This window comes from Phocoena sinus, chromosome 2 (assembly GCF_008692025.1).
Source record: "Phocoena sinus isolate mPhoSin1 chromosome 2, mPhoSin1.pri, whole genome shotgun sequence".
Classification (NCBI taxonomy): domain Eukaryota; kingdom Metazoa; phylum Chordata; class Mammalia; order Artiodactyla; family Phocoenidae; genus Phocoena; species Phocoena sinus.
The window spans coordinates 115,274,232-115,346,320 of record NC_045764.1 but is presented as its reverse complement, the minus strand read 5'-3'; the positions used below and the strand labels follow the sequence as shown (position 1 = coordinate 115,346,320).

The 72,089-nt window shown below is 40.2% G+C and overlaps 1 pseudogene; it reads right to left on the bottom strand.

Moving 5' to 3' along the window:
• Positions 1-30,031: 30,031 nt before the first annotated feature.
• On the bottom strand, positions 30,032-35,633 carry LOC116748611 (annotated as a pseudogene).
• Between the last annotated feature and the right edge of the window lie 36,456 nt (positions 35,634-72,089).

Below are 72,089 nucleotides of genomic sequence, written 5' to 3'. Positions count from 1 at the left end.
AACAAAAAACCCCCAAAGCTTAGATGTAGCACAAAATGAACCCTAAAAATTAATGACTTGGAAAATCCACAGAGTTAATCTCTTTTTTACATTCCAGATTTAAACTTTCTGTGGCACACCCACCATTCAAGACCTTTAAATTCTAAAGGGTAGCCACCTTCTGAAGTGGTGAGGGGACCAGGAGGTCACAAATCCTATCATTCGTTAAAGGGTGGGGATAGGAAATTGCCAGTGTGGTCTCACCTACTAGAAATCGTGTTGATTGTTAATAATAATGCCGCAGAGGGCTGCTCTATGGAAGGTCGCTGATGGCCAAGGGGAATCCATGATGCAGGTGCAATGGCTACTATTGCTGTATTCCCCACTTCTTTCTTTAGTGAGCACCCCTCACATTTGTGTAGGGACTGTAGCTTTGGGGCAGAATGGAACCTTGGAGTGATGTCATTGGGGGAGGGATAATCAAAAGATTGGAAGCAGCTTCAGAGTTGGGAGGCCCTGTGACTTTTATTGGCCCGAACAGCTACTAGAGCTTCTCTTCATTGATTTGGGGCCTGCTCAAGATGATATACATGTTAAGGGAACACTGTACTGGCAAATTCTTTTCTATTTTGAATATGGAGCCCTTCATCAATGACTGGGAGGGTATTATTTCAAGAGGAAAATGTGTGTTTATGTACCAAGGACATCCCCCGCTTCAGCTGAGCTGTCCTAGAAGACATTTGCATGTCGGCAGCATTTTCTCAGCAAGATGAGGAAAACTGGTAGGAGTTAAACCATAATAGAACCCCAAATAAGCTGACCCTTAAATCTAAATTCCATTTGTTTCAGACTAAAAATCTTTTAAAGCACTCACTTGGCACGAAGATACTGATATTACTTCCAGTTTATATCCAAACAAGCATTTTCATTTTTAGTGGGTTACAGGTTATCCTTCAACTTGTGTTTCTAATGAGAAATGGAGTCACAAAAGGAACCGTTCTTTACCAACTGTTCTATACCATGTCTGGAATAATGGTGACCCACTCTTGACCCAAGAATTCTCCTCTTGATTCCCAGTTAGATAGGAGTTGGAATTTCGTCACCACCTTCATACCAAAGTCAACTTTCTACGGTGAGAGGGTGATTATAAAATTGTGCTTAGAGCAAATAGTTGATAGAAACCAAAAACAGAGGTTGACACAAATATCCTGTTGTCAGTGTACATCCAGTTTAGACATTATATAGAAGAACTAGGGGATATCACCCTAAGACTTAAAGATTTTGTGATAAGAAAAAAAATATGGTGGTCTATTTATTGATTTTTTTTTTCATTCAGTCAGTAAACATTCACTGAGTACTTACACCAGGCAAAGTACTAGGCATGGAGAAAGAGCGGTGCCTCTGACCTCAAAAACAATGTGTTTGGGGAAACAGTCATGTAATGTGAGCTCTGTGCAAAATGCAGCAGTATCCCATGGGAAGAAGCATGTATATTTGGCAGGAGGAGAAAAGGTAACGCGCTGACTTTTGAAGGAAGAGCAGAGCTTGTCAGGTATTCCAGGTGGAGGAAATAGCATGTGCAAAGGTCTGGAGGCAAGGAGGAGCATACTGTGTTTAGGGGGTCATACTCAGTTTGTATTCTCGAAGCAGAAAGTGTAAAGAGAGGGTTAGGAGTAAAACTGAAGGGGTGGTACTGGCGAAATGTTTTGAAGACCCTTGAAGGCCAGACTAAGAACTGTAGATTTATCTTGTATCACATGGAAAGCCATAGAAAAAATTCAAACATAATCAGATGTGCATTTTAGAAAGACCATGTTGTCAGTAGACTGGGCAATGGATTGGAAGTGGGGACAAATTGGCGACAGTGAGACAATATGGTGGTTGTTTTTACCTGCCTGCTTGGTATAAGAGTGCTAAAGAGAACTACCTTTCACTAAATAGATACAAATCCTCAAACCCTGGCAAGAATAAAGGCATAAAGATAGCTTCCAAAGAGGCATCTTTTAAAGAAAAATGACTATTGACACTGGGTAAAGGTCGTTGGTTAATTTTGTATGCCCTGTGTATACCTTTTAGGGTCAAGGATACGTTGCTCATTGTTTTACTTAGTTGTATGATTGGCATCCACCTGAGCTGCCGTTTCTGTTACTGTGTTGGAAGACTGGGTGGGGTTGTAGAAATTGTGCTACTAATTGTGTCTCTAGTTTAGCTTTACCTCCTAGTCTTTGTAAGACCTTGAGGGTGTCACATTACCTCTTTGGGCTTCAGTTTTCTTAGTTTCTCAGTTTCTGTGCCCTTATGAGGGGCACAGCATAAGCTGTTTGTAATGCCACTGTATTTATATTGTTCTATGACTTGTGACTCTGTTTGCACTTACTAACCTCTCCTAATGTTTATTTCTTACTTCATCTGAATGATTTTTCACAATTTTAAGAGGGACAGAAATGTTTGGAAGATAACTCCAGATGTGTTATTTAGGGCAAAATTCTGTTTTTTGGGGTTTTTTTTGCTGTACGCGGGCCTCTCACTGTTGTGGCCTCTCCTGTTGCGGAGCACAGGCTCAGCGGCCATGGCTCACGGGCCCAGCCGCTCCGCGGCATGTGGGATCCTCCCGGACCGGGGCACGAACCCACGTCCCCTGCATCAGCAGGCGAACTCTCAACCACTGTGCCACCAGGGAAGCCGCAAATTTTAACACAATTAGCCTTCCTCCTGGAAGTAGCAGGATATTGGTAGCCGTTTTGAAACTGTGGCCTTTCTGCTCAAATGAGTCACTTTTTATCCTCATATGAACAAAAAGATGACTGTTTAATCACTTTCAAAGTCTACTAGGTTAAGTTGATAGTTTAGCTCTGATTTTTAGGTTGTGGATTTTCCTTTCCAAAATGATTTGTTTCTCGGGTCAGATAATTGTATATTCATTCTCAGAAAGCTAACTTATGGATAAAATCGTGGCCCTTAAAATTATAGAAAATGTACTGCTTCTAATAATACTTTCCTTATTTTAAATTCCTCATTTCCTTGGAAACTTTCTGTTATTTAATGCTCTTTCTTTTCACTTAAGGGCCTGTTTACATTAGTAATACATCTTCCAGAGCTCTGGGAGTTCATAGGGTTTGTACCTACAAAACAGCACAGCACTGTTTCTGTGCTTCAGAGACGTGCAGGGGTCCCAGGGCAAATCAAAATGTTTTTAAATGTATGACATGTGTGAAGTTGATGAAAATTCATGACTTCTCTCTGTCAGGGCTGCTTGAGCTTAAGTCATCAGAGAAAGGTGAGTGTAAAGAATTTTATTTAATACTTTTAATTCTGGAATCCTTCCCATTCCTTGTGATTCCACGTTTTAGTTCTGTTCTATTTAGTAGACTGATTACGAAAAAAAAAAAAAATTAGCAGCATGCTCTAAATTGGTTTTCAGAATTTCCTGCTTAAACCATCACTCAGATGTATAACTTTTAAAGAGGAATTGAAATGTAGTTTGAGAATGTAATCACGTACTATAGAACATGCAAAATACATGTGAAAGACCACACGAGTACTGTTAATTTAACTGATTATACTTTATGCTTTAGAAATATTTTCAAATTTATCTTTTAAAATTGAAAAGAAAATATTGCAAGAAAATTTTAAGAGATAAAAAATCCAAAATGCTTTTGATATTGAGATCAGCTGTTTTTAAGTAAAAATCCATTCAAAGCAAAATAAAAGGCATTGTGTAGTGTGTGCTGGCTAAAACTGAGAACACAAGAGCATTGCAGTTAATTAGAACCAATCAACAGGATGCTTTGCAACATTTCTCACATCAGTGCACCATCTGATCTTCATAATACAAATTTCCCACAGCCTTGATGCAAAAAGGACTAGAAATAAATATTTGAGTCATTAAAATATGTGATGTATTTCAGTTGCTTTTTTCAATAGTTATTTTTAGGTCATTGTTATGAAAATAAGATTTTGAAAATCCCTACATGTTTTTCTATATGTGTTTTAGGGAGATAATCTTAGTTACATTTTTTTGGTTTTAATTTTATACGTGTTTGAACATGAGAAAAAAATATCAAATTTTGAAAATAAAACTTAAAGCATGAATTTGAGTTTTTATATGATTTATGTATGATTACTGTACTTTTGAAAGATAACCGGGCTTTTCCTGGACTGTTGAGCCATTATATTTTGAGTGATTAATTACAAATAATGAAGTACTACATCATTAACAGGATACTGAACTAAGTTAATTGCATTAACATTTATATCATATATGTCTTAAAAGAATACACAATACCTAACACTATTATATTTCTACAGTTTATTCAATGCTTGGTTCTACTCAGAAGTTTTACTTTAGTTTCATTTATTATACATCAGGAATTGTTCTACGAGGACAAAAATATGGCTTTTGCCATATTTTCATGAAGTTCATAGTTTGTTCATTATAAACAGCATTTGTTTTCCTTTTCTTTGCCCCCTGCATCGTATATTTTATTTTATTTTATAATTTTATTTGTGTGTGTGTGTGTGTGTGTGTGTGTGTGTGTGTGTGTGTGTGTGAGTGAGACAGATGCTTTGTTGTCTTCTCACATTAAAGGTAGAGCTCCCTCTGGGCCACTGAGGTGCTTTAAAACAGATTCATAAGATGGCTTGTTAAGAATGTTTAACTTGAATCAGAAATATATACATCTCGACAATAACTTATAAGTTTTTCTCCCTTATAAAAGTTAATTTGTGAATGTCTAGCAGGTACCTTTTTTAGAGGCAAAAATAGCTCTGAAACTGGTGCTATTAATAAGAGAATTGTCTTCCAAACGAGTAGATGATCCGGTCTCCTATATTTATAAAGTACAACTCGCTGACGGCAGTAATTTACTCTTCAGACTGCAGTCATCTCTTGCAGAAGGGAGACGTGCTTTAGAAGAAAACAAATACAGCCCGCTTTTGACCATTTTTGGGTTTTGTTTGTTTGTTTTGTTTTAATCTCTCTGTTTTCTCCTATCGTGTCACACAAGATGTTTTTTTCTCTCTCCGCTCCCAAAAGAAGCTTTCTGCTGAATATTTTCTTTGTTGAGCACTCATTGTATATTTCTGTAGAAAGAAAAAAATAATAGTTTCAAAGAACTATCTTCTCTTCAGAACCAAACTTTTTTCTTTGTACTCTTCGTGTCACAGATTTGATCTACTTCATTGCAGGAGGGTGTCTCTTAGCTGGGTTCTCTCTAGGAAATTTACTCTTTCTATTGCTTTACGGAGACAAATAGCTTTGATGGCAAATACTTTAGAATGCTCATCTTCCAAGTACAGAAAAGACTATGTTAGGATGTAAACTTTTTTTCTGACTATAGAGCCTATTAAATGCATAGTAATATTTGTAACATTTAAAAAATCTGATCCATTTGCCTGTCAGGATTGGAGCAGTTGCTACAAATGTTCACTGCTCCATGAAAAGCAGTTTCAATAAATAACAGCCTGAAATGGGCTGTGTTGCAGTTAGTTTGGTTTATAGGAATTAGAGTAATAATGCTCTAAAATTCATATTAAAATAACTCTGTGTATCTCTAACATCACTATTTTTTAAAGCAAACAATTTAAATAGAAAAGTCATTTGATAAAAATAATTGGTTCGCGTAAAATGGGACTCACATTCTTCTGCCAGATAATGATTCAGCAGCTACTCTAACTTCACTGGTACTTCATTAGGTGCAATTCTCATTCATCTTGAAGTCTTAAGAAAAAAGCCACGTTCTTTATTTTTAAAAATTATTTTTAAAGAAGTAAACAAATGCAGGAGAATGGAATAAAATCTCTTTACTTGCTGTTATTCAATTCTTTAAACATTTTCCTAGGGGACAGGAATGTCATATGTTTAGTTTCAGGACAAAGACACCTTTTTAAACGAAGAGCTTAAAGAAAATCTGTAAAGAAGTTCATTTAATAGAAAGTAGGCTAACTAAGCTTTTGGTTATAAAAATTATCTACGTTACAGATTAGAAAATAACTAACATCTAATGAACTTTAGAACTAATATAAAGTTAATCTTTAATAAAGAACATTCTTAAAAAAAATAAAAGCAATTACAAGCAACTTCTGGAGTTCATTTTGGGTAACATGTCCAGGGGGCACATTTACTGTTTTTCTATGGTTTTCTATGGTAGAGCTGATTTAATTTGGGAGTTAAGGAAACCTATGTAACTTCAGAATGTTTTCAGGTAGTCGTTTTATGCTGGACTGGTTTTATGAAGGACTAGTTTTATGCAATTAACAAAAACAAAAACCTTAGAGTCATATAACATTAATTAACTCATTTATCAATTATAGATTATTATTACTGCTATTATTATTTTGCTTGAAAAATGACCAAGCTATACAAGCCAGGAATTTCACGTTCCTAGCAATGGTTTAAAGTTCTTTTGATAGGTTAGCAGTTAATGAAAAGCCCCTTACATATGCTTCATTAATATTCCTATTTATATTTTGAGACTCAAATGAATATAAAAATTTAAGATCATTAAATGATTTTAGCTGCATGTTGTGTTAAGGCAAAAAAAATCTATTGTAAACTGATTGAGTTCATTTAACACTTATGTTGCTTTTTAATGGAAAGTTGCTAAATGTAAAAACATTTGTTAAAATGTTTTATTCGTTAATGAAAACAATTCCATAGATATTAATAAATCTTCCCTTTCTTGACTTTCTATCAATTTTTAATTTATTTCAAAATGAAAATATTTATCTTCAAAGGAATGAGTAAATATATTTAGAGTTCAAATTCACTTTAATGAAAGAGAGTTTAAAATCTCCAACAGGATAGTGAACTGTTTACTTGGCTTCAGTTTGTCTGTCGTGTACATGATTTGACAGAACTAACTAGTGAAAACTAACCAAAACCAGAGATCAACTGAGAGGATAGTCAAGAAGGAAAAAGGAAGACTTGCAGGAAATGATATTTTCCCATCAGTGGATAGGCATGCATACATTAAAGGCATAAAAGGCAGCAGGGGGAGAAACAAAAGCTGTAAACCGAGGATTCTGCAAGTCTGAATTAACCAAATGGAAAAAAAAATGAAATCATTCTGCTTAAACTTGTTCACTAATAAAAGGAGAATCGCTTTTGTTAAATATGCTTAGTGTGATTATCAAGCAAAATTTTTTTCTCCCAGACATCTATGAATAAAACATGTGTTTGAGCATTAGGTAAACAAACAATAAATGGATGAGTTCAGTTGCAACATAATAACATTTTATTTAGAAAACATATATAATCATATTTGTATTGGCAATCCAAATTTAATGACTTCTTTCAGTTAAATTAAAGTGCCTCACAAATAGCATCTTATGCATAAGGATTGCTTATTCTTTGCCCATTTTTCTCTATTTTTCCAAAGAAACAGATTTTTAAGGTCTCTGCTGAACCATACATAAACTAGATGAAGCACGATTTCTCAGAAAAAAAATTTCCTTTGGATCATCTTAATTTTAGGTTACAGATGTTGTAAAAATAAATTTTAAAATACATTTCTAGGGCTGAGAGAGAAAATGTTCTCAAGTCTAGTGTGGTTTGGGCTGATTTGAACAAGGCTCTGTGTATAGCTGAACCACAGTCTTTGGCTTATTAGCCATTTCATTAACACAACATCTTCTGTAAACTATGAATGAGAAGAAACCATTTACAATAAGGAAAGCAAACAACAGAATGAATTTCCTGTGTTGGTGTTTTATAAGACTGTTAAACAGAAAATGGAGGGAAGAACTCTCTTTAGACGATATCACTTAATTAAGTAAAGCATCCTAATCAGAGTCCCCTCCAATTGTAATGACTGTAGGGTGTCAAGTACATTTCTCTCTATATTAGAGTATCTAACTGCAATGATTTATTGATATTTATTTTAGAAGTACAACACAAAAGCAATAAAACAGGAAAAGCAGGGAGAAGGGCACATGCTATTGCTTACTGCAGGTACAATCAGAGCACTTCAACAAAATTCCTGATTTTCTCGTGGAAGGTTTTCCTTTCGAAAATAAGAGCACATTTTTAGATGAGAATATTCCTTTCCCGCATTTGGCTCTTTCAAATATTCGCTGTGACGTTTCTTTGTCCATTGGGTGAATCATTGATTAACTTTCTTCACTGCAAGAATCACCACAAATGAGTGGATGAGCACCTGCTGTTTTCTACAGTAACATTACTGGATTGCATTTTACATTGATTTTAGTCTTAAAATACAGCTTCTCTGTATGGGAGAGAGATTTGAGACAGGAGAGTCAATACACTGTATAGTCAGACAGACATTGGCTGCCCTCCAAGCTGCACACATCATAAACCTGTTTATCTGCCACATTTCACAAATCTCAAAAACATATGAATAATCAGGCAAGCAACTGGATAAGTGATTCACACTAGGGAATCTAACCAATATTCTGATGAGAGGGTTCTATGATGCTAAGACTTTGGGGCAAATAGACTTGTATTATAGAAACTGCACATAATAAACGTGATTAGTGGTTCAAAGGAGAAAACACTGTATACCAAAACGAATTTGGAGAGGTAGTCCCAACTCTGTGGACTTTGGTTAGATATTTATGTGGAAGTTATCTGGCTAACTGAGCTCAAAAATATACTTTTACCCGTATCATTTCAAAAATTGGGGCAATGTGCATTTGGACTTAATATTAGTTGACAAGATAATTCATTTCTAGGTTCCTGGATCTAAGTATTGGAGGCCAGTGCCTTAAAACCACAAAATACAACAACATATATTTAAAATTACCAAACATGCTTAGAACCTATTTACTTTGTGGAAGCAAACATTTCTTAAACAGTTACACTCATTTTTGTAATTGAGGATTAATTGCTCGGTAATAAGTGAATTAGGCAAATAAAGGTACGATTATTCATACATTTACTGCTTTCTTTATTTTTCTCTTAATTTCTGTTATTTCTTCCTCAATTGCTGATCTTTTGACCTCTCTTTTCCTTATCTCAACGGTTATTGTGCTTTAGCATTCAGTCGTAAAATGGAAGTTCTCGAAAGTTTTGGGGCTAACCTCAAAAGTATGCTTTGGTTCTGAAGATCTCTTAAGATTGTTTATGAATTTCAGGCTTGGATTACTTCCATAAACAAGACCCGGTTATAATTACAGCAAGATGAATTATCTATTTGCTTGGTATGTTTGTCTATTAGCTTCTAGTATAGACCTACAGTCTTAGTACGAAGAGAATGTAGGTTTCTCTACATTTGCAAACACAAAATAGTATTCCAGAGAGAAGAGGAATCATAGAAGGCATTAAAATTAATGTTGTACACCCCACAACTTTTTTTTTTTCTGTGTTGCAGAGAGAAAGGCATTGCTAAAACTTTTGACACTGGAAAACTTGGTTAGATTAGTAACCAAAGATATCATCATTTTAGCAACAGGAAATCTTGGAAAAGGTAGGTGACTCTGAAATTAATGTTCCAAATGAAATTTTGCTACTTTCAAACTTCTTGATTAAAGCCTTGCCTCAAGGGAACCTATACTTGGGTCTACTGCCAATTGTATTGCCGATTTTTTTTTCTTGCTTTGACATTTTCTCTTTTTCTTGCTTCTTGTCTCAAGTTTTCTTTCTTCAGGATCAGACACAGTAACTGACTGAGTGGCTCTGCTGATCAGGATTCGAAAACCTAAAATCAGAATCTACCACTTAGTTTAAGTCTGCCCTGAGCAATCTATTCTTTAGCCACAGGACACTTGGGTAATATGGGAGCATCCTTTCTTCTTCACTTCTCCCTGATCTTGTAAAATGTGATAAAATTTTTTTCATAATTTTTAAAGTCTACTTCACGGGAAATCTTGCTGCAAATACAATATAAAAACTAAAATGCATTCCTTGAAAGATGTGTGCAGGTAAGTGTCAAGTGTAAGTTTGGGGGTGGTCAAGAGTGATATTAAAATTATCGATAACCTCATCAACAGTCTGAAGGCTCAACACACGGATTTTTGTAATCACAGGAAATTTTATTAACCTCTCTGCATGAGGTGGGTTTTGAGTGTACGTCCATAAAGTTGCAGTAGGGTTTGTGATCCACACGATCAACCATAGCTCTTCCCTCAGCCATAACGAACTCTTTTGGAGGATCTTTAAAGTTGTGGTTATTCACTATAACCAAGTCAAAAATAATCACTAAACCCCATATAATCTATATACCATAGAAACCTAAGAAATAATAGATTGGCTGTGACTGAACTTTTTAATTATAAAAGCAATACAAACAGGATATAAAGTTAAAAAAACTTCTTTTCTTTTCCGCTAGCCCCCTCAACCCCATATATATATATATATATATATATATAAATTTTTTTTGGCCAAGCTGGCATCTTGTGGGATCTTAGTTCCGCGACCAGGGATTGAACCCGGCCCCAGGAGTGAAAGCACTGATTCCTAACCACTGGACCACTAGGGAACTCCCACTCATATATTTTATTTTATTTTAAAAATTATTATTATTATTTTTTTGCGGTACGTGGGCCTCTCACTGCTGTGGCCCCTCCCTTTGCGGAGCACAGGCTCCGGACGCGCAGGCTCAGCGGCCACGGCTCACGGGCCCAGCCGCTCCACGGCATGTGGGATCTTCCCGGACCGGGGCACGAACCCGTGTTCCCTGCACCGGCAGGTGGAATCGCAACCACTGCACCACCAGGGAAGCCCTATCTGCTCAGATTCTTATCCAGGTGTGTGGTTAACCTTTTTTTCCCAACTTGGGCCAGGCTTCTAAGGAAGTGCTGTTCTCAGTCACTCGTGGCTGATCTTCATCAGGTAGGAGTCCTCCAGGCTTCCTCTCCATTTTACTATTCAGCTTCTCTGTGTTCAGAAAACCCAGAACATTTACATGACATGTCCCAGTCACCGGATTTGAAGAGACATCCTCATCCTTGAAACTTCTGCTCCTTATTCAATATTTTCATTTGGCCTGGTATCTTATGAGTCCCATTTTTAACCTTAAATAGAAACTTGGAAGTGCCTCTTAATTTCCACCCTAGATTTCAGCCTTTTAAGTTGAGGGTTACTTTAATCTTCTCAAGGTTGTAGTCACACAAGGAAGTTTAGTTTGTATTCAGCATTAACATGCTAGGTGCTATGTAGGGGCTGTGGATGCAAAGATGAATGAAACAGAGTTCATGCCTTCCAGAAGCTCATAAAATAGTGAAGAGACAGCACAAACTAAAGTACAGGCTACTCTTTGATAAGTGTTAAGACTGAGGTATTTAATAAAAGTTCTATGAAGTCCCACTTCTGGAAATGTATCCTACAGATATATCTGTATATGTACAAAAGGACACGTAGACCAATTGTTCACTGCAGTGTTGTTTGTGATGTTAAGGAACATTTTGAGTGTCTGTCGACAAGGACACTTTACGTGGTTTTAATAAATGCTCTCTATGTATTGATAGGAAGTGATCTCCAGGATATATTTCTCTATGAAAGAAGCAAGCTGCAGAACATGTATAGCATATGTTGCCTTTTGTATATGAAATATAGGAAAATGAGATAGGAAACATAGGAAAATTAATGTTTGCTTGTATATGCATAAAAACATTGTAAGACCCCAAAAGAAACAAATGCAAGTGCTCACCTCTAGGAAGCATCAGGGATTAGTGGGGTGGATGGGAAAAGGGGGTGAAGCACAGCTTCTCAATGCATGCCTTTTTATGTCATTTTAGTTTTTAAACAATGTGAATGTATTGTCTATTCAAAAATTCTATTAAGTAAATTTACACTGTAAGATGAAACTCCCCCCTCTCAAAGCTCTGTATTCTCTGAGGTATTTAGGAGTGCTTAGCTGCATTGATTTGGGATAAAGATCATTACATGGGACTGAACAAGGAGACTGAACAAGAGAAAGAAGCCTTTTTAGAGACCACTGAGTTTTTCATACCATATTCTTAGCCCCACTATCTTACTGAAATTATTTTCAGCAGAGCTAGGAGGAAGGTTCTCGGCAAAGTTCTCAGAGGTGAAATTTCTTATAAACAGGACCTATGTAAGACATGGAGTAGATTTCATTCTTTAAACGTCCTATAGGCCAGGCGGTTCAGAGTGGCCACCTCAGGTTTCCCGTGATGGCTTTGTAGGAAAGGCATGATTTGCCCATATCTTGAGTTGACCTGCTTAAGTCATGAAATTGAGCAATGTGGAAATGTTCTTCTTTAACTTTTAAATAAAGGCCTTATGCAGAAATGCTACTTTTCTTTGACAAGGATGTGTTCCCTAAATTTCCCAGAACACCACGTTAAGGTGATTTGGGGAAAAAATAATCGGGTAGAATTAGATCTTGAGAATTCTTTGGTCACTTCCATGAACTGAGATTATGAGGTTATGAAAAAAGGAGGTAGAGAATAAATAGCTTGTGAGAAAAAAAATGTTGATGATAATTTCATAATAATAAAAGACAGTGTTAGGAGATTGTTGAAGAGTGATATAAGCATCACACAAACCACACAGGGACAGAAAAGACTGCTGGTGGGTGAGGGGGATTTTACTTCCTTGTACGTTTCTGCACTGAATCTCCTCACTATTACTACTACTACAGCTGCTACTACAGCTGCTACTACAGCTGCTACAGCTGCTGTGCTCCTACCTTTTCAGCTCATGTTAGCCATTTTTGTCCATAAGACTAGACCCAGGTGATAAGCCCTGGTTACCCAGGGAGCTAGTGGCAAGGCTGGAAACATGGAGGCGGGTGAGCATGAAGGTAGGTGACTCAGCACCTTCCATTCACCAGTTTATTTAATCGCTCCCCCGCCCCCTGCCCCGACCCATATCATTTAGTCTCTCAGCTGGTCTCAAATCAGTCCTGTGGTAAAGGATCTGAATAATCCTGGTGACTTGGGAACAAGGCTTCCAGATATGATAAGGTGACCATAATAACGTATTCAGCCTAAACCTAGCATCAGGTTCTTTTTCAAAGTACTAGTGACTCACCATTTTTATGCGATTCCCACACAAATGTGAACATGTGAAGCAGCTATTGCCAGCAATCAGGGCTACTTGTTACATAGCATCAGTAAGAGGGACTCAGGTGAGAAACAACTTTGATTATAGGTATTTAGCCCAAATGTACATCAGTTGTAACTCTGTACATGTATTTCTTTTAACAGCTAATTGAAATACTTTATTTATCAGTGAAAGTCTTGACACGACAGTTATACAAACACACGTGTAAGAACATGGGGAAATTAAATAAGACTTACAATATACACTTTAACAAAACGATGCTTAATTTGTACTCCCTTTGTAATTTTCACTAAATATTGTGGTGAGTGTTTCTTACTTGAAACCCTAAGTATATGGGCATCTATTACACACAATACGAAAATACTTCAGGAGGTTTGTGATTAACGCCATGGTATTCAGGCACAGTTTGCAGAGACTTCCAATCAAAGACAAAGGGCCCAAGAGGACGATGAAACACACAAAATAGTTGTATATATACAACCACGGACTTAATTCAGATGTCTCATATCAGCTCAGCTCTAGCTCTTGGCTTATCAGGAATGTCTCCAAACAAGCATTCTCGGCACCTGGCCCAAGGCTGCCCTAGGGATCAGCGCCTGGGTAGCGTGGCTAGATAAATACAAGATGCCCAGTTACATTTAATTTCAGGTGAACAATGAATAATTTTTAGTATAAATATGTCCCAAACATTGCATGCAACATACTTAGGCAGACATATGCTGTAGTTCTGATGTGCTTACTCTCTGAGGCAAGATGCCTCACAGGGTTGAAACCCCCAAATGCAGAACTTCAATCTAGCACCATAGTCTTGGTTCTCTTATTGTGTACTGCCCTCACCCTCTATTGCCTAACCTTGCATCTTCCTTATAGAACACTTTGTTCATACTGCATATTTTCAAATAATTTTTTAAACATTAGTGATTGGAGAGAGACATCGTTGCCTTCCCACCAACTGTAATACAGAGAAAACACTAAAACCTACTTTCTTTTCTCTCTCTCTCTGCCAATTTTGATTTTTCAAAGGCAAGTCCTTAAGGTTTAGTGCTAGATTTAAAAGGGTGGGCAGATATGGAGTAAGATAGGAGGGTTCCTTTCAGACTAAGTTTGTACACCTGGGTTGGTTTCTAGGGGTTGTGGTAAAGGTAGCTACTCAAAGGCTTAATTTTAAAATTCCTAGGTCAAGCCAAATTCCACCACTATTAAAATCCAGCAACTAAGGAGATGAACAGCAGTGTGGTAGAATAAAGAACAACAGATGTAGAGCTGTCAGATTTGAGATTGAGGCCTGGCTCTGTACCTGAACCAGCTGTGAGATCCTAAGCAAGTCCTTCAGCCTCCATGAACCTCACTTTCCTTCTCAATAAAAATGGGGATAGTGGAGAGATGAAATGACCATAATCATTGTTCCCAAGTCACCAGGATTTTACAGATCCTTTACCACAGGACTGATCTGAGACCAACTGAGAGATTAAATGATATGGGTCGGGGCAGGGGGCAGGGGAGCAATTAAATAAACCGATGAATGGAAGGAGAGATGGTGAACTATGGAGAGAGATACTGTGTATAGCAATGATTTGTAAACTTCAAGTCCAGTCTAGATGTTTGTAGTGATGATGATGATGAAGATGACAGCCAAGACATAAAGAGACATTACAGGAAGTCATTTATTAAAGAGACCCTAAAAATGTTAATACCTACTTGGTTCACAGGATTTATATGCACAAGCGTATTGTTCTTATATGGTTTGGGAAAGAAAAAAAAAAACAAACCCAACTCCATGTGCTTTTAGAAGAAAGCTTACTAAAATCTTTTGTGTCTAAAAATGGGATTTTAAAAAATTGAAGTATAGTTGATTTAAAATATATGTTAGTTTCAGATGTATAGCACAGATGTATAGCACAGTGATTCAGTATTTTAAAATTATACTCCATTAAAAGTTATTACAAGATAATAGGTGTAATCCCCTGTGCTATACAATATATCCTTGTTGCTTATCTATTTTATACATACTAGTGTGTATATCTTAATCCCATACCTCTAATTTGTCCCTCCCCCTTCCCTCTCCTCTTTGGTAAACATTAGCTTGTTTCCTATATCTGTGTGTCTGTTTCTGTTTTGCATATACATTCATTTGTATTATTTTTTAGATTCCACATATATGTGATATCAAACAGTATTTGTGTTTCTCTATCTAACTTATTTCACAAAGCATAATATTCTCTAGGTCCATCCATGTTGTTGCAAATGGCAGAATTTCATTTTTTTTTTAACAGCAGAGTAATAGTCTATTGCAAGTACATATACCACGTCTTCTTTATCCATTCATCTGTTGATGAGAATTTGGGTTGCTTCTATATCTTGGCTATTGTAAATAGTGCTACTATGAATATTGGGGTGCATGTATCTTTTCAAATTAGAGTTTTCATTTTTTCCAGATATATACCCAGGAGTAGAATTGCTGGATCATATGGTAGCTCTTTTTTGTTTTTTGAGGAGCCTCCATACTGTTTTCCGTAGTAGCTGCACCAATTTATATCCCCACCAACAGTGTAGGAGGGTTCCCTTTTCTTCACATCCTCTCTAACATTTGTTATCTGTAGATTTTTTGATGATAGCCATTCTTACAGGTGTTAGGTGATATTTTTGTTCTGATCTGCATTTCTCTAATAATTAGCAATGTTGAGCATCTTTTCATGTGCCTATTGGCCATCTGTGTGTCTTCTTGAAAAATGAAAAATGTTTCAAGAAAAATGAAAAATGTTTCAAAAAATGAAAAAACCTGAAAAATGTTTATTCATGTCTTCTGCCCATTTTTAAATTTTTTTTTTTAACACTGAGTTCTATGAGCCGTATATGTATTTTTTATATTAACCCCTTGTTAGTCGTATCATTTACAAATGTTTTCTCCCATTCTGTAGGCGGTCTTTTTGTTCTGTCAATGATTCCCTTTGCTGTGCAAAAGCTTTTAGGTTTAATTAGGTCCCATTTGTTTATTTTTGCTTTTCTGTCCCTTGACTGAGGAGACACAGCCAAAAAAATATTGCTACAATTTATGTCAAAGAGTGTTCCACTTATGTTCTCTTCTAGGAGCTTTATGGTTTCAGGTCTTACATTTAGGTATTTAATCCATTTTTAGTTTATTTTTGTATATGGTGACAAGTGGGATTTTTAGAGTATAATTTATTTATGTGGCATCACATTGAAAAATGAATAATAGAGCGACAGTCTAAGAAACATTTTGTTTAAAGCCTTCTATTTTGTGTCAATACTCATTCAACAACCAACCTATTTATTTTGTACAAGCCTCAGACGCATTATTATTGTTGTTGTTGTTATTTTTATTACTATTTAACGTTACAGGTTGGAGTCTTTGATGCACAGAGGAATCTTTCATGAGGTGTTGAGTGTATTCATCTGCTGAGAGATAAAGCAGGGAGAGCAAAAGAACAGATGGGACCAGAGGTCCCCTGGTTCCCTTTTAGCACTTCCATCCTATGCTCAAGAAGGGTGAACATTTCAGGAGGACTGAGCCATCAGGGCACTGGGTACCAACTCTGATTGAAGAATATTTATCCTTGCTTAATTTTACTTCATTTTAAACGACATGACCAATATATATGTGTTACAGAAAACTAGAGACTATGGATAAGCAAAAAGGAGACAATCATCCCTAATTCTATGCTCCAGTGTACAGTAGATGTGACTGTACCTGCAAGATGCAGTGGTACTCAACAGAGCAAAAAGCATAAAAGTGGCATCTTCCACAAGAATTATTTAACCAAGCACATGTGAGACACAACCCAAGACCCGTGCATGTATGTGTGTGTGTGTGTGAGTGTATATGTGTGTATGAGGGAAAACTCTAGAGAAGGCTCCATCTCAGCCATCTTACCTAACTTCTTCTTCCCTAAAACCAGTCCTAAAACTTGTTACTAAAGTGATAAAATGATGGTCCTTTGCTAGCATTTGACTAAACTACTCCTGTACTCAAAAGCTTCCTCTAGTTTTCTGTGATTCTTGGATTGGGCTTAGGCCTCTCTGTCTCCCACTGCAGAATTTCTGGGCTAATGGTACTATTTATCTTGTAGGGTTGTTGGAGAATTAGACAATGTAATACTTGGAAAGGGTTTAGAACAACACTGGGCACATGGTAAGCCCTCCTCAGTATCAACTCTAGCATGATTGCTGTCTAAATTCACCTCCCAAACAGGCCCCATTTTCTGCTTGGTGCTCTGTGAGAGACTTAGGCTTAAATTGTGACTCACCATGTACCAGCTATACGTTCTTGGACAAATTAATTAACTTCTTGGTAATGTGAATTAGCCCCACACATCTGGAGTACGTATTGTGCCAGACATTGTGTCAGGTGCTGCAGACCCATGGAGAACAGCTCAAACGTGGATACTGCCTGCCAAGCACTCAGTGCCTGGGGAGTGGGGACAGGCAGCTAAATAAATAATAATACAGAACTGTAAGGAAAGCACATTTGTCCACCTTGAGTTGGATCAATAGTTAATAGATGAATCCAACAAATCAGTAAAGTAGAGAATTATAAAAAATATTATCTACGTGCATTAAATGTTCTATTTCAACTTAAGCAGATTAGAGGTTGCCAGGGGACAGGAGAGGGGGATCAGGGAGTGATTACTGAAAGGGTACAGGGTTTTTCTGGGGTGATGAGAAAGTTTTGAAACGAGAGAGAGGTGGTGGTTGTACAACATTGTGAATGCACTAAGTGTCACTGAATTGTACACTTTAAAATGGTTAATTGTACGTTTTGTGAATCTCACCTCAATTTTTAAAAAGCACATAAATGTACCTTATTTTTGCCAACCTTTTGAAATAGGGCTAAGGACTCTTCTTTAGGTATATGTCCAATAACTGAAGTCCCAGGTCATCTTCCTGGCATAAACTACTCCCATAACGTATATATTTTGATTTCCAGTTTTAGTTTCTTTAAATTGGGACAAGAACTTAAATACCTGACAACAATTGTTAATCAACTATACTCCAATATAAAATAAAAAAAGAACTTAAATACCTGAAAATCTATCTGAGAGTCTGTTTAGATTTATGATTTTTCTCATTTACAGCTTTTACATGCACATATAAAGTGACAGCAGTTTTTAGCATCTCACATTTGTGTCTTTCTACATTATTTTTCATAGAAAAACAACTTTTCTTCTGTACTCATATTTTATGAATTTACATAATATTTTGTTGAATAATATAACAACAAATAAAACAGGTATAAGTTTGGAACAAACACATCTGGCTCTTGTTAGGCATGTAATTCAATTCAACTAGTGGCACCGGAGTTAGATGGGTGTACTAGAGAGCAGTTTACCATGTTTGATCAGTGGTGAGGCCAGGGCTATAGTCACTATGTTTTACAGGGGAAATGATGTGTATCAAGTGAGTTGGTTACGTGGAGGTCAGTTCTGAGAGCATTTACAATACATGGATGCCCGTAAGAAGGATGTTAACCTGAACTTGGGGAAGTGTTTATAAGCTGAGATCTAAAGGTTTGGAATGATCTAACCAGAAAGCTAGGAGATGGTGTTTCAAGCACTGCAAACACCCAGAGAGAAAAGAGAGCACCTACAGTAGAGGAAGAGCAGGAAGTATGGCTGGGCTGTGGTGTGCAGAAGGGGACGTGTTGAAAATGAAGCTTGAAGAGGATCTTGCAAGCCACATTAAGGAGTTTAGACCTTATTTTAGGGACAGTAGAAATCCATGGAAAAGTCTTAAGGAGGACTGACATAACTAGACTTGCATATTAGAAAGATTCCTTGGACTGCATTCCAAAGGATAGATTAGAGATGGTGGTGGGGCAGCAGAGGGATAGGGATACAGGTGAGCGATGGTAGCATCTCAACTGAATGTAGTGCTATAGGGGGGAAGGGAGAGTGCTTTGGGGGTGAGGGAGAGAGGAAAGACCTGGTTCAGATGTTTCTGGCTTTGGTGGTGGTGCCGTTTACCAACATAGAGCACATGAAACTAGAGTAGTTTGGGGGGAAGATGAGTACATCTTTGAACATATTGAATTTAAGGTTCAAAGAAGCTGTGGGATGTCCATTGAGTGGCAAGACATGTGACTCTAAAGCTGGATCAGCACAGAGTAGGTGTTAAAAAATTTAGTTTCCCTTTACCTAGTATCTGTTTCCTCACTGCTTGCCTTCAAGCCATTCCTCTGCTGTCACCTCCTCTCCTCTCAGTCTCCTACTTTTTTTTTTTTGGCTGTGCCAGGTGGCTTGTGGGATCTTAGTTCCCCAACCAGAGATTGAAGCCAGGTCCCGGCAGTGATAGTGCCATGTCCTAACTACTGGACTGCCAGGGAATTCTCTACTTTTTCTTTTCTTTTCTTTTCTTTTTTTAGCATTTTGGTGTATTTCTCTCCAATATTTCTATGCTTTAGAAAAACACAGTTGAAAACATACTGTATGTACTCTTTTCACTTGCTATTTTAATGTGAGCATTTTTCTATTATTACTAACTATGATTTTTGATGACTGCTAGATATTCCCATCTTACAGATGTACCAAGCTTCACTTGGCCATTTTTCTATAGTTAGCATCTAGGTGCTCATGTGTTTACAAACAAATCTTTGTTCATATTGCTGACTATTTCTCTACACTAGGCTTCTAGAAGTGGGATTACAACAGCGAACATTTTAAGGGGAATAGAAAGCTAGTTTCATATTAAGGATTGGAAGTGATACTGCTGTTTTCTCACGGGACTATCTTTTTAGTACTTGAAAAGGACTATCTTTTCAAGTCCTGTTGATATTATCACCAGAAAAAGGGGGCTTTATGAATCTCATTCATCTTTTATATTTTGTTAGTAGCATCATCTTCTTTCATCTTAAAAATATTAATCATCTATTTGTCTATAGTGTTACACACTGTTCAGAGGGGATTGTATAGATTTGATCCCTACATTCTAAAAGTTTACAGTCTAAGCGAGAAATACCCATGCAGGCAGGCGTTCTTAAGATTCACCAGAATCAGACAGAAACTGTTAAAACTACATCGTGGAGGGACCTCCAAGTGTGCCTAGGGCCATCACATTTAAAGGATCAGGACCAAAAGACGTTGATTACATAGACTTAGGGGGAAGAGATCAGTGGGGACTGGCTGGGACACCCAGCGCTCACCTGGACCACATGTGTAGCCTGCCATTCCCTCTAAAAGTCTCTGTTGTAACCTACTTCTCTCTTCCAGTGCATGACACCAAGTGGCTGCTGTCAGAAATGTACTGTAACCACCACCTGCTTGACCTTTAACTTCCTCTCCCCTTTCTCTCTTGACCTACCTTTCCCATGTCACCTTTCTGTCTCCCAGCCTCAGGTCCCAGACTACTCCTGCCCTTTATTAGCAGGGGTGACGGGTGGCACTGGTTTGAAGAGCTTACCGGTTCTCCTGTCAGCCTGGCGTTGTGTTTGGAAAGCACAGGCCCCGACCGTGGCTGTCAGCCCTCCCAGACACCATCTGCTGCCTGTCTGTCATCATCAGCTTCAGGTACTGTGCTCATGGGTCTGGGCCTCCTCTTACCCCCCTCTGCTGCAGGTGTCCTCTGAGTGCCGCCCTCCCTGACACGAGAGAGCCCATACTAGATTCTAGGAACAAATCCTCCCTTGTCTGCCTCATTCCCACCGAAGATAAAAATAACACTAATAGCAACAAAAAACATTTAGTGAGTGCTTATTATTATTCCTTTAATTGTGTTGGTCCGTCCATTCCTGGCCATGACAAGAGACATGCTATAAGTTACTCCTGAAGAGATCTGGTGACACATGTGGACAAAATCCCTACCTGTCCGCTGCTTCTGTACCAAGTCCAGGAATGGTGCCTGCCTGCTAGTCACAACGAAGGAGGTCGTCAGAAGCCAAGGTGTTGTTAGGAAGAAGATTCACTAAAAGAAAGGCACTGACTTCATTCTTGGGTACATGCTCTTCCTGTGAAGCAACTGATCCCTTTACCTAGTTTTCTTGTTCTTCCTGAGTCTAATCTGTTTTTATTGTGTTTCAGCTACGAGCATAGTAGAAGTAAATTAGAAAGAACTTTAAAAAGCTTTCCTGGGCTTCCCTGGTGGCGCAGTGGTTGAGAGTCCGCCTGCAGATGCAGGGTATACGGGTTCGTGCCCCGGTCTGGGAAGATCCCACATGCCGCGGAGCGGCTGGGCCCGTGAGCCATGGCCGCTGAGCCTGCGCATCCGGAGCCTGTGCTCCGCAACGGGAGAGGCCACAACAGTGAGAGGCCCGTGTACCGCAAAAAAAAAAAAAAAAAAAAAAAAGCTTTCCTCCCCCCACCCCATGTTGGCTTCATGCTAATATGAACTTATGGTCTGAAAATAAGTTTTTTGATTATCTGGGTATGCAGTTATCCTTACCACTGACTAACTAAGAGGTAATTATCACCAAATATTCATCCGCTGAGGGGGAGTTACAAGTTATGGCAGGTGTTTGGTGAATAATAGTAATGCAATTTATTTTACTGTTTGCTCTAAGAATGATCAGCTAGTAAAACACAAATTATAGCAACAAGGATATATTGTACAGCACAGGGAATTATAGCTATTATCTTGTAATAACTTTTAATAGAGTATAATCTATAAAAATACTGAATCACTATGCAGTACATCTGAAACTAATATTGTAAATGAAGTATATTTCAGTAAAAAGAAAAAAGAAATTAGACATCAAAAAAACCCACAAATTATGGATTGGTACTTAAAATTATTTTGTTTGTAAGTCCTCTGTCCATCCATATTAGATCCAAACTTTTTTCAACTTTATTTTACTAATTATGTTTCCTGTGCATGAATCACATAATCATGAACATACTGTGCTACGCTAACTACCATGCATGTACTCTCTCAGTGCTTGAAGTAACCCCATGAGGCTGATATTAATATTATTCCCATTTTATTGATGAGGAAACTGAGGCTCAGAAATTGAACTCCAGAACATTCTGCTCTCAGCCACTGTACTGTGATGGCATGTTTCATTTTAATATATTTTATTATTTCATGGATTCAAGTTTATCATGACCTAAAACTTATCTCCTGGACATACCAACTATTTTTAGGAAAAGTCTTACTAGGCACACCTGGTATATAAAGTAGATATTTAAAAAAATTCAACATTACAAGGAACTTTCCTAAAACTCTTTTGTGCTGTGTAATTACCATATATCTCATAGATATAATATTAGATTCATGAATACAAAAGTTTCTCTTTTGTGTTAAAGTAATGATGAATTGTAAACTATTTAGAAGGGTGAACAATTATGGCTGGTATGAGCCCCAAATCCTTGGGAATTTGTCTGCAATTAGAATGCTCAAGTAAACATTAGTTAGACCGTTCTAAATCTTGGATTCTGTCTTTAACTTTGCTGCAAAATTAAAACATATCATCTTGTGTCCTAATTTCTGATCAGGCATAGGGAAATATTAGGAAGTGGAGAGATGTTGAAATGCCACACCTAAAGTCCTGTTTGGTTCAGTGTTCGGAGGAGCTGAGATGGGATTATGAACCTACTACTGTGTCTTCTAATGAGAGCTCTTTCTATTCCGCATTTATCAGATGTTAATTATTCATACTGCATGACTGAGGATTTTGGAATCAGAGATTCACCTGCAATATTTGGAATACCAGTGGAGGTCTACATCAGTACAGAATTTATACAGCAGCTGGTGCTAGTCGAAGCTAACGATGGAATTTCAGTTTAATAAAAAGACCCCCAACTGAGCACACCATCTTGAAAAAAGTATACTTATCAAACAGCTTTCAATCAGTTCAAGAGAGACACCTTAATTGGGAAGGGGAATATTTGAGAGTAGTTTGTCATTGTGCCAATTCCAGATCAATAACTTCACGTCTGTGCTTTGGTAGACATTGCTTTTGCTTTATGTTAAGGAACCATATCTACATCCTCTCCATTTGGATAAGGGGATCTTTGTTTCATTTGACAATGTTAATTCTTTTAATTCTCCTCTGTATCTTCATAATAAACATGAGACAAATTTAGACTTGTGATTATAATGGTCAATATTATTTTTTATTTTAAAACAAATTTTATATTTTTGTAACAGGAAAGCAGTGCGTATGAGGTTTTTGTATTTTCAAAAATTGTTTCATTGAACTAAAAATTATATGAGTTAAATTATGGTGGTTTAAGTAAAGGAAGAATATGCTGAGCAATGATGATCTGGAGTCATATAAAATTATCCTGGAGAAAACCATACAGAGGAATCTACTAACAAACAAAAAAATGAGTTTACTTTTAGAAGGAAGGATCTGGAACACTAAAGAGGAATGTGACTTGGTCATCAAGTCTTAGTTTCCTTATTTGTTAAAAGGAGATGTTCGTTCAAACTGGTGACTTTCAAACTATTTGTAATGTCTGGTCTTAATGGTATCTAAGGGTCATTATGGACCAGCAGGGCAGGTGGAGAGGGCAGAGAGGGTCGTCGAACAGCAGCCCAAACGTGAAGGTGGAGGCAAAGCTGCAGGGGAGGGCTCTGCAGTTCCCTCTCTCACTTCAGCCTGGACAGAGCATTTTTTTCCCTTCCTTCCTTCCTTTCTCTCTCTCTCTTTCTTTCTCTCTCTCTCTCTCTTCCTTCATTCCAAAATTTATATCTATTTACATAGATATAAATTAACACATAGCAATACTGAGTTTCTGTAGACAATTTCTTTTTGAAAGATAGGGTCTCACTGCTAAAATGTAGTTTGAAAATCACCAAACTAGACAATTCTAAGTCCTCTTCCTTCTATGAATTCCTTCCTTCTAGTATTTCTTTGATTACTGTTAGGATTTTAAGATCCAGAAACAAAATAGCAAGGGAGGCTGAAGATTTTTTAGGACACACAACAAATATCTATCTTGTATGAATTGTAGTTCTGCTAAGATGCAAAGCTGTGGATGAAATGGCATCTTGCAGACCCCGACAGAGATTGGGTCTATGGTGAATAGGTCTAATATTTTCTTTTTTTTTTCAGAGCAACTATGCAGGACACAGCCAAGCTCACTTAGGCACTTAATCTACTAGGTGATGTTTGGACAGAATGACAGAGTTATGGCCTAATTTTAAAAATCAAAGTCTCTTGCATTTAGAGGATCATACACTATAAAAGTCGGGGGGATACCTTGAGATCACTTTCCTCATTTTATGTGTTCACTCAACAATTAACTCAGTAAATTTTTATGAAATGTGTCAGCTACTATGCTGGGTGTTGGGGTAATATATATTGTCCTATCTGTATAGAGATTGTTTTAGTGGAGGACACAGTCAATTAAACAAATAATCAAACATGTAAGAATATAACTACAAATTTTTAGAAGTGCTATTAAGTACAAGAATATGCTTTTCCGAGATCATATATTAGAAAATACATGGGAACACCAGGCTGTAGGGAGAGAAAGTGGCCTCAGGTCACTAAGCTGTGCTTGAGGAGCTGACACTAGTCTCAGTCATGTGTTCCCTCCATCTCACCACTTGGGCTGTGGAAGTTTAGGCCAATAATAAGGGCTAAGTGATGGAAATCAGAAATCTATGAGTTCCTTTTCTGGCATCTCCACTACTTTGAAATGTTAGGCAACCTTGAGAGACACCTAAAAATCTGCACTTAAGAATGGAAGCTTCAAATTTTTGAAAATAGTTTTTTAACAATTAAAAAAAATAACTGTTTTAAGGTATCTCTGTTTCCAATATGGTTGACAAGAGGCTGAAAATGGTCTGCAGAGGTAACAAAGTCTGCAATTAAAGAAAAGCAGTCACTTAGTAGCTACAGCAAGACTCCTGTATTATTACTAAAATTTCTAGGCTGCAACCAGGTTCAGCAGCTTCCTTGAGTCTCCTTTTGCAAACTTCCTCCCTCCTCAACTCTTTTCCTTCTACCCCTACCTGTAGCACAATCCTTGTTACCAAACTAGCTTCTATCTTTGCATATTTTTAATCTATGTTCATATAATCCTGTGTAAGCATATATAGGTACACAATAATATATATAAATTCCCATGAATGGGTTTTGGGGGCCATGTTTTTTGAAAAATAGATCATATTATATACCCCTTTCACTGGGAAATGCCTCAGGAAGATGTGTCCAAGTTAACTGGTATAGTTCTACTTCTTCTACTACTTCTATAGTATCGATGGGTATTTATAGTGAATGAAAATTTGATTATTTCTTGAGCAGTAGGGCAGAGTGAACTCTGGGTACAAAGAAGATATAACACTACAATGAAAGGAAAAGTGAGGTACAGATGCCTAAACCGTTTGGTATCTTTTTGATAGAACTGATTAGTGGAGGAAGAGACATTTCTCTTCCTGAAGAAAAAAATAAAAATAGACCTTCAATACCTCAGCAGCAATCTTCATCATCAAATCAGTTCCAGACCACATGGGATGATTAATTCTTTCAGCCCCCTCAGAGGGTGAGAATTTCAGAAATACCATTAGTCAGAAATTAACTTAGGAAAAACATTTGTAAAATCTCTTGTCATCTCAGAAGAATCTTAATACAACAAACTACTGAATTGTCAGTAAAACATACAAACTGAACCTCCCAGTCTTGTTCACTTAGGAAGGGGGGTCTAACACAGAAGATGGGTTGGATAGAAAGGTCTAGAATCTAGATTGTTCAGTGTATAATTGCTATGCAATTGCTTGAGCATTATCATATCCCTTAAAACTCCTCTTATGTTAATCACATTCATCATTTTGGTTCCATTTTCATTAAAAGAGAAAACATCTTCATACTAGTACTACCTTAGAATCTGCTGACTGACCCAGCTTTCAAAGGCAGTATCTTCTAGTAAAAATATGTCTCTTGTTACATGTACAACCAATAAAGCAAAACTAGCTTGTACAATTTAATGTCACCTTACTGCAGACTTCTACAACACCTATCACTATTTATTAATGTCTTAATTTAATTCAAAGCATTAGAAACCAAGGTGAGTACCAGATATTGCCCTAGTATCCAATACTGTGTCTTCTGAATTATCTGGGACTGACAGTGGGTTTGGGAGGGGGAGGTATCCTTGGATTTCTAATGAGACACCTCTTTTCTGTTTGCTGATTTTTTAAAGGTCATGAAGAGCTGGTTGAGAAAGAAGAGAACATGGAATATCTAGTTTTAGATCATCCCAAACTTATCTCATCAATAAAATGTCACTTCAGGTCTGCTTATTTGTTGGACGGGAAAGAGGTGGAACTTTAAAAAGGCCTGGAGTAACTTCGTGGATTGAAGAGAGACCTTCTCAAATCAGAGATGAGGACTTTTTCACTTGTATTTTTCAAACACAAACTTAAAAAAATAATAAATTAACTTTTCATTTCAACACCTTGAAACCTTAGAAAATTGCATTATCACTGATAAATTATTAAAATAACTTTTTTCTTTTTCAGACATAATAAAGACCATTTCCATAGACCTGTTGTATAGCTTCAAATGGAATAAATAGATAAGTGAGCTGCTTTCTATTTTCATTCTTGTTACAGGGGAGGAATTTTTTTGGATTCCGGATGTTAGCAGTTTCCTTTAAAAATTACTCTGGAAACCCTCTATAAATGAAAGAAATATGTATAGGATGCAAATTCAGTGTGCTGTCCTCATTTACCCAGTGGAATTCAGAATAAGCCCCAGCTTGTGAACATATTAAAGCAGATTGAAATGGATATTAGTGGGATTTGTAAGGAGAAGCACTCCAGTCAGTCAAACATGCTATGCACGAGAACTTTGATAATGTTGTTTTACTGATAATTACCTGCCGGCTGTCACCTCAAAGTGGGATTTCATGCAGGTTCCTGTATTTAAACATTACATTTGGAGCCAAGCCTGCCAAGACACTTATACCAATCTGGCCATGTCCGTTTTATTTCACAATTATTTCACAATTATCTGTGACTTTCTTTGTGCAAAGCAATGCGGTTAACTCCCTTTTAATTGTATTTGATCTGTGTGGGCAAGAGACCATTAATACCGTGTTTCCACTTCCCTGGCCCAGAGCGGGTTTTGCCTCTCTCCCTCGCAGGCATCGGCAGACACCAGAATTACTGGAAAGCAGCACTTCCTGATGACCAGCATGAATATTCATCGGACCTCAGAAACTGGTCGCTGGGGCAAAGCAAAGACCTTCTACTTACAAACGAAAGGTGTTTTAAATAGGAAAGACCATCTTCCGTGGTCCTCCTGTGTGTCTAGCATGTTCGGGTCCTCCAGCTCTGCATCAAACTTCCTTTTCTCTGTACCATGCCCCCACTTTTTTCCCCCCATACTGAACTCCTAATTAAATTTAACAGTTTCAAGAGTTTAAACTGTATACCTTTTTAATTGTGTCCTACTTTGTATTGGCTGATGCACAAGTCTGAAAATGGATATTACAGCTTTTTATGATATAATATCACCCTAATTGGTGCTTCATAGGCCGTGGCTGAATTCTTTTCAATTAAGTGTTAACATACAGTAACTGTTTCTCTCTGCAAATGCTGGAAAGCCATTCACAAGAGAGGACTGGTACTGCACAATTCCAAAGTACCTTAATGTGTCAAAAATGTTTTGTGAAGAAAGCTACACTGTAAATGCAATCACCTACATTGGTGTTCCCATTGTTAACCGGGAGTGAAAGTATTGCTAATTGTCCTGCGTTTTAGCTGGGTTTTTAAAGCATTATGTAGTAAGTACACCGGAGGGTCAATTTGTGAAGTGAAATACTTAGCATGCAAAGCGTAATACAAGATGCTGTGTAATACTTGACCTCTCAGCATAATAAATGTAGCAGTGAAACGCTGTGCATTCAGTATTCACTGAATAGAGCCTTCGCAGTGGAACAAAACCAGAAAATGTTCTCTTCATTCCTTTTTTTTTTTTCACTAAGCGAAAATTATTCTTTATAATGGCCATTGCAGCAATTAGCTGGCATTTGGTAGAATAAATGTGCAGAAATAGCAATTTCTTATTTTAAGTGAGATTTTGTATGGAGCCTGCAAATTACTTGAGGTATATGAATAATTGTGCCTTAGCTTTATGCTACAGAATAGGGTGTGGGTGGGTATAAAGATTTCCTATTTGCAGTTAAATGTTTAGACATTTTATTATTTTAATTTCACTCACAGTCTGCCTGGACTGACCCTGCTTTCCCATTGATCATTTCATGTGCGCCTGGAAGCAGTGTGCAGATGGCGGGAGACTCCCAATTAGTGCATCATGTTTTTTATGAATGTGACATATAAGTGCAATCAGGTCTCCTCTGGAGGCAGTGGCGTTGTTGCGACTTTGAGTTTCTAAATCAATACAATTTAATAATCTGCATGGAATGAATGTTTATCAATGTTCTCTGTGGTCAAATGCAATTGGAAACTTCATTAAATTTTTATCCAAAGTTTTTCACCTTATTGAAATGCATTCTTCCAGGCATTCATGATTCATCCAATTAGCCTTAACTAGGGTATTTTTTTTCTTCTCTCAAAGTGATTCAGTTAATTATGTCCATATATTCATAATTATAAGGTGGATGAGTTGGGTAAAACTGAAATTATGAAGTCTGCAGAGAGATTCTATGAGGTTTAGAATGTAGAATATAAGAAAGGAATGAGTAAATGTCAGAGCAATGAAGTGCTTTGTTTTAACCTCCCTCAGCCCTCCCCATCCCAACTGCTTTCGCATGGAGTTTTATGTATTTATTTTTTCGCTTATTTGTAATCCAACAACGTGAAAACATTGATTTGCGGTAAGCTCAGAGTGAATAATAATAAAGCAGACACTACAGATGCTAAGAATGCTTGATTAACATGTCGAAAGTTATTTTTTTAAAAAAATGTAAGGTAATATATAGTCGTTTAAAGGCTAACTATTCAAACAGTCAAAGAAGAAATTTCCTTTCACCCACTGACCACCATACAAAGTTCTCTGACCAGAGGTAACTACTTTAGCAGGTCTCTTACATGTTCTCTTCCCACACTTTTAAGTCCTTTCTTCTCATTACCATCCTTCACACATTTTACTGGCATACTCTAATTATACATATTCTACATAATATCTTGTTGCAAGCATTTTATTTTTTCCTAGGCAACTTTTCTAGCTCAAGAACTTTTTTTAGTCTTTAAAATTATGTTTTAGGATTATTTTTTAGCGAAATGAAAGAACAGTCTATCCTAATTATTTTTTTTTACCTAAGACCTAAGCGCATGCAACTTTTTATTCAGACCATCGAGTGACACCCAAAATTCCTCTGCCAAACGCGCTAATGAAGGCAGCTCATTAGCAAATGACACAGCTCATCTGTTAGATCCAGCCTGTGACACTGCAGAGTTGGAAACAGCCCCAATTCGTTACTGTTAGTCTAATCTGGGTAAATGATGTTCTCGCATAGCAAGCAGATAGCAGTCCTCTGTCACTCTGCAAACAAGGCTTGTTTGCTACACTCCCCCACAACAAGCCCCAGGGAGGGTGTTGGGTATTACTGCCTTTGCCCAATGCTCATGCCTAAGAACTTTAACAAACTGCATAGCCACTGCCCAGAAAGAATTGTACATGATTTCTGTCCTATTTTAGCTCCTCACGATTTTTTTTTAACCGATGGAACAAATAGGAAGTCACCATTAGAGTTTTACCATTTGAAATGATTCATAGTAAACCCAAGAATGTGAGTTATAACATTTTTCTAATTATTCCTTCCTGAAATGCTCCTCCTGAGACTTTCCAAAGAAGGAGAATGCGGTAGACTAAGGGTAAGATTTCATTCCTATCTTTGTGTGGTACAGGCAAGTGTTGTATAAATAACTGTATAAGTAAAGATACTGGTATGTTAGAACAGAGAGAGAGAAATGTCAACTGCGTTTTCATATTAACTTATTAAAAATGCTCTGGTCATGGGGATCACCTGGATAATTTTTCTTTTTTTTTCTGCAAAAAGCTTAATTGTTTTCATTTGCTCCAAGACTTGGGAGAGGGCCCCAGGGTGGTTAAAAAGCTGCCTGGTGGCTGCAGAGCGGGGCTTCAGGCAGAAGCCCTGACACCAGAGGGGCTCCTCAAAGGCGGCTAGGCTTCACAGGCTCCTAGTCGTGCTTGAGGGTGAGCCTTTCGGAGAGATACTCGCCCAGCCCCGCCTGGGCACCAGCCAGCCTGCAGAGGTTTATCACGTGGTCGCTCATCTTCTTGATGAGTTTCACCTGCTCTTCTAGGAAGCGGCTCTCCAGGAAGTCATAGAGTTGGGGCTCTGCGTGGACAGAACCCAGGGCAGGCAGATCCAAAAGGGGCGGGTTCAGGTTCTTCTCCCTGAGAATGCCGGCTTCCACAGCGTCCTGGGTTTTGCCCCACTCTTCTTGAGGTGGCTTCTGCACCTCCGCAGCCCTGGTTTTGCATTTTCAAGAGACGCTTGGCGCCCTTGCGCTTCTCCTTGGCCGATTCGTGGAAGCAATGGCCCACGCCCTCCAGGGCCACATCGTGGAGGTGGAAATAGATGCCCAGAGAGAGGTAGGTATGGGAGGCCCCACAGGTGCATCTTAACCGGGTGGTTGACTTTCGCCTCCACATCGGTGGAATAATTCTGATGATCTGGGAGCTTATGGTTGATCAGTAATAAGGAGCTAAACTCAAAAAACAGTGTTGTCTGGTCCTGGTGGCCTAGGATAGCTGATGGCTGATTCCGAAGGTTGCAACTGGAAAAAACGTTGGAGGGTGGTCAGAGTCTGGAGCAAGGGGCGCACCTAGGTCTGTTTTGTCCAAACACTGTTAAAGCAAGAGCCAGATCTGGGGGACCGTTGAGCGCACTGCTGGATAATTCTTTTCATAAGCTATTTCCTGTCATTGTGATCAACTAACAAATCTTCACCACATCCTGAGAGGTAAACAGGGGTCTTTATAGTTAATTTAAAAAAGAAAGAAAAAAAAAGGATGGCACAAATAGTGAAAATCTGTTGTATGTTGAACTGTTAGTCTCTGCATCATTGGAGGTTTTATATCATTGCCATAAAAATCTAATGACAATATTTTCACCTGGAATATTTACCAAGAAATAACCTTTTTCTTTCAAAAACTGAGTAGAATACCTATGTAGGGGATGCTTCCTGTTTTAATTGTCTACATTAAGAAAGAAACTTTCTTTTCCTGTTTCCCAAGGAAACTCCCAAGTAAACTCCTAGTTTCCTTGGGAAACTTCAACAAAGAGGGCCTCATTGTAGTTCACTCAAACTAGATGACTCCCCGTTTTCCATATCTGTTCTCCTACATCCCGCTTTTACTGGGGGTGGGCCTTCTCTTTGGGGATCTCCTCACTCCCGAATCTGGTTGTCCAATTGCTTTTCCTCGTTCAAGGCCTAGGTCGAATGCTCTCTCCTCCATGAAGCTTTCTCTGCTGTCCTACTGAGAAGGAATCTCTCCCTCTTCTGAACTATGAAAGCAATTTGTCTTTCTACCTCTCGGTTGTTTATATACATTTCATCACCCCTGCTTAACTGTAGGCATCTTGGGAGTAGGATCCAGTCTGAACCAATTCTAGTGCCTTACGCATTGTGAGTATTCAATAAATATCTCGAGTGAATAACTTTTACCAAGAGGATTCTGGTCATTGATCCATCATTATGATGGCAAAGAGTTCCAAACATAGAGTCCAAAACCTTTCAGGTACACACACAGAACGTCCATTGTGCTTCTGTAGTGCCTCATTCCTTGAGAAATGACCAGATTCCAACAGTCCCCCTCCTCCTATGGCAAAAAAGTTGTGTGCAGTATGGGTGACATCATGGGATTTCTCACTTTGTCCCCTTGTCTGGTTAAAGATAAACTCTAATCAACCCTGGCCTCTTTCCTGGATGCCTATTTGCTGTTCAGGTTATCAAGCAGAAATAGTTTATTTTAAAAAATTATAAAAGCTGACATTTTTTGAGGGTTGTATGCCAGGAGATGTACTGAGGATTTTATAAATGTTGTCTCATTTGAGCCTCACAACCAGACATGAGGGAGAAGCTATTATTACCCACACATCACTGGGAGGGAACTGCGCTGAGCGGTTGGATGTCTTTCCCAGTTATACTACGATTCTGGGAAAGAGCAGAAGCAGGACTCAGGTCTGTTTACATCCATAATCTGAGGTCTTAATCCTTCTCCTTCCTTTTTCCCAGCTTCACAGTTTTCTTCACCCCCTCTCCTCAGTGAACTTCCCACGGAACAGTTGAACTCAGGGGATATTTGTACACTTTTGTGGGAACTGCTTACCCAGAGCAAACCTTACTCTGGGGACTCTAGACAATGATGCTCTGTGTGTCCAGCAAAAACACCCATCTTCAACCGAAAATAATTTACTGAAAATCCCATTTCTACCTAATTCTATATGGTATGGGCAGTTTGGGGCACAGTTAGGAAATGAAAGGACGCTGAGTAAAGACACAAACGTTTCTCTTCACTTGTAGGGAAGGTGCTGTCACACAGCTGAGCATGGAAATGGGTTTACACCAGGGAGGTGGACTTAGGTGTAAAAGAGATGATCCCCTAGCCCACCTGGGAGCTGTGGCTGTCAGCCTGGGATACACCAAAGTCCAGATACCCCAAGCCCCAGTGTTTGCAAGGCAAATCCATGCTGATACATGGAGCCATAACAGAGCTCCTGGAGAAACCTTCTGCTTGGTGTTAGGGTAGAAAGAACAGTGATGTCCTTCATCCAATACAAATTTTCCAACACAAAGGTGAGAGAAAAACCAAACATTTACTCAAAGAAAAAGGTAAAAACCCATCTGATAAACCCTGCCACAATATTTTCTTCAAGTTTTATTTATTCAGCATTTATACTAGTGGTTCATAAATTTTAGGTTGTAAAATTACCTGGGTGGGTGGGAGGGGTTGTTAAAATGAATAGGCCCAGATCCTTTCCCCTAAAATTCTGATTCTGTGGGTTTAGGGTGAGTTCCTGGGCTCTGAATTTTAGACCACATCCAAAGAGATTCTCGTGTTCCTCATCAGAGAAGTAAATTCTAAGAAAACAAGTCTGAAACGTAGGCAAGTGCTCTGAGAGCTGACGTTCTGCGGGCTTATTAAGGATGAAGCTCATTAATAACATTCTCCAGGAATGCTGTCTTTGGAGAGCTGGTGACGGCTGACAGTGCCTTCAGCTACTGCCAGAAAGTTTCCTGTTCTCCTCCAACAAGGAAAACTTGTTCTAGGAAAACTTTGAGACAGGACCGAGGGTGGGGTAGGGGCAGAGGAGCTGTCCCTGTGTGGGTGAGAGGACGCACCTGTGCCGCTGCTGGTCTTAGCTGGGCAGGCCTCCCAGGCACTCTGCAGGAGGCAGGTCAAGGGACCCCTAAGCTTCAAGGAGGATCGTTTTCTGAGGGAGGGCTCAGCGAATCTGAAGTCCCGAACAACAGATCTTTCATTCATTCGACAGTTGTAGGGGCCTCTTATGTATCCACGCGGTAGGCCTGGGCCTTGTACATGCTTTTCTCTTTTCCGGGAAGGCTGATATCCCCCAGCTTCGCCTAGTTAATTTTCTCCTTCCAGACCTGGCCTCCCTAATGAGGCCAGTTCCCCAGGATATGCCCTCATGTTATCATTAACCTGGGAAATGGGATTCCTTGATTCATGCCTGTCTCTCTCATTTGTAAGCTCCATGAGGGCAGGGGCCATGTTATTTTGTGTTTTAATATTTTTATCTCTGAGTCACTGGATTTCAGCAAAAATAATTTGCCGAAACTCAGTTTTCAGAGTGACTGCTGCATTTAGCAATGTACCAGTTTAACAGAGTGGATTATTTTTCTGTTATAAATTATACAGCAAATTGTATTAGAATGTTTTAACAGCTTTTGATGATTTCTATGAAGTTCATTGGTTTTAATTTTGTCTTCATAAAGCATTTTAAGGAAAGTTTGATTGTTAACAGCTAAGGATCATAGAATGGTTTAGCCTTTTAGAGTATATATTAAGTATTCAGGAAAGGGTATTTGTAACCAGTAACCAAAACTTAAAGATTAGTACCCCAATTCTTTTTTTTTTTAATATATAAATTTATTTATTTATAGCTGTGTTGGGTCTTCGTTTCTGTGCTAGGGCTTTCTCTAGTTGCGGCGAGCGGGGGCCACTCTTCATTGCAGTGCGCGGGCCTCTCACTATCGCGGCCTCTCTTGCTGCGGAGCACAGGCTCCAGACGCGCAGGCTCAGTAGCTGTGGCTCATGGGCCTTAGTTGCTCCGCGGCATGCAGGATCCTCCCAGACCAGGGCTCGAACCCGTGTCCCCCTGCATTGGCAGGCAGATTCTCAACCACTGCGCCACCAGGGAAGCCCAATACCCTAATTCTGACATTCATTCCCTTAAGTATGAAATTGCTAAAGAGGGATTCAGAGTAACTAAATTAACATGAAACACAGGGATTTTAGACACTAACTGCTAGTCATATAAAAATCAAGGCTGATATGCCATTTGAGGCATTGGTGAAAGAATGTAAAAATGCTTAAAGAGAAATCCTAAGTGGCATTCAGAAAGATGGGGAAACTAAGTCAGTTGAAACAATCTCATTCCATGTATAATGCTGTAATTTAAAAATTTAATTGCCAGAAACAAAAGTTAAGTCCACCATGCCACCAAGCAATTGTAAAAAGAATATTAATTAATCGTGGTTATAATTTGAAAATATTAGACAATTACAGAAATTAGAAGTAGCCGAAGATTCCATTTTTATTTTCTAGCAAGGAGAAATTGAGGTACTTTTACATGACTGTAGTGCACCAAAAATTTTGAAATAAAAGGGCAAATGTGTTTAATGATACATAAAGGAAGTAAGGAGGCTCATGAGGGGTTGGCATGATTAAACGAATGACAAAAGTTTAAATTTGACTTACATATTACCATAAAACTAAAATTTACAAAAAAGAATTTAAAAGATTAGTTAAAAATTCTAAAAATGCTAAAAAGATAGGTAAAATAAAAAATGAAGGAAATGTAATAATGATTATAGGGATATATAATAATAGGAAATAATGAAGCAACAACATCATATACTGAGGCCATTATTCCTCTTAGAAAAATGGCAAAAATAATCCTTTAAGTGCTAAAGAGTTGACAAAACTGTAAATGACTTAAAAAAAGAAATCTGTTTCACACTGTATATTTCTAAGAAAAATAAGTAAAATTTGGGGTAACATGAAATATTTCATGAACATAAAATTTATCCATAAGAGTAAACTATCCATAGCTTTTGACAAATTATAATTCTTCAAAATGCTGCTATAAAAAGCAAATAAAAACTGACTAACTAAGGCCATCCTATAAAGATTGTAAATTGTATAGTTAAACTTGTTTTTGATAGATAGTTACATTTGGTAAATCTGACAAATTAGTGATTCAGTAATCGACCATTTGATGCATTCATTTTGCAGGGTTGATTTTTGGCCAATTAGCCAGTTTCTTTCTTCAGAGTTTCTTTTATTTACCATCTCCAAAACTTGTTGCAGTGCCTGGTATGCAGAAGATGCTTGATAAACAGTGGATGAATAAATGAATGGATGAACTGTGCTGGGGCAGGGGAATATAAAGGCAAATGAGACCGTCAGGGTTCTTGGCTTCGTGAAGCTTACATTCTCCACTGAGTGGCAGTTCAACTCTTTTCGGTTATAATCTTTATATAACCGTAGAGCGACTTCATCTTCGTGTTGTACTGGTTCTTGATTCATAGGAGCAGGTTTACTGTACCGTTACACTACATTTGGTATTTAAATGGAAATAGAACTTCATTCCATAGAAAGGTGGAAAACTTTTTCAAATAGGCCAGAGTGAGGCAATATTACACAGGCTTGTTTGGCAGTAAAATTTCTGATAAAATGATTGAAACTCTAAAGGTAAATTCCGTCTACGTGACATTCGCACAACACTTCATTCTGAAGTGATTGTCAAACAGATGCGAGAGAGAGAGAGAGAGAGAGAGAGAGAGAGAGAGAGAGAAAAGCAAGCAGAGAGGAAGGAAGAGCCAGCCAGTCCTCTCCGCCCCCCCCCCCGCACCCCCCATTCATCATGGAGGAAGTGCTCACACAAATCCCATCCTAGGAAGTCACAGCTGGGCTGAAGTCTTTTTTTCTTTTCTTTTTTTCTTCTACCCCTTCAACTCGTCTCCTTGTCCATGATCAGAAACGAAAGGAAATGAGGTAAATGTAAACCCATCCCAAGCTTCACAAAGTCGACAGATGACAGGTAGGACGTGCAAACGGAGAGCCCGGCCCCTTGCGCACTGCCCGCCGTATCCTGAGCTCTTGGGGAACTGGTACAGTAAGAGCCAGAGGCTTTTCCTGTGCAGTGAGTTGGAATTAAACATGCTAATTTGAGGTCTCTTTCAAGTATTTTGTTTAACTCCATTGGCCTTTAGTTCCTTTATATTGCATCATTTAATGTAATGTTATTTATATATGAAACATGTTATGCTTATTAACCAACGTGCAAAAATCCAAAGTACAGATTTTCTGTAATGGGCTAATTACAGGACTTTAAAGCCACCTACTGAGTTTTGCTGAGCTTCACAACAGGTTCACTGAACTGGATAAATTTATTCAAACGTGTGGAAATGAACCCCATTCTATGTGCAACGGTACTGGGAAAACACACAAATTATACCTCAATACCAGTTTAATGGGTCAAACAGTGAACCTGAATACTGAACTTATCTACATCTTAAACTAGTGGGGAGGCTTGTGGGAAGAAAGGGAGTTTCTCCCTGTTTGTAAACAGCGGTAGTAAAACAATAAGCCTGGCAATTAGGAGCCAGTTCTCCACACTCAGAAGACAGAAGGGGCTTGCCTTCCAGTGACCTTTGAAAATACACAACTTTCATAACCCAACCTGAGTGGAATGGAGTGACGAAAGCTCAGCAAACACACATCTCAAGCACAGCCCTTTAATCTTTGCTGTGGAGAACAAGAGGTGCCTTTTCTTGTGTCATGGTTTAGGAAGACTTCAGCACAGAGTGTTCAGAGTTAGACACACAAGTAAGGTATAAATATGTGGTGGAATTAAACACTGTCTTCAAACCAGCTTTTTACCCCTGAGCTGGATCAAAACAACAGAGATATGTTGATCGTGTTAGTATTAATTCTTCATTAATCCATTCTTAAACGGATTCTTTTGCATTTGAGAGTTCCAGAGGATTTTACACTCCAACTCCATAGCACCATGTTTAGAACTATTATCCCATTATAAGAATACAAAGACTGGGCGGGGGCGGGGATGGGAGAAGAAAATGGAGGCTATAGACAGAGGTTTGAGAACCCTGTCAGGGACAAAGTTGAAAGAAAAGACCCTATTTGCTATGTTGCATCATTGCCAATGGAAGTACTGTTTTCCGGTAGAGAAACACACACACATGCACATATACATGTGCGCACACACATATATGCTCATTTCTATCCCTTACATGAAGATGGACATTACTTTGATTCTTTGATAGGTTTCTGTAGTAGATCTATCAATTTTGTCATGAAAGAGAAAAGAAGGTCATTTCCAAGCCTGAAAGAGCTCCAGTCTTGTCCTCGGGGCACCTTCTTTACAATGTACAATCCACCCCGTGACTGACAGTTGGGTGTTGATAACCTAATTCATGCCTGTCTCTTCAGTGAACGCTGGTGTGCCCAGCTCTCAAAGCAATGAGCCTGGATTTTCAGAGCGCTCTCCGAAAGTGCCACGTATACCAATAAAAAGAGAGATCTGCAGGAAATGAGGTGTGACGCAGGCCAGCTTCACCAAGACTCTCGGACCAAGAAATAAGAATTTAAATATGAAATACTAAAATTTAACACATGACTGAAACAAAATAAATGGTGTACCAGTGAAAGCATTTGAGGTAATTAATCAATGCTGTGTTTGTACATATCATTAAATATATTATACTCAGTTTAGATTTGATTTCTATGCTCCTTTTATAAAGAGTTAAAAGAAAAATACATTTGAATTCACGCTGATACCGAAAACATGCTCCTAGCTTCTAGTTTTTTGGATTTCAAATCATTTCCATTAACAAACAGCTATTTGCCCTCTAATAAAATATGTCATTATGCTTTATTCACATCGCACAAAAGAATCACTGAAAAATCGCCCCAATGATGGCCAATAATTACACATTTTGCTCCTGTGCTAGCGATGAAGAAATCTGTTCATTGGAGAAAGCAGGTGCTGGGGCATCAAGCTAATAGTCAATGTGAGCCGCGGTAATTAGCCACAGCGATTGCTAAAATTAACAATTAGCTAACATGCAATTCTCTTTTTTGCAGGCTGCAGTTTACTTTGTATAATCCTTGCATGTTCTTAGTAATTATTCTGACAGCTTATTATTTTTATTTTTTCTGGTTTGAACACAGCTTTAACATTTGCATTGGGCGACCCAAATGTTCAACAGGCAGGGGCGAAACAACTGCTTGACTAGGCATTTTTCTGAGGCCACATTTGGTGGTTTATCTTAACTTTTCATGGTTGGGGAGGGGATGGTTATAGGGATAAGATCTCTGAGTCTTTCACAGCTATTGTCTTCTCCCCTCGGGCCTTCACTTGGTCATCCCGAAGCTTTTACAGGGAAAACTGCCCAGTCAGCGGCAATTTAGACTCGAGGGAACGACTCCAGGGCTGAAGTGCCATAGTCAAGCCGGTCAAAACATCTTCTTTTCATTCTTCTTCCCTGGAGTGTGTCTTTGGTTAATGCATTCACTGTCCTCACACAATACCCTCCACACCCCCCCTCCCCTTACTGAGGGAGAAAATGCAGCGTACTGTGTGGATTGTTCTGGTCAGGGACTCTACGCTGGGATAATATCGCTAGAGCCTTCCAGTGGAATAAGCCTGGTGAAGCCTCAGCCTATGTGTGAAAGAAAAAAGAAAGAGAAAAATTAAATGGCAAGGGAATAATTTGTTTCCAGAAAACCTCTGGGAGGGAGAGATGTGATGAAAGCTCTTAAAGCATTTAAGTAAGATAAACTGTGGCAACAACTTTAGCAAACTGCTATTCCAGATTGTATTCGTTTCCTATGCTGGCCAACAAATCACCACAGACATAGGGATATAAACGATACAGTTTTATTTTCATACAGTTCTGGAGGTCAGAAGTCTGAAATGGGTCTCACTGGGCTAAAATCAAGGTGTCACCAGGGCTGCGTTCCTTTCCTTACCTTTTCCAGCTTCTAGAGTCTGCCCACACTCCTTGGCTTGTGGCCCTTCAGAGCCAGCAATATTTCCTCCTCTCACTGTCCAGCCTTAGTCATGTCTCCCTTTGACCACAGCTGGGAGAGATTCTCCAATTTTAAGGACCTATGCGATGACATTGGGCCCACCTGGATAATCCAGGATACTCTCCCCATCGCAAATCCTTGACTTAATCACAACATCTCTTTTGCCGTGTAAGGTAACATATCCACAGGTTCCAGGGGTGAGGACACGGACGTCTTTGGAGGGCTGTTATTCCGCCTATCACACACACCAATGACATATGTACATATGGTAAATTTGTGTTTCTCTACAGTTGTGAGTCATCACACATTTCGTGTCAGGGAGTTGGACTATTGAGGACTGGCAGAGATTGGGGGCCGGGGGCAGTGGATGTCCGTGGCTTCCATAGACAGTAACTCTGTATTGGCCCTTCCATGCTAGGTGTCTTAACTAATGCACAGAGCCAGTGTAGGCCAGGCTTTGTCCTGTCCCTCCCTCCCAGGCTCCTGAGTTTGGAGGGCCTTTTCAGCCTCTTAGTAAGAGGGCTGCCTCTTAGAGTACAGGCTTGGCCTGGCTAAGAGCTATCATCGTGTGTACTGTGCTTTATTATGGCGTTGGGCTGTAGCATGCTGGTTTACTGTGTGAATGAGTGAAACAGATTGCTGTCCACAGAAACTCTGATTTACATCAAGAAACACCACCCACTGCAGCCCTGAATTATAAAATGCAGTGATGGGAGAGGCAAAGTGCTGGTGTATGGTCAGGCCACCCAAGATGGCTGTTCCCTTGCTCTCTGTACATCCTCCCCCCGCCCCCCAGCTTAACCAGCGCCTGCTTCACCTACACCCTACTCACCTGACTGATCTTCCTACCTACTTGCCCCTGCCCCAGCCGGTGATTGTTCTAGCTTTAGATCAGAGCTCTCCATTATGTTTATCAAGGGGTGGTGAGGGGCGTGCCACTCTGCTGGTTTCCCTGGTAACCGATGAGCCAACCTGATATCAATCGCCTAACTGGTAACCTCCCCCTGCCCTGGGAGCAAGCACAGCCGCCATGTCCTGCCTGCCGCCTGACGCACATAGTGGGGTGTCGCTCCAGGACCTGCTTCTGACATGTAAGCCCCTGCTGCCCGTTAAACCCCAGATGTCCCTGTCGCTGACTCTGTGCTCTTTCTTTGATCTTGGAGCTGGGCAAGTACAGGCCTTGTAGGCCTGAGGGGTGCAGCCCAGCAGCTAGATTCCTGAGAGGTGCTGAGACCTTGTCTGTGTAGGGTGCGAGGTGATTGTCGGGGCTCAGAAAGGCTTCTGCAGACATGAGGATAAGCCTGGGGAATTGGGCCTTCGGACAGGCTGTGGGCTGCAGAGGCTGAGGAGGGCCTGGCTTAGAAGGAGAGGTCAGGGAGGTGAGCCATGGCAGAGGCCGGGGCCAGACTTGGCGGTGGTAAAACGTAGCAACGTATTGTTTGTTTAAGTGGGAGGAAACTGGAATGAGCAGAGTCTGCCCAGAAGAGTTGAGCAGGCAGGAGTCAAACATCCAGAGAACAAATTGCTACCAAGTTGAACTAAGGTGAGACCTCACACAGTCGCAGGTGTTCCTGGTCAGGTGGCAGAAGAGATGGGTGTAGTGAGGTGTGCCTTGTCTTAAACTCTACTCTTCAAATAGAAATGCGTTGGATATTTTGCTTTACAGAATAATTCATCCAGTTGGTTTGTTGATATAGTGAGCTCCTCGCATGTATCTAAAACAGGATCCTAGCCACAAAAAAATGTACTGTCCACCCCCAACGGTATATCTGTTGTATAAAGTGAGCCAAGCACACAAGCTAAGGCTCTTGCAAAACAGTGGACCAAGGGAAATTTGGAGCCAAAGCATAAAAATGCTTTGCTAAAAAATTCAAGGTGTTTGCCTCAACTCAAGAGGCCGGTCAAGATATAGGGATGACGTTTTCAGTGGTGCGGCAAGGTCATCAGAATGATGGCAATATGTTTAAGGGGAAATGTGTTCTAAGAAGGAGGCATCTCACCAGAGGATTGTCTTTATCTCACGTAAGAACAGCTGTAGCTTCCATGGAGGAAGTATGCTGGCTTAGAGTATGAGTACCGCCTTCTTTGTCTATGGCCTGCACTTTTTCTTCACTTCTGGCTTCTCAAAACAGTATTTATTTGGGTCATTATCTTTTTGATTTACAGATGCCAAGACACACGGTGTTAGAAAATAGTTTAAGTTCCTAGAGGCAGGGCTGGTAGAGTTGGGAATAGAACCTAGAATCCCTGAATCGTGCTCTTGATGCTGTTGTTTTGGGGCTGTGTGTGCACAGTGTGGGCGAGAGAGTGGAGTGTGGAAGGTAGGGGTGTGTGGACATGGAAGGTGCGGGGGTGGGCAGGCAGGAACGGCGAGGGAGAGGGCGAGGCTGATATTGAGAAAACTATGAGTCATATATGCTTCTTCAGGGGCAAGGGCCCATGCAACCTCAGGTGTTGAGCATCACGGAAGATTCTCAAAGACAGGCTTCGGTGAATAAAAATGACTGACCAGATGCTACGTTGTGGTCAGGGATGGCTGAGGAAAGGGAAACTGTAAAAAGCCACTACAAAGAAAATGGAGGAGCAGGGGGCTAAGTAGCCAGGAATGAGACCACTCTCCTCAATCTAGATAGTTTTTGTAAGTGGAGCAAAGAGTCCAGCGTGTTTTTGCGAAACTTACTTAACGTGCCTACTTGTCAAGTGCAGCACGGGACAGGAAGCATAATTCCTAAAGTTCTCCAGCATAAGAGACTTCAGACCCAGCCTAGAGCATTTAACTGGGTAATGCCATGCCTCACAGATATGCAACGAGAACCAACCCCACCTTTGCCCCCCACCTCCAAACTGCTCTGCTATCGCCCTTCAGCCTCATTCTCTCACCCTCTGCGCCAGGAGATAGTTCACTATTACAACACCCAGAGAGGCATTGGAAGCTGGGTAGGTCACCTTGGGGAAAGATGGCAGTATGAATGTATAATGGGTCTATTCAGATCAACGGTATTCAGTCCAGGGCAGAATATCAAGTGGAAAGAGTAGTAACACAGAAGAGGCTGTAGTGGGGTGTGTCTGTGTTTTCTGGGGACCCTCAGAAATGCTTGCTCTTGGTTCTTTTTCATTTGGTGTCGTTCCCAGTTTTTACTGGCGCTTAGTTTCCTCCGCTTCCGTTTAGAACAGAGTTTGGTAAGATTGCACTTGCTCCTTTGTTGAAGCCGGGATGACAAAACAATGTCTTGTGTATGGATTCCACTTTTCCAACACACTTTGGCACTTTCTTCTCTTCCTCCTAATTACTGCTCTCAGATCAAGATATCCAGCACTGTGCCGTATCCTTAGGAAGGCTCTCCACACCTTGAGGTTACCAGGGCGTGGAGGTCATTGGTTTCTTATCTGACCCGTGACTTGTCAGTCTGTGACTAGTGGGTTGTTTCTAGTGTATAGACTGTCCAAATAGTGTTCAGGATCCCGGGTTCAAATGAAGATACATTCACTTCACAATAAAGCCATATCAGAAGGGACATCCCTGCAAAACTTTACCACTGTGGAAACAGGAAATGGTACTTATGTTAGATCAGGAAAAGAAGAACTTGGCATCAAAAATTGACACTTGGGTGCACTAAGTCCATATGTCCTAATTTAAGTACTATATGGGCAGTGTTGACTGCAGGCTATCTAACCTAATCACTGCAATAGCTCGGTGAGAAGCAGAGTCCTGTCATACAATAAAATGCTATTAATTTTATGTTTCTCATTAAAAACTTTAGGCAGTCTGGGTATTTTATTGAGACCTCTAAATGTAGAACTCTAAAGTTTTACCCATTAAATGTCTCCACACTGGTGTTTTGGATGATCTAATGAGTGGCACCATTTATAGGCCACAAGGTTATAATCTGAATTTATGAACTGTAAAGAAAATACCAGTACGCTGACTAACTAATGAGCTTTTTAATGATGAGAAATAGATAAAGCTTAAAATGCAGAATGTTTATCAAGGACCTCAGACAATAGCAAAGTGGAGTAATTTAGAAGTACTTAGCAGTGCTACTGCTGTGACAGAGAGAAGTGAACTATTTTCTTTCATTTGAAAGCACTGCTTTTCATACATGGGAGTAATTTCTATATTTTCTTCACTAAAATTAAATGTCCTGGTATAATCCTCTTTTTAGCAGAGTTCAAAATATAAATAATCTATTGATACCACTTTGATAAAGCACGAGAAAACGCCTTTACGAAAGTGGGGGGTATCTGAATATCGACATGGGATAGTGGGATCCTGGGTTTCAAGGGGTTGATGGTTGAGACTTCACTCAGGGAAGCGGAGCAGCTTTAAACAGTCATGCTGCCTGGAGAGAGTGGCAGGGCCCTGGCTGGGCTGACATGGCATCCCCATCTCAGGTGATTTATAGCAAGTCTGGACTTCCAAAGAGAGTGTCTGAAGTTTGCCTGTGGCTGCCTTTGCCCTTGCGCTCTGCAGCATAAAAAGAATTAATAACGTTACACCTTGTTGTGTAAAGGCTCTTTATCTCGGGCCTCTAGAATGTGGCACCCCAGACATTTCCGGGATGTAGGACCAGCCTGGGAGAGATGAGTCATTTCAGAGCACTTGGGTCCCCAGGCAGCCATTGGGGTCTGAATGTGCCCTCCTCAATTTAAAAACTCCAAGTCTAAATTCCCATGACCAGGGAGGAAAGGAAAGCCTGGGATATGCTGTCACGCTGGGGCTCTGCTTGTTGTTGCTGCCATTGCTGTTGTTAATAAGGAACTAGACTGAGCTTGTCTTTTCCTTCTCAGGGACGGCGCTTTCTAGTTGGTTCATTTAACTGTTCTCGCTTGGACAATGGAAAGGCCCCCAGAGACTGGGGCTTTCATGGTTTTTGACATACATACAACACAAACCTACTGGCCCTGACAGTTTCAGTCCTCTGTAGGAAACAGGAGAGGTGGCGATGGAAGGAGCGGGGAGAAGCAAATCCTGGGGTATTAATGGCTAGAGGTGGTGGGCTCTGGCGGCAAGCACGAGGTCTTTGGTGTGTCAGCCCTGGATTTGAGCCACAGCTATCAGCAAGCTGCTTAACCTCGCTGAGCTTTGGTTCATTTATGCCTTATGAGGATGAGGCCCAAGCCCAAGCAGTGTTGGCTTCGTCCATTTCAAAGGAGTCAGAACAGAGAGGGGAAGAAGTCCCTGAGTAAGGTCCTGCCAGAAGCCCACTGGCCCTGGATTCTCAGCCAGGATAACTCTGTACTGCCTCCTGCCTTCTACTCATCTCACTCCTTCCTGTCACCTCTTAACTTCTTCTCTTCTCTTTTATTTTTTTTAAAAATTATTTTTGGCTGCGCCACTCAGCTCGAGAGATCTTAGTTCCCGCACCCAGGCCCTGGCAGTGAAAGGGTTAAGTCCTAACCACTGGACCGCCACGGAATTCCTTCCTTCTCTTCTCTTTACTCCCCTTTCAATCCTGAAACTCCTCTTTGATTTGAAAACAAATCACCCCAAACTTGCCACATCTGAGTTTAGTTCAAATTACTTGACCAGTAAAAGCAGAAGTTCTTTCCCCTGACTTAATTATAATCTACATTTGGATTTATTTGCCTTAGACAAGACCTTGAGTCAGGATTTCCAGCTAAAATACAGAACCGGCTAAATCTGAATTTCAGATAAACAAGAAATAAGTTTTTAGTCTAAGTACGTTCTATGTAATATTTGTATTTTCGTTTGCTAAATCTGGCAACCCGAGTGAACTAAATGTGAGCTACGTTCTCCTTGATAATATCTTGACTTTGTAACTTTCACAGTTCAGCAATCCCCAGATTTTATTTCTTGAATAGTACGTCTTATAAACGTATCTGTCTATAATCAGACTCGTATAACGCAAAGAGCATTTGCATGCTTGTTCTGCTTTGCTTTTGCCAGGCTCTCCGCTTTCCATGTGTCCCAGGTGTATGGCCTTGACCGATACAGACATGAGTTTTGTAGATGGGCCATGGGGAGGAGCCAGAATTGAGGAAGGCATGGAGGACATCTGTGCTCCACGAAATTCAGTGTGGTCCTATGTGTGGCGGGGTCAGATCCGGCCACCACCAACTGGGCCCATTCCTCCTCTCTTTCCCCTGCTTAGGGCTGCAGTGCCAGACTACTGGGCACCTGATGGGGCACTGGGGAGGCCACTACTGCAGGAAGCAGGGGTCCTATAGGGGTCCATGAATTTGGGTGGGAAAAAATACATCTTTATGTTTATAACCCCTTTCAGGGCTGCAGGCAATCAAAACAATGACTATCAGTACCTGGGATTGTGCCGCCAAGGAAGATCACAGGGTTTTTTGTCTTTAATAACACATTAAGGTTATTACGGATATTCAAAATTTAATTATTCCGTAAGACTTCAAAACTGCAGGAGCTGCCAGATTTGTCCATAGAGCTTATTATTTAAAGTATTAAATTCACTAACAATAAATCATCATAGAGTTGCGTATATATAAATTTGCTTTTTAAATGTTTTGATAACTTTATTTCAGTATAGTTGGTTTTCTTTGTCATCCTCGGTAGGTATTTTCTTTTATGCATTTAAAGACATTCTGAGGGCTTCCCTGGTGGCGCAGTGGTTGAGAGTCCGCCTGCCGATGCAGGGGACACGGGTTCGTGCCCCGGTCTGGGAGGATCCCACATGCTGCGGAGCGGCTGGGCCCGTGAGCCATGGCCGCTGAGCCTGCGCGTCCGGAGCCTGTGTTTCGCAACAGGAGAGGCCACAACAGTGAGAGGCCCGCATACCGCAAAAAACAAAACCAAAACCGAAAAAAACACAACAACAAAAAAATAAAGACATTCTGAGAAGAGGTCCACAGACTTCATCAGACTGCCAGAGGGCACACACAAAAGAAAAAGTTATGAATTTGGACTAAAGGAAGATCTGAGCTCATGTAGATATAATTTACTTTCCCAAATCCATTGTCTCCAAAGCAAAATGGGCCAAACTCTCCTCATTTTCTCTTCCAAGTGCATACTACCAACCTAAGACTGCCCTGTTATGAATTCCAAGTTGCTTTTAATATTCCTCTTAACCTGAATTTTACCTGCTTAGAATGTTTTCAAGGGAGTGTGATTTCTGGAGGAGAAGTACAAAGTCTTCCAGGGGATTATAAATGGTAAAAGAAAAAGAATTAAGATCAGAGCCTAAGTTTGCCTTCACCTCTTGGCTCCGTTTTCAAACACTTTGTAATTAGGATCACTATAAAAGCCAATATGGATGGCACAAAAACTATAGTACATAAAAATATTAAATATAGAAATATGTTGGGTAGGAGAGCAAAATTGTATTTATTTGGTACATTTAGATGCAATCCCTGGGCATTTGCTCCCTTGATTGCAACTCCTCTCTACCTCCTTGTTGGTGAGCTTGCGAGCTCAGGAAAAGAAGGGCTCCGGCTTAGGAAAGAGGGAACCAATGCAGAGAAAAGGGAGCCTTTGCTGCCCACACCTCTTTGTTATTTGTGAGCTTCCGTCCGAGGGCTCTGGGAAGGTTGAGAGGAGGCGAGGGGCCTAGAGATGGGGGACTGCGTGCTGGAAAATGGGTGGCTTGCTGGGTGGGAAGCGGGGGTGCCTGATCGTGGCTTGGAGGGGCAGCGGGGCGGGGTGGGGGGACACGAATGAATGCCTGAGGGTTGAACTGGGAGAATAAAGCCACGAAGGAACCAGTCTCATTAAAGAATCCATTTCCCATTTTCAGCAGTTTGCTACATTAACAAGCTGAGCTGTGAAAGGATTAGATCCGCTAAGTGAGAGCCTGTTCTGTGCACCACTGCTAAACACGTTTCAGAAAGCAGTGGATTCGCCTTAAATGAGTATCTGCTGGAGGAGGAAAGCCCTAGGAAAACAAAGGGGCACGCCAGGGTAAGCTAATAATTCCCGCTGTGCTTTGAGGGCAATGAAATGACTGCAGCCCTGAGAACTTTTTCTCCCTCCCCTGCAGTTGGTATAAACATAAGAGCCATTTTGATGATCATATCGACACTTCGGCAACAGGTTGCTTCCCAGGTGCCAACTAAATGTGACTCTCCAGAGGGTTAAATGGACTCAAAGGACTCAACCTCAAATATTCTTCTTCTGCGTCCCTTTAGTGTACATACCTATTAAAGAAAACGATGGGCATAGATTCATCTCCTGTCTACAGATCATCGAATGATACAAGAACAAATCTACCACCAGCTGCTTCGTCCCATGCTATGCTTTGACTGGAAGGGGAAAGCCAAGTTTCGAGCCGGGTCTAGCCTGACTCAGGCCCTAACTTGTGAGTCCTGCTATTCTAACCCTTTCTCTTGATCTGCTTTTCAGCCTGTCTCGGAGCACACAGCTCAGCGCAGCAGGGAAGTTGCTTAGCAAAGGGCCACCCACTTGCCTATTATTCCTTCCTAGCCTGTGACATGACACAAGAACAAAGTAGACATTAACCGCTACATTAAACCCAGAAAGAAAGTAATCAGCAACCTGTTATTCCCTTAATAAAGGGAAACACATGCAGTGTGAAATCCAGAAGACTAATCAATAGCCGCAGACAATGCAATGTGCCAAACAAATTGCAAATCAATTAGAATCCTTGTTTTCTTTGAAATGGTTCACTATATCTAAAGCAATTACTCCTTCATTAGACCTAATTTAACAGCATGACTGCCCTGGCTACAACTGGCAGCGTCTGGCTATCAAATGGAAGAAGGGCAGTTTATTTCTGTCTGTCTGTGAGTCTAGCACCAATCAAAAAAAAATTGAATTCCTTTATATGACAGAAACTTTTAATGAATGGGTGGTGTCTTAATCAAAATATCAATACCAAATGACAATACCTCCCCCCAAGGGAAATTGAAAGAGAAAAGAACTACAAGAATTACTGAATAAGAATTTGTGGTTACAAAATGTATTTCTTCTTTTTATGCTAGCCTAAAGTAGATAACAATGACATTTAAATATGTAAAGTCTTTGTAGCTTTTCAACTTAAAACTTGATACTAGTTCTAGGACTTTTGAAAAGAGAAACCTCCTGAAACCTTCCAAGAATTTGGAATATTCTTGTAAATGATCACATAAAAAAGTACTAGTTCACTTTATTTGTAAAGCTATTTTAAAAATAGCTTTATTGAGGTATGTCTTACATACAATAAAATTCACCCATTTAAAATGTACATTTGATGAATTTTGACAAAAGTATACAGTCATGTAACCACCACCTCAATCAAGATATAGAACATTTCGGGACTTCCCTGGTGGTGCAATGGTTAAGAATCCTCCTGCCAATGCAGGGGACACGAGTTCGACCCCACATGCTGCGGAGCAACTAAGCCCGTGCGCCACAACTACTAAGCCTGTGCTCTAGAGCCCGCGAGCCACAACTACTGAAGCCCGTGCGCCTAGAGCCCATGCTTCGCAACAAGAGAAGCCACCACAGTGAGAAGCCCGCGCACCGCAACGAAGGTCCCCCTCCAAATAGAGATATAGAGCTTTTCTATCACCCCAATAAGTTCCCAGGTTCCCTTTTGCAGGAGGTCCCTGCCCTTCATCCCTGGCCCCAGGCAACATGGATCTGCTTTCTGTCAGCCCATTTCACTTTTAAAAAGTTTCGCATCCTGTAGAAGTACGGGACTGGAAAAATAATTGAAATAAGGTTTTTCTACCAGTACAGGAAAAAATGGTTTTATATGACTGGAACTGCAAGTAACAATCTCTGAGAACTGAAAAATAAGATGACAACTTTTTGGAAAGTAGATATGCTTAAGGAGATCAAACCATTTCTGGAAGCTGAGGTAAATATTCTTAAATGAATGGAAAAAAACTTAATAGTCATAACTTGTTATTAAATCACTAAACCTCATAGGCTGATATTTTCTTCTCTTTGAAAATAGTCACAGCTCCAAGAATTGTTTTTTCATTTTATGTTTCTGAATTTTTTTTTCTGACTATAAAATCAATCCATTTTGATTATATGAAATTCCAACATTACAGAATTTAAAAAAGTAGGAAGGAAGGTCCTTGTATTTCCATTTCCCCCAATAATTTTCCAAAGGATGTTCTTTGTAGCATTGTGGTAGTAGCGAAAACTTGGAAGCTCTGGGAGTTTGAGCCTTAAATTAAGTCACACATGTTCCTGCTTCCCTTCATCCTTCCTTTGCTTCCCTTATAACAGCTTTTACCCCCCTCCCCTCCTCCTATCCTCCCTCTTCACCTCATATCGAACGGCTTTTCATTCTCTGCATCCTTTGGCTTTCTTCTTTTTTTTTTCTTCAGAGTTCAGGCAGGAAAATTCTTGCCCTGAGAGCACCCATATCTTTTGCAAGCCAACCAACCCATTTCCCATCTCCTACTCCTCAAAAGAAAATAGTCTGTCAAAGCTTTCACATTCTGAAGGTAAATTTGTGCTACCCCACAGGACACCCCATCTTCCCCCTTTAACCTTGCACTATTAACACTGTCATTCAGTCAAATTATTTTTTGTTTCTGTTGGGTAGACTAACACTCATAATTTACTCTAGTCAGTCAATCAATTAATCAACGAGCATTCATTGAAGGCCTGCTTCCCAGCAAAACCTGATTGGCTGGTTCTGGGAGTTGATTTGTAACTCTAATGAAAAGCATTTATGATGGTGGGGGATGGGATGAGGAAGTTATGAGTTTGGATCATCTTCCAAAGGTGATTTCGTTTGGTGCTTAGGCTAAGCAAAAGCTGACGTGAAAGTAAACAAGAAAGTACATTCCTCCTCTTCAGTTCTCTCCGCTGACCTTAGAGTGGAAAAGGCTTTGTGATGGACACTGCAGCTGCTTCAGTTCCAGGGCTTGGCTAAAACTGGAGTGGCCTCGGAAAGGAAGATGCTATAACTATCTGAAGAGTATTTTTAATTATTTAGATTAAATCTTCCTTAACCCATGGCTATTTATGCTCTCGGAATTTGCAACTCTTCATGTGCACCGCCCCCCGCTTGCTTTGCCATAACTTCAAGACCATTGTCAGCTGGCGGGTAGGTGAATACTTAGGCCGGGCCCACGGGGCTTCAGCTGGCAGTGTTAGCTAAGGAAGAGACAAGGGTTGGTCTCTGACCAACAAGATGGTGGCCACCACATAATTAGATACTGAATAAATCAATGTGAGCTCTTCTAAAAATAGAAATGGCAACTTTTATCCTTTGTTAGGCAAAGAGACAAGGATTTTGGGGGTTTTCAGTTTCCTAAGAAAGATAAAAATCAATTAGATATTGAAGTCCCCACTAGAGAGTCTTGACAGAAAATCCTTCACTCATAATTTTACATCCTGCCATATCCACTGGTTAGGTCACTGCTGGGAATTTTTGAATTGTTAACAGTTATTTAAATGTTTTTTCAAAGCAATGTCCAACCAAAATGAACTCTCTGATGGCTCTGGTTCATAGGCTTTACATCATTCCTGCACATGGCATGGAGACCTGATTCTTGCTAGTGCACAGATAAAAGCCATAACGGAATGGTGACAGAACAAATGAAGCCTGTCCTTCAAAGCAAGTACGGCCCTTTGTTTGTTCTGCTATAGAAAAAGTGAATAGACTGGTCTTTTGCAAACTTTCAGGGTACCAAATTTTTATCTCCTTCCCCCACTCCTTGGAATAATCATTTTGGTTATTGAATCTTTTTCCTTGAATGTCTTATTGACCATTAATATGAGAATTTTATCCACCATGGATGAATGTTTACTAATACAGTTTTTCATACAAATGCAAACATCCTTTTTACCCGCCTCTGGTGACTCGGCGTCTTGCACCAGCATGGTATCATTCAGCTTCAGTTGCTATAGCATTTTCAAGAACCTCTCTGTTCTTGTCATAAATTACCTTTAAGTGAAAAAAGCTCAAAGGAGGTCTGCAGCAAACTGTATCAAATAATGAATTTCTAAGCGGTGGAAGAAAACACTTATCTTACTTATGCTCTTCTCCCATCGATTGTTCAGTGACCCTTCTTTGGGATACAGATGAGCATAACCCTGAAAAATGTTTGTGTTGTCTTTCTTTAACTGGCAGCCTGCGGGCTGCCTGATCTAATAAATATTGGCAGGGCCAAATGAAATAATATAGAAGAGCTTCTCTTCTTTAAAGTCCACAGACCAAGAGACTCTTGTCACTTGTTAATATCTCCATCAAACACTGAAGTGTTAACATATGTGATACGACCACGCAATCAAGTAAGGACCGATTTGTTGACTAATTAAACCAACACAACAAGCTCTTTAGCACCTACAAGTGACAAGTTTAGAGCAGGCAAGTGGAAACTCTCAATTGAGCCCCCTTTTATGAGACTATCATGCCAAATTCAATTCTGACTGAGTAGTATTTGAATGTACTTGACTTCCACCATGTGCTGACATGCTTACAATAATTCATCATGGGTGACAATAGTCCAATATTAGAGATTTATGATATATACAAAACAGTTACAAATGAAATATAGCCCTAACGTGGGTCTGCTTTCCTTACCCACTGCCTATTGATATTATAATTAATGGTCAATTACTTAGGGAAAAGAAAACAGAAAATAGTCATTACTGGTTTCAGTCATCATTGGATTTTTTTTTTTTTTTTCGGGCACATTCTGGAGGTAAATGAAATCATTTTCACAGTGGTTGCTTCAAAATAATAAATGGACATAGATGCCTGATGTTCGTGACTCATTTTAGCAGTGAGAATGAGCTAATAATAATATTTTAAAGGAGACTGAATTAAATTAAGCCCGAGAAGTACAAAAGAATTCCAAGGTGTATCTTTGTGTGTGTAGATAACACATGCATGTTATGTCTGTGTGAGTATATGCACCTCCCTCCACCTACCACCCAGAGGCTTTATATTCAGTTTTCTTGTCTGTAAATTGAAGCAGTTCCACAAACTTATTTCTAATGTCATTCTGAGCCCTAAAATTTCATGGCCTCTGATGGACCTCTCCATATCCAGGTTAGTGAAAAGAGAGGCAGAACACTTCCTATTGTTTTTGGCACTCTTCCTCTCTTCTTTCTCTGTATACTCACTTTTTGTCCTTTGTGTGCACATATTCAAATCTTCTGTACCCAGCCCCAGCCTTCTGCCTGAGCCCGTCCTTGCCAGCTGGACAGTTCCACTTGTGGATAATCAAGAATTGAGTGTATCCATAACCCATATACCTACAGATATATGAGTCATATTTTCCAATCCCGTTATGCCTATAAATGCATTAGTACATAAGACACAGTAGTAGTAGTAGGTCCCCCAGGGGCTGTTGAATTAGCAGGGAAAGCCACAGGTCATGGCCACTTAATATAGAACTGTTCTCTGGGCCCAGCTACAGATGCTCTGCTTTAGCCAGGCCCCAGGTTCTATGCATCCCAGAGCTGCAGATCAGTAGACTGTATCCCAGGTGCTAAATGTCTTCTCTAGTTTCAAATGCCTGGCTGGGAACAAGGGTCAGCATCTGGTAAGATACCAAATAGGGTCTCATCAAATTTTGAGGTTGACCTCCAGACCCTAAGTGGCCACATCCTGTCCATCAAATTAGCTGTCTGATAATTCCCTCGCCTTGTGATGAAATGACTGATACTGTGCCACCTGCAAGTCCTCCTGCCTCCTGTCCCCCATCCCCCTGAAAGAGACAATCTTCTTATTTTTCCCTTAATCTCTGGCTGGATTTTATTCATTTTGAGTAGACAGTATAGTCATATAGTTCAAAAATCAAAATTATATAAAAATATATTCCTTGAGAGGACTTGCTCATAGCTTCATCTCTGTCCACCCTGGAGAAGCAGGAAAGCTGGTGGTATAGCTCAGTCCGAGGCCAAAAACCTGAGAAGCGGGGGCTGCTAGTATAAGTCCTAGTCTGAAAGCCTAGCACTGAGAGCTCTGATGTCTAACGTCTGAGAGCAGGAGAAGACAGTTGTCCCAGCTCAAGAAAAGAAAGAGAATTAACCTTTCCTCCATTTTTTTGTTCTATTTGGGTCCCCAGTGGATTGGATGACGCCTACCTGCCTTGGTAAGCGAGATCTTCTTTACTTTGCCTAAACACTCTCACAGATATACTCAGAAATAGTGTTTTACTAGTAATCTGGGCATCCCTTAGCCCAGTCAAGTTGATATATACAATCAACTATCAAAGAGATATTGTAATAACTTCTTGATGCCAATATCCCCAAATTAGGATATGTTTACCACTGGTCTTTGAGGGTATGTGCATAAAGATATTTATTTCAATGGCTATAACTTTATTTTGTATCAGAAAAATTAATGATCAATATATTAAACATGAATGTTGTTTCTCAGGATGAGTCTTAAGATAAAAAACAATAACTAATGTAATTTAATTTAACGTCCTTTTAAAGAGAACCGTAAAGGAAATAATGAACATTTGATGTGGAGATAAGGCAAAAAATGTGGTATACAAAAGACCAAGATTTGGGAAATGTTGCTCCATACAATATATGTATTTCTAAAAAGTACAAAATGTTTTCAAAATAAATTGCTTTAAAACGTTTAGAGAAAGTCACTAATTTTAAAAACCCTAAAAGGAATCTTTTCATAACTTGAATCATCGCCATAATATAATTATTCTTTACTGTAAAGATCTCAAAATTTCATGTTTTGGCTTCAAGTTGCTTCAAGAGAAAGACATATGTATTCCAGTTGAGAAGCGTAACACAGTATTGGAGAGAGAGCTAATGAGCTTCTGCTCATAAACATGGGAAGCACATTACAATTCCTTTTTTAAAAACTATGCACATTTTAAAACAGTGTATGCAGTCTGGAGAACTTTGGGTTTATGGGTTGATGAGATAGTTCACAGAAAATTTTAGCATGTTTGAAAATATGGTAATTCTCTTTAGTAAATAGAGAAATCAAAAAGTTCACAAGAATGGAGTACTAGGTTTTTTTATATGTACAGACACACACAATTTCATTTTTGTTTTTAGTTGCAAATTACTGGGAGAAGGAATCTTCATGCTCAAAAAACTGAGAGCTTAGATTTTTAAAAAGTCCATTAATTTTAGTTTCTTTCAAGGTCCAGAGGGATTTTTACAGACTGCTTTTGAGATCAGATGCTCTCTAAAGAAATCAATCCAATTTCAATAGAAGAGCTATGCTGTGTTGGGATTTTTCATATAATCCAACTGCTAAATGATATCAGGGCTACTTTTATTTAAAAGAAGAAATACAGACAACTCAGTGTTCTCAAATCTCTACATTCTCACAAGATCAGCTGACCAAAAATCCTTCCCTAAAGAGAAAGAATGCATTTTCCATGATCAAAGAAAATCGACATTAATGAAATAACATCTGTACTGATATAGAATGTTATTTATTTGATAATATCAAACCTAGTGCTAATGCTCTAAGTGAAAGCCACGAGAGTAAGGATGAAGCATATGAAACTTATTTCTGCATTGTTGCTGAAATGCAACTCAACTCCTCAGGCCTACAGGAGCTTCTTCAGCCTCTTGACTCAGAGGAACCCATAACTATGCTCTCCAGATTTGGCAGGTAGCAAGAGAACAGGGTCATGAATAAAGAGGGTCGTCAGTAAGTCTAAATCTAAGAATGTGATTCTATTGTAAAGGGAGAGAGAAGTAAATTTTTTTTTTTTTTAAACCCCACACATTTATTTATTTATTTTGACTGCGCCGGATGTTTAGTTGCAGCATGCATGCGGGATCTAGTTCCCTGACCAGGGATCGAACCTGCGGAGTGCGGAGTCTTACCCACTGGACCACCAGGGAAGTCCCAGAAGTAAATTCTTATTTTATTATTATTGAAGTATAGTTGATTTACAATATTGTGTTAGTTTCAGGTGTACAGCAGTGATTCAGTTATACATATACATGTATATATATTCTTTTAAAATTCTTTTCAATTATAGGTTATTACAAGATATTGACTATAGTTCCCTGTGCTATACAGTAAATCCTTGTTTATCTTTTGTATATAAGGTAGTGTGTATCTGTTAATCCCATACTTCTAATTTATCCCTCCCACCCTTCCCCTTTGGTAACTGTGAGTTTGTTTTCTGTGTCTGTGAGTTTGTTTCTGTTTTGTAAATAAGTTCATTTGTACTATTTTTTTAGATTCTACATATAAGTGATATCACATATCTGTCTGTCTTTGTCTGACTTACTTCACTTAGTATGGTAATCTCTAGGTCCATCCATGTTGCCGCAAATAGCATTATTTCATTATTTTTTATGGCTGAGTAATATTCCATTGTGTGTGTGTGTATGTATGTATATATGTGTGTGTGTGTGTGTGTATACATATATATATATATATATATATATATGTATATACACCCCACATCTTTATCCATTCCTTTTGGACACTTACGTTGCTTCCACCTCTTGGCTATTGTAAATAGTGCTGCTGTGAACATTCGTGTGCATGTATCTTTTAGAATTAGAGTTTTCTCCAAATATATGCCCAGGAGTGGGATTGTTGGATCATATGGTAACTCTGTTTTAAGTTTTTAAAGGAATCTCCGTACTGTTCTCCACAGTGGCTGTACCAATTTACATTCCCACCAACAGTGTAGAAGTGTTCCCTTTTCTCCACACCCTCTCCAGCATTTATTATTTGTAGACTTTTTAATGATAGCCACTCTGACCGGTGTGAGGTGGTTCCTTATTGTAGTTTTGATTTACATTTCTCTAATAAAGTGATGTTGAGCATCTTTTCATGTGCCTATTGGCCATCTGGATGTCTTCTCTGGAGAAATGTCTATTTAGGCCTTCTGCCCAGTTTTTGATTGGGTTGTTTGGTTTTTTGTTATAGAGTTGTAGGGGCTGTTTGTGTGTTTTGGAAATCCCTTGTTGGTCACATCGTTTGCAAATATTTTCTCCCAGTCCAGAGGTTATCTTTTTAGTTTTGTAGATGATTTCCTTTGCTGTGCAAAAACTTATAAGTTTGATTAGGTCCCATTTGTTTATTTTTGCTTTTATTTCTATTGACTTGGGAGACTGACTTAAGAAAACACTGGTACAATTTATGTCAGAGACTGTTTTGCCTATGATCTCTTCTAGGAGTTTTATGGTGTCATGTCTTATATTTAAGTCTTTAAGCCATTTTGAGTTTATTTGGGTATATGGTGTGAAGGAGTGTTCTAAGTTCATTGGTTTACATGCAGCTGTCCAGCTTTCCCAACACCACTAGCTGAAGAGACTGTCTTTTCTCCATTATATATTCTTGCCTCCTTTGTCAAAGATTAATTGAGCATAGGTGTGTGGGTTTATTTCTGGTACTTTATCCTGTTCAACTGATCTATATGGGTTTGTGCCAATACCACGCTGTTTTGATTACTGTAGCTTTGTAGTATTTTCTGAAGTCTGGGAGGGTTATGCCTCCAGCTTTGTTCTTTTTCCTCAGGATTGCTTTGGAAATTCTGGGTCTTTTGTGGTTCCATATAACTTTTAGGATTATTTGTTCTAGTTCTGTGAAAAATGTCATGGGTAATTTAATAGAGATTGCATTAAGTCTGTAGATTGCTTTGGGTAGAATGGCCATTTTAACTATATTAATTCTTCCAATCCAAAAGCATGGGATATAAGTGAATTCTTATTATTAAAAGTCCTCCCAAATAAAAGTTTTGAAGAGTTCAATCTAACAGATGCAATCAAATCTTTTTATTGACACGTTGTTTCATTGGTTTACAAGATATAAGATCAGAACAAAAAAGAAAAGGGTTTCTATTTCTCAAGTTGCTCATTTATAATTTCCATTAACAATTCCTCATCTCCTTCACCTCTGTCAGTCCTTCCCTGCCCACTCCAATGTTTTTAATTAGTTATTGTGAAAAAGACACTTTCTAGAAGGTTCTTAATGATGGCCATGATTTGTAATTTTGAAAATGTCTAGATCAGGTTTCACAAATTGGATTTCTTGGAACCTCAGTCCTTGATGATGTTAATTGGTATTCCATGAAAAAGGGTTCAATGTGAGACCCAGTATGACCAAAAGATATCCCTCAAACACCCAACAGAAAGAGTTATTCAAGGAAACTCTTGGATGGGTCTCAGACTGCCTTTTGCAAAAACTCATCTTGTCTGATGAGCCAAAGTTAGTATGTCTGGTATAAAAAGTAACTTTGCCTTTTTTTTTTTTTTTTTTTTTGTGGTACGTGGGCCTCTCACTGCTGTGGCCTCTCCCGTTGCGGAGTACAGGCTCCGGACGCTCAGGCTCAGCGGCCATGGCCCACGGGCCCAGCCGCTCCACGGCACGTGGGATCCTCCCGGACCAGGGCATGAACCCGCGTCCCCTGCATCAGCAGGTGGACTCTCAACCACTGCGCCACCAGGGAAGCCCAACTTTGCCATATTTATGTATCCTTTAATTCTTGTATCAAGCAGTAAAAGTTATGCAAACAATTGCATACTAATTATATAAAATATAGATGAACTTTTAGAATACAGACCCTATGTTTCACCACACTGAAATAACTTAAAAGATTTTGTCTGTGTTCTTGTTTTTTACTAAGCACATATGTGTATATACACACACAGACACACATATTTTTAAAAATGTAATCATGTCGTGTCCATAGTTTTACAGTTTAAATTTGTTCACTCAATAAATGTTTTATAATATCATTTTTAATGGCTATATAATATTCCATTTACAGATGTTCCATAATATATCAACTAATCTCTGATTGTTGAATATTTATGACCCCTTTGGAAATTTCAGTTGCTTGAAAAATAATTCCAGATTAATGACTCTAAGAAATAGGTTATAGCGAAGTTCAAAATTAAAAATCAGGAAAATTTTTTCTCCCTATTTTTTTTCCCTGTGATACCAAAACTACATATCAACTAAAAAAAAATCAAAGTATAGGACATTATTATTTACAACTTGCGCCCAATCCATGTCCAAAAAGAATTACAATAAAAGGCCTGTATCTTTCATTAGTACTTTTAAACTGAAAGCAATCAACATACACCCTGCCTATGGAAAGCATGTTTTGAAAGCACCTATGTACCAAATAAATAGCATTTTGTAAGTGTTAGCATAATTTCCACTTCAATATTGAGTTTTCATCAGTAATCAATGGTTATAAAGGTTGCACAATAATATTTCAAGATCAATAATTTACAATGTGAAAAAGGAATGAAGTTAAGAAAGTATAGTTAAGTGTACTGTTTGTTTGTAGGTATCTCATAATTGTGGTTGCCACACAATCACATGTCTTTGTGAAATGGTCTCTGTGCAGTGCCTGTCTGGCCTATAGGTCTGAAAACAGAGCCAGGTATCCTAACCACATCCCAGAAATGCCTATGATACCAGCGACAGTCAAGCCAAGTTTCTTATCAGTATGGTCTAACCAAGGTTTCCCTAAGGAAGAGGGTATGTGCTTCTAAACAAAAGCAAAGAAGCTTAATGTTTTAGTTAAACTTTCTGGAACAGTGAATATAGTTCACAGGCTGAAACTAGTCCCCATTTCCTTTCCTCCTTTACTTTCTCTGTGGATAATAAGAAATCCTGGGTACCCATCTGGAGGAACCCACTGCTACCCCAACATACTGTTTGGCATTCTAGGTCTTTCACAGACTATCTTCTGAGCTTATTTCTTACTCACCCCCCTTCTACTCTTGACCCTTTAGTCTTTTCAAAACTCAGCAATTAGCGTGATCCTGATCTAGTCTGTAAGTGAAATTATGTCACTCCTCTGCTCAAGCTGCCCCACCCCACAGTGGCCCCTCCTGTGACTCGGGGTAAAAGCCAGAGGCCTTAAAACCCTCTCCAAGGCCCAGCTGCCCATGATTGCTTTGAGCTCACCGGCTCCTGCTCTCCACACACTCATTCCACTTCAGCCACAAGGACCCCTTCCTTCTGCTCCCTGAGTTTCCTCCTTCTGCCACCTCAGGGTCTTTACCCTTATTCCCTCTGTTTGGAATGTTCTTCGCCCAGATACACACATGGCTTGTTCCCTCAGGCCTCAGGTCTTTACATAAAGATCATCTTTTCAATGGGGCCTTCTCTGGCCACCCTACCTATAATAGATTGAAAAATATGGCCAGCATTCTGGTACATCCCAATATTGGGACACCACATTCATGTGGTACAGGCCCAAAGGTACATCTAATTTCAGACATGGCTGGATCCAGGGGCTCAAATGACATCTTTGAAGCTCTGTCACTCCCTCTTCATTTCTTGGACACTACCAGGTTAATATCTCCAGAGAGCAGAGATAGTCTCTTCTGACAGCAATTCCAGACAACTCCTGGGATTGTGTCCAGTGACCATTCCTGAACCGATTGCTGGACAAGGGACACGGTTATCCCACATTGTGGGCCTATCCCTTTGGATAGAGTTAGGAGCAGGGTTAACCCCATCGTCATATGGGATGGGTTCCCCTGGGAACCCATCATCATATGGGATGGGTTCCCCTGGGAAAGGAGAGTTCTGTTACCAAGAGAGCAGAGGTAATGTGTTCCAGATAGGCTTACACCCGACATGTCCAACTACGTTCTGTTAGTAGCACTGTGTATCTGACTGTGGACAAACCCTCCCAGGTAGTAGAAAAGACACAGATACCATTGGTTTTTCCCTTATGAAGAAGGGTCAGTAACAAATGAGAAGACATGTCATGTCGGATGGAAAAGCAGACAGAATGATTGCCAAGCTTTTTGATTCTCTTGCCTAGCTCCAACTGGCTTTCCACATGTCAGCTTTAGAATTTAAAGACGGGGGTGGGAAGGGTCCACGGCGTCTGTAGTGCATGTTAAATAAGCCTCCACAGCAACACCCACAACCTGAAATAAAAGTGGCGTTTCAGAAAGCCCTGCCTTGAGGAGAGAGTAGGGGGTAGGGGCTGCGGACTGGGGAGAGACTACATTTTATTGGGAAAAAAAAAATCATCGTGTTTAACAAAGATTTTGAGAACAAGGTAAAATGAGAATATACAATGTCCATTATAGGGCAGAACTGAGATGAGAGAAGGGAATCAATATGCCTCAGCAACACTTAAGAGATGTTTTTCATCTGGAAAATGATCTTAGGACCACTTTTGCTATTTTGAAATCCAGCCCAAGCACTTGTGAGAAGATGACCTTTTGTATATTGCATTTTGCAGAGAACTATGTATAGTTTGATACAATATTTTGACCTACAGGGGGAAAAATGAAATAGAGAGAAAAATGGTATTTCCGGGTTTTCAACCAAAAAGCAGTCCATGGCAGAAGAGAGAGTGCAGAGGCTGCAAACTTGGCCCAGTAGAGCGCGCTGGCTGAAATGTCATTATCTGAAGGATTCTAGACATCTGCATTATTTTGCATGAGCCTCCATCGGCAAGTGACGTAGAGCGGGGAGGAAAAAGCATTGTTTTTTTTCATTTCTTAAAAACATCTTGTCCGGATTCTTGGCTTCACATGCTCTGGGGTGGGGGTGGTGATCAGAGGAGGTGCTCCTGAGGAGAAAAGGTCACTGATTTCCAAAAGGTTAGAGAATCTTTTTTTCTTTCAAAGAATAACATTTCAGCTTGATATTATTTTAGTATTTACCACTCTGTATTGTCTTAGACCTCATCTTGGCAAAGGGCTCCTAAACAACTGCCACTTCTAGCATTGCTGCCAAAAGGCGCCTTTTCACAATAAAGCATGCTGTGCTTTGGCAGGAAATCAATAAAGTGAAAATCTGTTCTCATCATCCATACATTTACCATCACAATCAACAATCAAAGGCAAGACCTGGGTTCTTTATCCACAGGCTCCAGCCTCCCAATTTTCTGCTATGAAAGGCAGCATAAATTAGAACCCTCGGTTCCTGTTAGCTGGGCTTAATGGGTATGATTTATGAACCATTAAATGAGGTTATGTAAATTGATCCTCCGCAGAATGCTAGCGCCCAGGTGACAGGTGCAGCGTGCTCGTCCACAAGGGTTCTGCACAAATCAGATTTCAGTGACATTCAGTTTGAGGAAAGAGAAATATGTTGTCAACAAGGAAGTGATTTAAATAGTGCCCTGGGTTTGTCAGCAATTATGCCTTTCTTCTTAATTGCTGAAAACTATATAAATTCTAATAGGAAATAAATTAGTAATTTACCAGTTAATGACAAGGGGTATAAAGGAGAAGGGCTTATATTTTAAAAGCCATATTACCAGTGAGGCCATACACTTGGGTGATTTCACTTATGCTGTTCAAGTTGAAGAGATGCTTTAAAGCAAGAGTATAAACTTTGACACACTACCACTAAAACTGGATCCACAGAGAAAATGCCCTTGTGGAATTGCTTCAAGTGTTCCGTAGAAATGGAGATGTCACCAGGGTGTCTATTTGTCACCACCACCTAAGCGTAAAACAAATACTCTTTTTTTAACCAGGGTGCAAAAAATTTGCTTTATCTTTCAAAAACTTTTTGGAAACCTGGGATCTGATCACTCAAGTCAAAAACACAGGGCTTTTAGCTTGCCTGCCTCGTTCAGACAATACAGAGCAAGAACACTTTCTGCTATATTCTTTGCAGTGAAAGGAACAGGCTGTGTGCGTAATGATGATCCCCTCACTTTGCGTCTCCAAATTCAAGGCCCAATTTAACCAAACAAAAAAAGAGCCCCGGGGGAGTGTATACAAATTATTTTCACTAGTTTTAAAAATGGAAAAAAAATCTCAAATCTATTCCTCCCCTTAGGCTTGCTGTCCGTAATCAAGAATGTGGTGGCCTTCTGAGAAAGGCTTCTCCTGGGAAAGTGAGTTCAATATCATCCCCGGCTTTTGTCTGAAGCTGTTATTGTGCCTGTTACCATGCAGCTGACCCCGTAAGAGGACACATATGGATGGGATAGGAATGTTCCCTCGTCCCTGGCTGAGCCTATTAGAGCTCTCAACAGGGGGTCTCTACTACTCTTTTTAGTAGTCATTTCTGCCTCACGAGTGCAGTTGTTTATGGACAGCCGAGAGGATTTGAACCGCTGTGGTGCTATACGAAAGAGTGACGACAGGGCAGAGGTCATATGTTTAAAGAGGGCTGTCGCTGTGGCTCCCTAGGAGAGGTTCTCCCTGCAGAGGAAGATACTAAGATGTCGTTTGTGAACTTAGAAAAGAGGCCTGAAAGACCACAAGTGAAGAATTACATAACCATTGACATCTATAGATGACTTTAGTGCTGGTGGGTAAAAATCCTTTGAAGGTAGGGAAGGGTTATGAAAAGTAGTTTTAGAATTGGTGTAGGAAAAAATGCTTGGGGACCCATGCAGCAGTAAAGGCGCACCAGCTGTTTCACTTGCTAGCACCATGATTTAAAAAGCGTATGGCTGTGAGCAAGTTATTTTACCTTCTGGATAACGGCCCTGTCTCATAGGATGCTATTGTAGAGATTAAATAAGGTAATGCATGAAAGTGTGTGTGTGTGTGTGTGTGTGTGTGTGTGTGTGTATGTGTATGCAATAGCCCGAACTTTACATATATATATGTATATATAGAGATCTCTCACTCTCTTTCCCTCTTTATATATAAAGAGGGAGAGAGACCTCAGTTTCTTGCTCTAGAACCTTGAGATACCTTCTCCTAGATATCTCTGTCCATGTAAACACACCCCATAATGCCAGATCTTCATGGTCCTCTTACCCAAACCAACCAACCCCTCCCATATCCCTCCACTCTAGCCCTCCCTTGCCTCCTATCCTGTGCAGTAATGGTATGTTGATTAAGAGCAGGATTCTGAATCACGTCATCGGGATTTACACCCCGACCTCCCTACTCGTTAGCTTTGCGACCTTGAACAGCTTATTTCACCCATCTGTGCCTTCGATTCCTTCCCCGTAAAATGGGGATAAAACACAGCACCTCCTGCATGGGGTTATTCTGAGGATTAAATGAGTTAACATATGGATGTGCCGAGCATGGAATGTGGCAAATAGTAAGTGCTATGCACCATTATTATTATTATTGTTCTGATAGTGCCCTCTGCCTCTCTTGTCTCTGTATTCAAATATTCGATTGCTTGCCTGAAAGAGGGCACTAACATATACTGAGCCCAAGACACATACCAGGCACTTTCCGTACATTGCTAAGATCTAAAATGTGCATTTTATCCCCACTTGGTAAGGGAAGCGGAAGCTCAGTGAAATTAAGTAATCTGCCAAGAATACAAGGCAAATAAGTGTAGAGCCAGCATTCAGACCCAGGTCTGTCTGACGTCCAGTCCCATGCTCTTTCACTGTACATCACGGGCCCGGAACAAAACATCCACAGGCATGGAAAAGAAATGGACAGGAACACCTCTTAGTAGGGCCTCACCTCGGTGTGGTGGAAAGAGCACTGGGCTCTGACTCCCACACTCTTTGAGTTTCCTCACCTGTAAAAACAGAGGTGCTAGACTGGAGGCTTCCAAACCGTGCACCCCAAGCCCTTGGGTTTCTTCAAGATTGCTCAGGGGCCACTACAGAGGAAGGGCCTAGCAACAGAACCCAGACTCTCCATGAGCTGCTCATCCCATCTAAATAGAGTAATACTGGGACCCTGGATAAGATGTTTGACAATATCAAGATCAAAGCATCAGCTCTAATATTCTGAGTATCTTTTTTAAATTCGAGAGAGTGAAAATATGATCCCAATCTATACTAAAATAATGTTCTATCCAGTAAACATTTCTCTGGTGCTATTACATGCAAGACACCACATTGGAGATTGAATACATAACCTCCCCTTCCCCCCCAAATTGTCTTAGACGAACTCCCTGTTCTACGCTGAGTGCACTCTCAAGATGCATTTCTTTCAAGAATTGTGTTTTCAATTCACTTAAAAGTCAGAACGTGAAATGTTCCCCCAAAGCTCTTTTGTACTTTAGACCCCCCATTTCCCTGAAGAATATTTTTATCTCTTCCCTTTCTCCATGTTTTATCAGTGTACTTTATCTTGTGAACACAACTCTGTGTCCTAAAGAGCCTAACACTTTGTTACTTTTTCAATAAGTAATTCTCAAGTGAACAGCCATTGTCCCTTGGGTGGCAGGCTCCAAGCATTGCCAATATTTTCCCTGTTGGCAGTCTGGGCACCAGTCCTTAAGGGTCCCCCGCCCTTTCTAGTCCAAGAAGTTTATTCTAGGACAAGGCATCACTTGCTAATTGAATTAGCCTCCCTCTTTGTGTTTTGATTCAATGGAGATTACCTCAGGGAATTCAGGGGCTCTTCTGTGACTTTGTTCCTGGGAGGCTAATTCTTCCCCGTGGGTTCCAGAAATGATTCCCTTCCCCCCTTCTTATTTCTTGGAAGAGGGATCAACGCGGAATGTGGATCTCAGTGAATACTGCTGGGCGGAGGACGGAACACAAATCAAGGGGTTGGCTTTAAAATGAGGACTGCAAGGGAAAGAGTTTCCAGCTGTCCCACAGGGTGGTGAGTGAGGGCTCATCTCCGCTTAGGAAAGCTGCTTTTGAAGAATGCCGTGGTAGTTGGGAAAGTACTGTAATGCAATAGTACCAGATTTAAGAAAACCCTGGAGACTGATTGAAGAATTGAGAGATTCTGAGACCCCAATAAGCCCAGAATATCTGTGAATATTCTTACGCCTCTGTCTGAAAGAAAAAACGGGCAAGCTTGACTGACTATCACAGAAGTGTGTGTGTGTGTGTGTGTGTGTGTGTGTGTGTGTTGTGTGAGACCATTTCAGCTTCAAGATCTAAACCAGTGGCTCACAACTGGAGTATCTGAGAAGTATCTGGAGTATCCAGGGAACCTAAGAAAAAAGTGATATAGATACAGATAAATGTAGGCTCCATCCTTTGAGATTCAGATTCTGGTGAGAGCCTTGCATCCTTCCTCTTTGAAAAGCTCCCCAGGAGATTAGGATGCCCGGCGAGGCTGAGAATCACTATTCTAAGCAAAAACAGGCACTGGAGGCCCTCATCATAATATCTTTGGCTTTTGTGGGTTTTGTACCCTGCTGAGTGTCAATCAGCTGCATGCCGCACCGTAGTGACAAGGTGTCCGACAGGTTCATTGCATATATAGAGTATACGCCTCACTTTCTTGGGTCTGTAAATCCTCTGCTCAGAGTTTATTCCTAAAATAGTGCTACTTTTGACCAAAATACTGCTAACGCCAGCAAAGGTAGAACTCTGTCTTAATGCAGTTGATCTCTTTGTGAGGTCATTTATCCCCTCTGGATAGCTCGGGTCCTATAAAAACATTTCATTTGACATAATGGGTAACACTGAGACGCCACAATTTCAGTGATTTTTGTTGTTGGATCGTGAACTATTTCTTGAGACAAGAGCTTAATAGACTGCATCAATTTTTTTTTTAAACTTGAAAAGTTGATGCCTACTATAATAGACCAGGAAGATTAAGCCTGTGGTTTAGTCCCACATCAGCCACCTTGCTTTAGCATCACACAGACACAGCCCAGTTGGTAGCCACTGGTGTCCCCGTCGCCCAGTCCCACACGCACATAGTCTCTCCTCTTCAATTCTCCGGACACAGTCTTCAGAATTGGCTTCTTTGAACTCCTTTGCATCATGTCACTTCTCTCTCAGGAACTTCCAGGGGCTTCCTGCTGTCAATCATTTTATTTGTTTTTTGTTTGTTTTTGTTTTTTTTGTGGTACGCGGGCCTCTCACTGCTGTGGCCTCTCCCGTTGCGGAGCACAGGCTCCGGACGCGCAGGCTCAGCGGCCATGGCTCACGGGCCCAGCCGCTCCGTGGCATGTGGGATCTTCCCGGACCGGGGAACGAACCCGTGTCCCCTGCATCGGCAGGCGGACTCTCAACCACTGCACCACTAGGGAAGTCCTGTCAATCATTTTAAATCTAAATTCATCTAGCCAGGCCAGCCTTCTAACTCTCACGGTGACCACCATTTTTTTTTGCTCCTCGACATAGACGTCTCTCCTTCCTCACCAGGCCAAGAACTCTTATTTATGCTTAATGCAGGACGGTACTCACTCTGCCTAGACCGCGGTACCCTTCCCACTTCTGCCTTGAACTTGCACGGCTGTGGTCAACAGGGCTGGAGCTTTGTTTCTAGGGCCCATTTTGACTCCACCCCAGAAACGGTTGCTCTGTGCCATGGCAGGATGAACCCCCGCCCCCCACCATCACCTTTCCTCTGTTTGATGCTGGCAGTGTCCATTTGGGCCCCAAGAAGTTCCCTGCTCCCATCTAAGTCCTCCTCCAAAGCATAGCTCAGACTCACACCTTCAAAGAAACTTTCCTGTGGTTAACTTCATGTCATGTTTGCTTGTATGGGCTAGCCTGCCTGCACTGTTTGCATTAACTTTACATGGTCCTAGACGGTGGTCTCTGCCATACTCCGCATCACTAGCTGGATTGTAACTCCTACAGAGCAAGCATTTTGCCTTAGGCTACCTCTGTATCCCTCTAAAGTTTGGTGAACGTAAGCTGATGCTCTTGTGAGGACAGTGGCCTGCAGGCCCTGACTAGAGTGAGCTCTTGGGTGCTTTTGGTTAGCTTTTGGATGCCCCCCCCCCTTCCCCCGGCCTGTGAGAACATAGGAGCCCTGTACCCCTCTGAGGTGAAGAGGAGAAAGACAGCGCACACCAGCCAGAGGCAGGTAGTGGTGGGAAAGCCTGCAGCAGCACAGTTTGAGCTGTTCCCTGCACAGGCCTCACTGCAGGGGAGGCTCCCATCCACTCTCCCCCCTCCTCCACTTCCTTCCTGTTTCTTAGCCAAATCCACTTCCCATAGTTGGAAGAAGAAGGAGAAAGAAAGGAGATTGTTTTCTGCTATCCACAGGGCATTCATACAAAGCGAGCCTCATTAGACTTGGTGTCTGAGCTCATTTGATTTGTCACACCCCTGAATTCCACGGGACTCAGGATCCTCTGATTCAGTAAGGGCTTTGGGGCAGCTTTCTACATAGTATCAGACTTTTGGATAAGCCTCAGCCCCAAGTCTGTCTGGGTTGGCTAGGGTACTCTGTTCACACCAGCCACAATTTTAATCCTCTCTACTGCCTTCCCTGAAGAAAGAAGTCCTACCCCAGCCCTTCATGTTGGTCTTTCAGGACTTTGGGGTCTTAGTAATGATGATACCACCTTTCTCCAAGGAGCCAGCTCAGGCTGTACTTACTAGTGTTCCAAAGCCAATAAAACTTCACAGTACTGTGTAAGGTGGGCACATGGTTCCCTTATTTTACAGAAATGGAAGGGAGGCAGGGAGTAGTTGTCAGGACACTTGTTGGGGCCAGAGAGGGGAATAATAATATGCCCTTTGTCTCTCATACCTTGTCTTAATTTTTAAAACTAAATTATTCTATGAAATCATCTCAAACTGATCTTCAAGTACCCTGCTAGATGCACTCAGCTTGTCAAATGTTAAAAAGAAGAGTGTGTTCTCAATTTTTATGATGTGACTTAACATGGACTTATATACACTACCAAATGTAAAATAGATAGCTAGTGGGAAGCAGCCGCATAGCACAGGGAGATCAGCTCGGTGCTTTGTGACCACCTAGAGGGGTGGGATAGGGAGGGAGACGCAAGAGGGAGGGGATATGGGGATATATGTATATGTATAGCTGATTCACTTTGATGTAAAGCAGAAACTAACACACCATTGTAAAGCAATTATACTCTAGTAAAGATGTTAATACATAAATAATTTAAAAAAGAATAACAGAAATCCACTACCCAGTCATTTCTGATTCAGTCAGGTAAACTGAGCGGCTGTGAATTTTTTTTTTTTTTTTTTTTTTTGGTGATACGCAGGCCTCTCACTGCTGTGGCCTCTCCCGCTGCGGAGCACAGGCTCTGGATGCGCAGGCCCAGCAGCCATGGCTCACGGGCCCAGCCGCTCCGTGGCATGTGGGATCCTCCTGGACCGGGGCACGAACCCGCGTCCCCTGCATGAGCAGGCGGTCTCTCAACCACTGCGCCACCAGGGAAGCCCCTCATCCCCCTGTTTTTAAAGTGGTAGGTTGACCACCATTAATGTAAAAAGTAAGGATGTAGAGCAGGACTTTGGGGAAAAGGCCTGTATTCTGAACCAGTTAGGTGAAGCTTCCTTAGACTGGGGGTTAAACACTGAACCAAATGATACAATGCAAGACAGTTACCCTAAAACCTAGCTGCTGCCTCAGGGTTCTTAATGTTGGTGGGGAAGGGGGCACGAGGGATGGGCAACATCTTTCTTTTCTCCTTTCCTGCCCTGAAGAATAACTACTTTTGTTACTTGCTCTTGCTTTGTCCTCATATTGCTATTTAATACTATTCACACCAGTCAATGTTCTTGAACACACTGGTAATAAATACTCTGAAGCAATTTTCCACTGTTTCTAGGGTACTGCTTCCCGGTTCCATGACCATGAAGATGCCACCTTCTCCAGGTCACACATACACACCTGCTTGCTTGTCTTTAACCCAACAGACCCTCCTGACTACAGCTCCAACACATGAGAAACAGATCTGAATAATTACCCCTTCTCATTTCAAATATAACGTTTGCACTTTCAGGTAACTGGGGAGAATGTGACGATGTGCCCTTTAAAATAAGTCTCTTTGTAAGAGAAAACAACAACAAACTTACCTGGAAGATGCAGTGACAAAAAATGAAGACAAATAATTTAAAATGCTTGTCCACTTGGGGTATAGTTTTGATTGAGAAAACAAAGGTTTTGTGAAATAAGAGAAAAAAATCCCTTCCACCTAGTGGCTTCCTAGGATATTGCCTTTATGGTGCCTTAAACCTGGCCACAATTTTGAGCCATGGTGGGTTAGGAAAGTTAGCCTGGGAAGCTACACTGTGGGCAGCACAGAGGCGTTTGCTCCGCAGCGGGCCATACCCACATGGCAGGATTTGTGAGCTGTGGAGTTTTGTCGGGAGAATCAAACTGTTTGGCTGACAGGGTCACATTCTTTTCTACCCTTACCAGGGAATGTCATTCAGGTGACTGAGACTATTATCAGTGTTAAATTCATTAACTGTATTTATTAAATATAGAAGAATTTAAAAGAATATTTACTCCTAATGACCCAGATACTGACAGTAGAATCAGCTAGGGTCCACTTTTAGGACCTTAGAAAGAAAATTAGGAAAAAAATATGGATAAATTCTAGAGTTATTTTTTTTAATGAGGGTATGCATAATGTAGAAATAATAACAAGTCTCCCTAATACACATATAAAAATCGCATTCTGCCCAACAGCAGTGAAACTGAAGACATTGGAAACAATGTAATCGCTCACTCACAGCTTCATCTTATTTTTCTACCCTTGTTATCCCTTTGCTTCTACTTCCTTATTTATTTTACTTTTGATCTTGTGGCATACATGTATGTCTATCACCTCAAATTATTTCTTAGAACAAGTAAGGTGTACTTAAACAGGGCTAATGCTGCCGATGGCTTTAGAACTAATGTGAGAAACTTGACATTTCAGTAGGAATATCTCTTACAATACACCTCTGGAATTTACCATTGAAGTGGTTTCCTACCAGAGTGAAGGCAAGCAGGCTTCTCAGATCATGTGAGTAACCTAAGATAGCTGCTGTATCATGCTCTTGTGTTTTTCTTTATACACTATACAGCAAAATGTCAGATGTGAGGTACTTGTTGACAATAAATCATTAATTTGCATTCACATCACTTCATGGCATTTCTGCTCAGAACCATAACATTTGTTATTATTTTATGGTTGGGTCTCAAGGAATCTAAATCCAAAGCGTGGTGATATACTTTATTCTGAAATGGTTTACAAAACGTGTCCAGCAGATTTTGTAGTTCCCCTAATGCTTACTGTACTCAAATTCTGAATAAGTTCCTAGAGAACAGAAAAAAAGGTGTGGTGATAGAAGGCAAGTGATAAATGGTTTTTAGAAGGACAGCAATCCCTTATTTGATTGAGATTACTGAACTTAAGTAAGCTTCAGTTACAAAATAGTGTAAAAGGGGGTTTAAGATTTAAGTGAGTAGAATTGAATAAGATTTTAGAATAATGCCAATGAATATGTTATATCTATATGTATAATTATAAATACCAATAAAATGTCTTCTGTGATACTTGCAAGGCTTGGAAAAAGGAAATAATAATAATAACCATATATAAGTGGCAGTTATCGGTTTACAAGATACTTTCTACATTTATTATCTATTTTGATTATTGTGTCCTCTTTGTGAAATAGGTTTTATTTTATTTTATTATTTTTTAAAATTTTATTTATTTATTGGCTGCGTTAGGTCTTCGTTGCTGTGCGCAGGTTTTCTCTAGTTGTGGCGAGCGGGCGCTACTCTTCGTTGCAGCGCACGGGCTTCCTATCGCAGTGGCTTCTCTTGTTGCAGAGCACGGGCTCTAGGTTCATGGGCTTCAGTAGTTACGGCTCACTGGCTCTAGAGCGCAGGCTCAGTAGTTGTGGTGCATGGGCTTGTTGCTGTGCGGCATGTGGGATCTTCCTGGACCAGGGATCGAACCTGTGTCCCCTGCATTGGCAGGCGGATTCGTAACCACTGCGCCACCAGGGAAGTCCTGTGAAATAGGTTTTACTGACTTTGTTTTAAAATTGGGAAAACTGGGCCCGGAGAGGCCGAATGACTTGCCCAAGGTCATACAGTTAATTAATCATTGAGCAGGATCTCAGGCAGGGCAGATACTAAAATATCCATCATACAGATGAGAAAAAGTGCTCCAGAAGCACTTGCCCGAGGCCATAGGGATTGTGATCAGTGGAGGCAGATCTAAGAAACAGCCTTTCCCTTTGGGCTGCTTTTCCCTTTTGGTCAGTGTGGTGCCAAAAAAAAAAAAAAAAAAGACCTATCACATTTGGGTTTGTGAGGCTCTTTGGAGGCAGATCAGTGACACGCGTTGACCCTGCCATAGGGGTCACTTTGTTGCTCAGCTCTCCTGGTGCCCTGCTTTCTGTCTGTGCTTCTTCTTGAGGTTCCCCAATGCTATTGCCTGTGCTGCCAGGACTGGTGGGTTGATGGTGGAGAGGAGCCCAGGCCACATGCCACCTCTGTGACTCTGCTGTTCTCACCATCCCTCTCATGGTCCACACAGACTTTAATCTGACCTTTTTCTCAGGTCATCTCTCCCCTGTGCCTTTTCAGTGATATCAGCTCCTGACAATACAAAACAGCTCATTCTATTTGTATTTCTTACTATAAGTTTGAGAGAGAGAGAAAGAGAATCTAATGAGCCTAGTTCATCTTTTTTTTATTGAAGTATAGTTGACTTATCAATACAATGTTGTGTTAACTTCTGCTATACAGCAAAGTGATTCAGTTATACATATATATATTTTTCATATTCTTTTCTATTATAGTTTATTATAAGATATCGAATATAGTTCCCTGTGCTGTACAGTAGGACCTTGTTTATCTATTTTATCCTAGTGGCATGTATCTGCTAATCCCAAACACCTGATTTACTGCCCCCCACAAATCTTTCCCCTTTGGTAACCGTAAGTTTGTTTTCTATGTCTGTGAGTCTCTTTCTCTATGTAAATAAGTTCATTTGTATACTTTTTTAAAGATTCCACATGTAAATGATATCATATGATATTTGTCTTTGTCTGACTTACTTCACTCAGTATGAGAATCTCTAGGTCCATTCATGTTGCTGCAACTGACACTACTTCATTCTTTTTTATGGCTGAGTAATATTCCTGTGTGTGTGTGTGTGTGTGTGTCTGTGTGTGTGTGTGTGTATACATCTCCTGTATTCATTCATCTGTCGATGGACACTTAGGTTGGACCATGTTTTGCCTGTTGTAAATAGTGCTGCTATGTAGTTTGTCTTTTTTTTAACGGGAACATATCATGGATTACTGGTATGAGTGGGCTGCCTTGGACCAGGTGCCACTGCTGGTCCATCAGTTGTGAGATAATCATAGGATCTATGAAGAGCCAATCTCCCTAGGGCAGGGCTATGGGGAGGGCAGTTTGTCTCAAAGTGGGATGTAGGTATGGCAGGTATTTTGAGATGTGGTCTGTCTAGACCTGTCCAAAGGAGAGAGACTTATAGTAATTACCACTAAGTTTAC